The sequence below is a fragment of the Cyclopterus lumpus genome, chromosome 8, assembly GCF_009769545.1.
Source record: "Cyclopterus lumpus isolate fCycLum1 chromosome 8, fCycLum1.pri, whole genome shotgun sequence".
Lineage (NCBI taxonomy): Eukaryota > Metazoa > Chordata > Actinopteri > Perciformes > Cyclopteridae > Cyclopterus > Cyclopterus lumpus.
The window spans coordinates 17,748,002-17,814,420 of record NC_046973.1 but is presented as its reverse complement, the minus strand read 5'-3'; the positions used below and the strand labels follow the sequence as shown (position 1 = coordinate 17,814,420).

Here is a 66,419-nt window from a genome sequence, read left to right as displayed (position 1 = left end):
GGGGACAACAGATTCCTTTGTGTCGTTTTATGCTTAACTTCTGCTTAAGTTGCCGGTTATAAAGATTGTTTCATGTACTCGAAAGATTCACATTCAGCTTTCGAGGCATAAAAAAAATAATGTTGTCCCACTGGGGCAAGGAAGCACCAGAGGAATGCAGTTATTGGTTTAAGATGTCTGGCCTGGAAGACTCCCACCGAGCATGCTTATAAAGAGTGATGGGAATTATCACTTTGGTGTTTTTCTGCCTTTACACCGTGTGCAGTGGGGGAAAAGAAAAACCTAATGGCTTGTCATTGTCAAACGGGGATTCAGAAACCTGTGTAAGCAATTGGCTGGATTTTTCAGTCATTTACTTGCTTCTTTCTCTCAGCAGGAATCACGATAAACAATCAGTTTGAACAGACTGCCATTCAGGACCTTGTTAAGTCGTGTTTCCTCATTCTAGATCGTGATGAAAGCACCAGCCTTGGCAACGAGCACTTGTTAATCACACTGTTGTTTAAAACATCATTTGGCACAAGCATTTCATTTATTTACGTGAAGCAAATTATACAGTACAGTACTTCATTCAGCGTTGTAATACAAGGGCCACTTAATTGAGAGGGTTTGACTGAGTGAAATAAAACAGTAGCTATGACAACGCTGCATCGAGAAAACTTACAGGGTCAGTGTTATTAATAAAGCTTACGTGAGGCTGCTAGCTGACCTCATGCTAACGCTGCTAGCTGACCTCATGCTAACGCTGTCTACTTGTTTCTGGTTGCGAGGACACGCAACTGGGTTGGACAATGTCCAATCGGGACAGCTCTAAACCGTCCACCGACCTGGCAGCGAACCCTTTTTTGCCAAAACAATCTCATTTCCTGGTTCCTGCCCAATGAGAGCGAAGCAGCGTGATCACAATACAAGCGCTCGCCGTGACACGACTACAACCGAGCCACTTGTGGTACATTTCTGTCCTTGCCTCGGAGCCAAAAGCCTTTTTTTTACCGAAACACTGACGCCTATACCTGTTAAAAAGCTTTCTGTAAATATAGAGGACAGTCAAAGAGGAACAGAGATTGAGCCTACGTTTCCCAGCAGGAAGGGCACGAGGTAGCAGGCTGGACCGAGCAGCAACCTGCGCCCAAGAGAATTAAACAAATGAAAAGCTGCTGGAGCAGGAGTGTAAATCTGCCAGTGAGCAGCAAAGACACACACTGGACTGTTAAAATCACCTTGCTGTGCTGTGACAGGTCCAGTGCTTGTCTGAATGACTAACACTGCATGACCACACACACACTCTTGGAAGGTCAAGCTGCAACACACCGACCCAACTTTAAATCTCCTACGGGGAATCTAATATTACGAATGTTGCATGAGAGTTCACGCAGCATTCATTTATTTCGTAATGGTACAACATGTGCACTCGTATAGATCCATGTGATCATTTATATATTTTTTCCTAATATGTCAATAATATGCACGCTTGTCGTGTTTTTTTGTGGCACCGTTTAATAAGAAATCCAGAATAACCTAATTTCCGTGTTGCTTGTCAGTCACTAACAATCAGGTTGAGTACAATGTGGGTGAGTAAGGGTGAGATTAGCCAGTACGCCTGCATCCACCTTCATGCCCCCCCCACACACACACACACACACACAAAGGGACTGCTTCACAATCAGCCACAGATAATGAGGTTGCATTATGTTTGATTCAGTGCTGCTTGAAGCGATTGAATAGTGTGCGCTTGTGTCATGACTGATTAGGGTAGAGCTTGAATCAGTGCACGATAATGATAGCACATTGTGTGAGTCAGAATCTAACCACTGTGGAGAGATCTGTTTCATAAAAGAGATGCAGTTTAAGAAAGGGGCTGGAGCACTGAGAGCTATTGAGCCCGTCCGCTCTCCTTGGCGTTTGATGTGCTTTCATGTCGCCCGCTGCCTCATCATCAGAGGCCTGCCTGTGTGTGTCCGTAGAGACAATTAATTAGTACCTGCAGCGACATCGTGCAGACTCTCCCCTGTCACCTGAGAGGTGATGACTGTTTGTTTTTAAAAAGGTAAGACCTTGTGTCGAGGTTGACGAGCTGAAAGTGTGGATAAGTGTGGATAAGTGTGGATAAGTGTAAAGCGCGTGGTGTTTGTGGTTGAGAGCGAAAGCTAAATCAACACTGTCCACTTTCCTCATAAGTGCAGTGGATGTCCGTGTGGTAGTTGGGAGAGAAAAAGGGGTCGGTTAGCATGTGTACGTGTGCTTTAATGGACAGCGAAGGTTTGATGTGCCTGTGTGAGTGGCTTGATTTTTGATGATGCCGTACCTGTTTCTGGGTCACTTTTCTAAATGTGCTCTGTCCGTGACTCACACGGGGGTGATATGTGTGATGATTGGTGGCGGAGAGCTTCTTTTTTTTTTTCGTGCGATGCGTCCCGGGGTGAAACGGGTGACTGATTTTTTTTACTACTGCTGTGCCTTCGTGAGGTTGGAAGACGGGCAGCGGTCTGCGTGGTAATTGGCTAACAGATGGACGGCCCGGGTGAAGAAGCATGTGAGGTCAGCGGCCTGACTCTCAGAATAACACTGTGTCCCCATTATGATTGGGCCCCCGTGGTAGAGAGGGTGTGTAAGCACGGTCCTACCCTTTCAGCTCGAATGTCCATTTCCTTATTATTATTATCTTCTATTATATTTAACCTTTAGCCAGGAAAGACCAATTGACACAGGGCTCTCGTTTTTTCCGACGGTACTCTGGTTACATAGCATTTATGCAATAATGTCATAATCAGAAAATATTCAAATAAAAAAAGCCATTACCAAAAGAGACAACATTATTCATACATTTAAAGCCTAGAAATCATGCAATAGAGAGGAAAGTCTGGTAACCTTGGTGTTTAGTCCATCTTTTCAATGACCACTTACTCATTCCGAGCCACAGACTGACCATTACTTATGCTCCAGGGTTGTGTGGGCTCTAATGACCTCTGTTGCTGTTTTCTGTCTTGTTGAAAACCCAGCGGCTTGCTGTACCAAAATGACCATTACGGAGCCCATGGACTGAGCTGGCTGACTCCAGGGCAGCTCATAATCGTCATTAGAAGAGTCTTTAAGGTCTTTTGGGTCTGAGTACTGAATACAGTTGTTACAGTGTTCTCATTTATACAGACATGGTTAACCTGGCAGCTAACCAGCAGCCAGCTGTACACTTCGGGACTGATTACTTTTTATTCATGCAGGACGAAAAAAAAGTCCTCTGAGCCTGTAGTGTCCCCTTTTGACTCTAATTCTCTCTTCCAGACGATTTCACAATGACTGAATGATGCTCACATCATTTTGTCAAACTATTCCGTGTGCTCACGAGATGTATAGGACGTGTTTTTAGTGTCAGCAGTGTATCAGCTTGACTGGTGGGGGGGCAGGGGGTGGGCGGGGGGATATAGGGATATCATCCCTATATCGCATTCTCTCCCCCCCACTTCCTCTCTTTCTTTCTGTGTGAGTGTGCTGGAGGGTGCAGGACTCCCAGAGGTTTATGTCAGTGACTCTAAGCAAGAGTGACATTTCTCTGACAACACCCAGAACAGGCACACACATGCACGCGCGCACGCAGCCGCTCGTTCACACACACACACACACACACACACACACACACACACACACACACACACACACACACACACGCACACACACATTGTCTCTGCCTCTGTTTCTCTCTAGTTCACAAACATGTCAGCAACGGGATCCACAACAGACAAAGAGCCGAACAACCCACGGAATCGATACCAACAGACATGCCTGTTAAGCCTGTCGTAGGTAATCGTATATGAGTGACAGGTGCCAAGTAGAGCACAGACATTGATCATCAGGCATTGATCATCTGGTCAATGCTGGACACACTGGTACCATTACTAAAGGCAACGACACACGTTACCCTAGTAACTGCCATCGTGGGACTCACCCAAGGATATTATTTTTTTCGCGTCCATCTGCTCTTTTTTTGCATTGCAGTAGGCACCTCCTGACCAGTTTTCTGTACGACCTTGCTTTCCCCCTGCTCGATGAATCTTTTATGAGCCTGGCAATGTGGGTTTCTGTGGAGAAGATTGGAATATAAATATGGGTGTTGCGCCTAGAGCTCCTCTTCCCGTTCTGATACAAAAGCTTTCATAAGACTGAGCAGATTGGGCAAGCTGCTACTTGAACGGGGCTCTTCACATCTCTTCGCTTCCATCAGAAGACACACATCCTCCATCCGAGAGCGTCACGCCATGCCGTAGACTCAGCCTCCACCTGCTCCGTCACATTGCCGGACAGCATACTCCCGGGAAAATCCGGTTTCCTTTTGAGTCAGCATAGTTTTACTCCTCGAAAAGCACCAGTTAATTACAGATTGCTTGCATTCATGTCATGGAGAGCTGTAGAAGGAATTGGCATTCGATGAGAGGTGATAGAAAAAGTGAGAGAGTAAACGTGAACTCCTCAGACTGTACGCCTCTTTCTTCTCTTCTATTTCACATGTTCCTTCCTACTTTTTATTCCAGAGCATTGCCTCCCATGTTCAACGCTAACTCAATTGCAGGGCTTTTATTTTGGGCAATGAAGGATGAGAGCTGTACGCGCCGCAGCAGAATCGGGTGGCAAAAGGAACCATTTAATCGATGTGTTTTTTTCCGCGTGGCACTGTCACAGCCACTCAGTGGGGCCATTGATGAGGGAGGCTCTCTCTCACTGCGCCAAGGCTTAAAGGCTCCAGTCAGGGAGGCGTGGGAGCCCAGCAGCCACCAGACACTGCTGCATATCAAGCAGGCTGGCAGAGATGCTCTCCGCAGCCCCACGGTAAAGCAAGGTGGAGCGGCCTTTTGATAGAGACACTACATGTTGGAGGGAACACCAGCTTACATTACAGTACGCCGCCTGCTTCTAAACCCCTGCGATTTCTCCAACTCTTCAAAACACACACACACACAGTCACAGCAGTGTGTGATACAGGATGCAAACACCACATCTGGAAATAGGATTCATAATTAGAGAGCTCAGTGCACATCTTATTCAAGAAAATGTGATATGGAATGATATATGTGGGCCCCGGTGACATTTAGCAAAAGAAAATTGATCTAGCTGTGATGGATTACACCAAAATTGAAGAAAGATGATGTAACACGCTGACTTTTGCATTCATCTTTCATAGATCAGAAGGCACGGATTTAGATAAGAATATCCGTCAAAAAGGAAATGTTCTTGTGAGTGAGTCCTGCATATCCAGCAGTATCATGAATCTACTGTCAATTATGCCCTTTTCACACATTTAAAAAAAAATATACAAACAAAACATGCTTTTGAAACAATAGCCTTGAACTTGCCTGCCACATATTCACCCTCTTTTCTTCCAACAATCCGCAGCCTCAGACACAAAAAAACAGCCAAACAAAGAACAAAATGTATTTTTTTTCTATACTAAAAAAAGCTCCAGTCCCTTAGTAATACTCATACTTGGCACAAAGTATGCATATGTGCATCTAAATGATGTTACTGTGCAGTACAGATAACAAAATACATTATGTGCATTACAAATAAACACCAGCATATACTGCACATGTATAACATGTTTTAAGTAACATGTTTTCACACACACACACACACACACACACACACACACACACTGCAGATGATGTGAACTGAAGATGCTGTGGTGATCAGGATTGGTGGGCAGTGTCAGAGTACAAAGTGAGAGGCTGTGGACGGGGTTTGAATTAATGCCCACTGGAGTAGCTGAGCAGGGCAGCATGGTTGTAAAGTGAATGAGACAGAGAGAGAGAGAGAGAGAGAGAGAGAGAGAGAGAGAGTGAGAGAGAGAGAGAGAAAAAGAGGAGTTGCTGGAAATGAAAATTGGAGATTGCGGGCAGGGATAGAGGGAGCAATAGACAGAGAGTGCCCTCCGGCTGTGTCTGCCGAAGGGGTATTATCTCTCCAATCCTAACCAAAAGAAGAAGAATAATGAGAGGCCTATCGCTCCGTCAGCATGATTTTATTCACCCTCACTGACACTCCTTGAACATTGTCTTTAATTAGCTCCACATCACTTAATCAATATGGCCGTGACCGCGACGAAAAACAATGGCATGCGATTCCTGTCGCTCGAGCAAGAGAGAGAACACGGGAAGCGGCAGGAAGAAGTGTTGACAGACAAAGATGAGAGACCAAAATGATGTGGAGTGGCATTTGTTTCTGTGGGAGGAGGGAATAGAAACGTCACGCTCGGATGAAAAAGAAGAAGAATGTCTAGCTCTTGTTTATCTACTATTGCGTTTGTGTGCATGTGGACGTGTACCGTGTCTGCATCAAAAAGTGAGAAAAATAAGCAGGTTGAAGTCTCGGCTCAGCTGCATATCAGGCAGCCGGGATATAGTCCTATCATGTGAATCTATGAATCTAATGCAGTAATTCTCCTTATGTTTTTTGAGCAGCAGAGCTGAGTGCTTGAGCCACACTAATGGTGATGTGATGAATAGGTATTCAGGATGAGTCTCTCTCTTTAAGCCTTAGTGCCTCAGGCTCCTGGTCCTCTCAGGCCCGGCTCTCATCTCTCACTCCCCTCAGTTGAAGTAACAGCATGCAGGGAGCTGCTGCTCGGATCTTCGGGAGTGCTTCTTCTCACTTTGTCAGGCGCATTTCTTTCGACTCGGTATATGTTATGTGTTGATCTTATCCAAACAGCCATGAAAGACACTATTACATGTGACCAGTGGGATTTATTTACACCTGTTGCTTCAGGGAAGTGCCGTTCGATTGGAGAACAGCAACAAGGACAACAACAAATAAAGATTATTGTCAGATTATTGTAGTCTATGTGTGTGTATAAGCCTTTTCAAATAATGCTTAGTTCAATATATAGTGATTTAATCTGAAATGTCCCCAGAATGTGTTACCTTCTCAAGCTCCTTATTAAAGGGTATTTCTGTCATTCTAATCTCCCATGCTTACAGGTTGGATTATATTTTTTAAATGAACAACGATGTGTGCCAGGAGGAATTAGCAGTGGAGTCGCAGACTGCCATGTGTTTAGAGACAGCCAAATAAAAAATATTGATGTTAACGATTAGCAAAGGAAGCGCCTCCTTAAGGGGGGAAATCATCTCCCATTCCCTCCTTGTGCTGCTTGGAATATTCATGCAAGGGATGGCCTTTTCTGATATTTTATCTCTCAAAGCTGCCGCACTCACAAACACCATCATTAAGCGCCGTAGAGCTGCATCGCGCTCAGAGAGAAGACATCCCGTGTCAACCGGAACCCTGCAGACGAATGGCACACAGGCGCACTGCGTATAGACATTTACGCAGCGACTGTTTGTCTTTTTAACCCGCACATAAAACAAGCACACGTTAATTATCCCACCGTGTAAATTCACATTTTGGGAGGAGAGCTGAATCAAGACGGTAACGCAAAGACATGTCACTCTATTGGCCATTCAGTTCATTTCCTCGCACCCTGTTCAACGCTGCATCTGTTGCTGAGAGATCCAGCCTGATGATGCAAGGCAACCCCCCCCCCCCCCCCCCCCCCCCCCTTCTCTGTGGCCACTCTTTACCATTAGGTCCTACTTTTCCCTCATTCCTCCCCCTCCAGCATCCCCCCCACTCACAAGGCACAAGGAACACAGGCTAACACAAGACTGTGTGTATTTATTCTAATAATTATTTCAACTCTGCCCACCAAGCAAGGCAAAAACTCCCAAAAAGCACACACGCTAATTTGTTTATCGACAAATTCCCCCCCGAACCATTTTTCCCCGTAACTCCATGTGGCTGTTAATGTAATATTCAGTTAGGGGCTTTTTGGGGATTTCTCTCCACTGCACACTGAGCCTGTGTTGTACTAATAACGTGTCCCTAATTAAATGTTACAGCTTCTCTTGAGGATACAAATGGAGGCTTCAGGTGTGAGCTCTGACAAAGATGCTGGACACACGACTGGCGGGCTGGTTCTGTGCCTTTTAGTGATAATATAGAGTTACAGCTGATGGGTCATGGTCATTGTTTGCTCCTGACCATGTCGAGAACAGAGCATCGAGACTTCCTTTTCACAATTGGCTGCTGCAAACCCTCAGTCAACCAGACTGTAATTGGCAGGATATCACCACTTCGCTCTGGTGCCGTGAGATTTCGCTGTTGCGGACGTGGCAGAAAACAGACAAGATGTAAATTCATCACCCCGGGGGGAGTTTTCAAATGCATCACCAATCCTTTCCTCTCTTTATCGGTTTCTCTCACTGCTACTCTCACTCTATCTCTCGGCCTCTCCTCAACATTGCGGTCTCTTCTATTACCCTTCTGTCATTCTCTGGCTTATTTTCCTCTTGTGTAACCAACACCACCACCACCACCACCGTGGTTAGCTAATCACAGTGATACCTTCACTGTGTAACTGGGTGACATGTGTAAACAATGACTCAAGACGGAGACCAAATGAGAAATCGCAAACACACCTTCTCCACTGGTTGTCTCTTTAGTCGTCAAAGACGGCTCTGGGTGCGCGGCATCTAAGATCAGAGCTCAGCTCTTCTGCTGCTATACATCAATACATCAATACATCACTAAAGAAACAACACGTTGCCAGTAAAGAGATAAGACTAAGGAATAGCACTCAGCTCCAGCAGCACAGAAACAGATTTAAAAATGCTCTCAGCAGCAACAACGATGTTCTATATAGCGGTTGAATACAGATTTGGAAATATTAGCATGCCAAAATAGAAGTGTTTCATTAGCTACTATTTGAAGGGGGAAAAATGAGGTCTTTTTTTTTAGCACTCAGCGGAAGTCAAGATACCATCTGGATGGAGAAAAAAAAAAAACGGAACTATTCTGGGTAATAGTGGCAAGGCCGGCACCACAAGTTCAGTGAAGGGCGTTTTGAAGAGGCAAATAGCCATGGGCGGCATCCTCAATTAGCGAGCTTTTTCTTTGAGCCTCAGATACCTTGACTCCCAATTTGCTCACAGTAATTACTCCATTTACAGGAATATCATCCACTGTACGCGACGGAGAGAGAATGTTTGATTAGCCGGGTGGAGAACCAATCAGGATGTGGAAGCGGCTATCTGCTGCCGGATCCTGAAAGGCTTCTTTTTTTTGTGTGGGACATTGGTAAGCAGGGTCGTGCAGTCGGGGGGGAAATGATCATAGTAATTGTGCGCGTGAATGTGGATATCTGTATGCGTGTGCTCATGTGTGTGGGGGGCAATTCAACTGGGCACATTTAAACAGAGGAAGTGCTGCACTGGGTCTTTTTTCAGCTGGTGCTGTTGGCACCAGTAGGTGCAGAACAGAGGCTCGGGACACGCTGTGCTGCAGGATGCACGGCGGATGATTACCGCATGTCGTCCATTGCTTTGATCAGGTCCTTTTTTTCTTTTGCAAGCCTCATGCTAAATGTGGCGCCCTGCCTGATTGAACCATCTGATATTCAACTATATACTGTTCGTTTCATACCAAATAGCCTACAAATAATAATGCAAAAAGCCCCCGTGGACTATTGAGATTGTAATCAAGGGAGCAATCGGGAGCAATCACTCCGTCTATGAATACAATTTGAAAGCATGTTCGAGCAATATACCGTATATCCATGAAGCCTCTGAGAAGAACGCTGAACTGAAGATTTCTCCTCTGCTGTGTTCGCTTGGCCCAAGAAAAAGAAAAAAGGAGCAATGGAGCCTCATCAGCTGTTTATGTGACCCCCTTTTGGTCGGTCATTAGAAGGCATTCTAATTGTAGTTCAGGAAATCTACATTTTTCCATCTAGCGTCGTGGTACAATTCGAAAGGAACGTTGTTGCTGGGTATGAATATTTGCTTCAAAATCTATATATCTGCACTTGGATAGACAATGGACGGAATGTTGCAGGTGTGTTACAGTCAATTCAGCCAGGCAGACACACACTTACTGTATTGATTTTCATTTTCACGTGTTCCCACTGGAAGGACCGATTCTCACCTGTTAGCAGACATTACTGTGAAGCGCTGTGTGCTGAGCCTCTCCCTCGTTCCCCACTTTGGTTTTCACGCTTAGTTTAATGACCGAGATGCTGCGTACTATACGTGCATGTTCCACCTCAACAACACTGTGGCAACCACCATGTGAGAAGGGTATTGTAGACATGTCACCGCTCTGTGGAGAGAAAGCGTGGCTCGAGAGGCACCTGACACACACAAACAGATCTATGGACGCATATGTAAACACACACACACACACACACACACACGAGATTACAGTGCCTAATACTTGTCAAACTGTGCTGATGCAAGCTGAACATGACGTTATCGACTCCCATGTAAGGCCATATTTATCCGTCTGGAAGCATATCCTGTCAATCATCTCTGTGGTGAGACAGAGGTGATGAATTTGTTGTGAACGCTCGCTGCTTGTGTTATTAAACGCCATCAACTCGATAGGGTGTGTTCTCTGCACGTTATGCATGCTGCGGCTCGACGCATGCATGCTCTATAGTCCTCCTGCGGTCTCAGTCGCTGCTATAAAACTATAAAAATGTAAAAGCCCAGATGAGTTTCCTTAATCAAAGGCCCACAGGAGCTGTTAATAGATTAAACACACCATGTTGAAAGCACACCACTGTGTCTGCCTGCCTAAACCCTGGGGTACAGCCTATTTACGCCATTTAAATAGTTACCATGGTAATGAGGTCACGCTTTGTTTAAGCTGATTTTGATCTTGATATATTCAGAAAGCAGTGGGCTTCCATGTCCATCATCTAATTAATGAATTATGACTCAGAAAAATAGCCAGTATTCTCAGAGCCAGATGACTCTAGCATCCTTCAGAGCTGAGGCAGGGGGCGGGGGGGGTGGGGGGGGGCTCTGCTTGCGTGTAGCCTCGCTGCCTCAGTCGTTACAGCTCTGCATCATTATGAGGTCTGTGTAATTAGCTGAGGTGTAATTTGGTCCTTTATTTCAGCTGTTAAGCTGTAGTTTGCTGTGTTTGTGCTCAGAATGGCGCTTCCTGCTCCCCGGTCGCGTGTTCTCACCCAGAGCCTGTCTGTACGACCTCGGGGCTTCGTGGCGCTCTACTGCCATCCACGGGCGTGCATAAATGCTGCCATTTCATTTTCACCATTTGAACTGATTAAAAATGCCCTTTATAGAGTTTAAATATATGTTTATCATCATGCACAAGGCCATGTTGGCATGTCTATATGGTGGCAATAAAAAGCTGCAACATACTTTAGTGCACGTAGTGTTTTTTCCTACATTGGTGCGGTTACAATATCCGATTTTCACGACACCATGTACAAAATTACCATTTACAAAATAATTCACCGTAGAGATATTAGCGCACTATCTATACATCTGTAGAAAAAAAATGATAATAATGCCTTTAACTTTGTTTATTATCCGTCCTGTCTCTTTTTTTGGCAAATGAATTACAAAATCCGGGTATAGGGAGGTGGAGAGATGATGATATCAACATTTAATTTCCTAAATATCACAGTTCAGCGTCAATACCAATATAACGCGACACTCCTAATCTCCAGTGAGTGAAGCGTATATGAACTCCGGACACAAACAGTAGAAGATAAGATACATGCAGGATAAAGGAGGAACACATTATATGAGGCCACTTTTTTTCATAGAGAGACAACTGAGAGAGGGAGAGAGTGAGAGGAGATAAAGGCTAAATAAAATGCACAGAGAAGGAGAACAAAAGAGAGCGGCGGAGAATTGGAGATAATGACACAGCAGAGCAGCGAAAATGAGGCTGGACAATTATGAGAGTGAAAACTATGAGAAATGGCCGTGGAAATTAATGAAAAGGGATTACATTAGTACAGGTTACTGACTTCCTCCCTTGCTAATGTTTAATGAAAGGTTTTTCTGCCAACAGACTCTGTGATGAGACAGTTGATTGGCAGAGCGTGGACTTCTTTGAGGTCTGGCAGATTGTCCTCATGACACTCATTATTCCCATCCTTTTTTTTTTTTTGGTCCATCGCTTTACGAAAGATGGCATCTGACCTGCACTCTATGAGAGCAATTTTAAGTTTGAAAGAGTTCAGGCGCACTCCGCTCCGCACACGTAAAGCAAATACATAACTTATTAACAATGGTCTCGGATGAAAAGACGGCTTTAAATAGAAGAAAAGAGTGCAACGGGGAGAGAGCCTCAGAGAGAAGCTATGATGTGGGGAGGGGGGGTGATGAAGGCCTCTATGGCTTCAATTGTTATACATTCAGCAGGTGCAGCAGGCACACACCTTTCTTATTATCACAAATAAATAAAGACATGTCAAAGACACAAAAAGCATTGCCATCAAACTAGAAAGGGAACAACAGAGTTGTCCACACCGATGTTGCCAAAGTCACAATGAAAGCTAAAGAAAAGAGAATAAAGAGGGCTTGGGAAAACGCATACAGTTGCCTTTACACACACTTTGTGAGGGGGACCAATTCAAGTTTTCAGGGATGACGTTTTCTTTCTAAATTAGGACATTCTGGCTTGTCCCGAGTTATCAAACAGTCCTTAAAGCTCGGTAAGGGTCGGGGGAAGGAATGTAGTTGTGTCAAATATTGTCAAATATGATCCTTATTAGTTTGAAGTGTGTTTGGTGTCTATTGCATACGGCATCATTAAGAACACATTCAACAGTCAAACTGTACAAATTGTGACCACTAGAAGAACAATTAAGATATCAACATGTGCATGGATTTCTGCTGGTAGTGAGTTATCAAGCTTACGCCCTGCACAGTGGCCACAGCAGTACATGGGGTGGGTGATCATCTGGAGCACCCTCTTGAGTGATTTATTTTTTTTCATTTTCAGTCAGCGCTCTATGCTGGAGTACCAGGTTTTCTTTGAGGAGGCGGAGAATGGGAGCTTGGTTAAATAAAGATAAAAGGGTAAAGGACGTCCGTATTTGAGCCTTTGCTGCCACCTTGTGACTGTGACGATTACTGCATTCTCTTTACACGGCGGTGCAGCAAAGGAAATACATATTGTACATAACAAGACGAAGGTTTCTTCACCTAGGTACAACTTAAATGAAAAAATAAAACGTAATATCATGTCTGTGAACAAAATAGGGATACTTTAATGGATGCTAATTATAATGATCGATTATATACTTGTTTAGCTGAAGACAGATACTTAGATCGACAGTGAATCACCTGTGAAATGTACTCAGGTGATATATTTGACATATTCACTTGGCTCCAGGCTATCCCCCCCCCCCCCCCCCTTCCCCCCCGGACCTTGACATTACCCTTCTAAGAAGCAGCAGTGTGTGCGTGTGTGTACCACTTTACCTTTTTGGTGGAACAATGTGACTCAAAGCCGCGCTGCCACATGGCCCCCTCACATCATCTTGACACGTTCCCATAAAGTGACAACTACCTGTCACCGGTTTCAACATAGCACAAACGAAAATGACTGGCACTGGCTTCGCTCTCGGGTGCGATTCCACCGGTTACCCCACGGGGTCAGTCTCGCTGCAGAAATAGAGGGCGCAGACAGGCGAGACCTTGATGCGGGAGCAGCAGGTGAGCTGAGGAGGGATGACATTTTTTTGGGGGGGGGGGATGGCGCTCAGAAAGCTGTCTCTTCTCGTATCACTTCACTGTGCACCCCACACAGAGCAGCCCGTATCACTCACCCAACGCGACTCTGTGGGGAAGGGAGCCCATCCGTGGCCGACAAACTGAATAAGTCAGCAGACCAGGAAGCAGGCAAAGGAAAGGAGATGACCTGGCCCTTTTGTCGGAGCGGCGCATTCTGCCGTCATTATTCACGGTTGTTTAGGGCGTAAACTAACACTGCCCTCAGAGAAATTCGAGACACCCTTCAGGTCCCATATACCCCCTCATTTCATCTGGGCCATTGCGGTAGAGGAGAGTGGCCAAATAAAACAATTATGGCTCTGAGACTCCAATCTAAAACCTCAGAACACTTCTTAAATCTGTCCTGAAATAACCTCAAAGCAGGCCTGAGGCACAGCCCCTGAGGTGAAATGACACCATAATAGTCTGCAAAGCGATTGGTGTGATATCTGACACTGGCGTACCTGTTATGACTGCGGTGAAAGCTAAATCCATCTGGATTATAGCAATACGACAATGGAAAAACAACATGTAATCCCCCTTTCTTCAAGGAAATAATTATATAGCAGCTAGGTAAGAACACATCTAAGCTTTATTCATCAGTTTTACATTCAAGGTGTTTTAATAGCTTCAATCTGCTCCGTCATTTATGTCAATTAAATCACCAGTTTAAGAGCATAACCATCAGTAAATGTCTGCTTGACATTTGCTGTAAGTAAAGATGGTGATATGGTTTACGGCTTGGACACAGTGGAGTCGGTAAGATACTGTAAAAGTGCAAGCGACAGGCTAATTTAGGATATGCCATGAAGCACAATGACGGATGAGCTGTCAGAAGAAGCCGTGGGCATGCCGCACCTGGATCTCTCCCACATTAATATCGTGGTCGGCGATGTCTCCCCTTCCCTGACCAACCTTAAATCCATGCATCCATCCATCATCCTCCATCCAGTACAGACAATGTGATGAGGAGAGTCTACTGTGCCTGGGACCACATTTCATAGAGCGGCAGATCAGCTCTCTGAAGTCAGCCTCGGAAACGTGTGCATGCATTCGTATGGTACACAAACACACACACACACACACACACACACGCACACACACACACACACACACACACTCACATACAAACCAAGATGTGAGTCATAAAAGAACAGACAAATGTCAGAGAAAGGATGGATACATGCATGCAAAACAGGGCTGGCAAGAACAGAGCAGAGGCTGATCGGGAGGGGTTGAGTCAGAGAGGCAGCCAATGCGCAGCTCTGCATCTTTAGGAAGAGAGGGGAAGAGAGAGAGAGAGAGAGAGAGAGAGAGAGAGAGAGAGAGAGAGAGAGAGAGAGATAAGGGTAGAGTGAGGAAGTGAGGGAGAGGGAGGGGGGGTGAGGCTGAGGCAGTCACTCTGAGAGGGAAGATTCCAGCGTGATGCTGTTGGATGTGAGCTGCTCTCCTCTAACCGGTCTCTGGCTATCCCTTTGACTGAGCCAGTGGTGTGTGAGAGTGGTAACTGTGCTTTACCAGCTCTGGTGGCGCTCTGCAGCTGCTCGTGCTGAGGCAGAAGTTGACTGTCTGGAGCCGAGAGGTGTTTGACTGGAGCCGAGGTCCAGGGGCAGGGCAGGGTAGGGCCGGCTGCAGGGCCGTTTGCTGCCACGGGGAGCAAACATGAGCGTTCCCATGCTGAAGATCGGGGCAGTGCTCAGCACCATGGCCATGGTGACCAACTGGATGTCTCAGACTCTGCCCTCTCTGGTGGGACTCAACGGGACCACGATCTCCAGAGGAGGCACCTCGGAGAGGATTGTCAGCGTGCGTATGACTTTCTTCACTTTTTGTGTGTGTGTGTGTGTATGTATCCGTGAGAAAGAAAGACATTAAAAGGTGTGAAACAGCAGATGACAGAGGGAGATACCGGCATGTAAGTGTGTGTGTGTGTGTGTGTGTGTGTCTATATGCTTAACTAACAGCACGGTGGTTTCCGAGAGGGGTGTGCAGACATCTGAGAGTCTGTCTCACGGGCTGTGATGTACCAATAAGAGCAAGATGAAGCGGGTCGAGGTGCATGCGTTTGAACTAAACGTGAAGGATGAGCGTGTCGGCGTGCGCGTCACATTAAGAATAATGCTGCTGAATTGTGGGCTCGTGAGAGGCGGAGGAACGCGGTGTGAACGGCCGCGCTAAATCATATGTTTTTGCCAGGGAGCGACGGGAGGTAGAAGGCTGTTCTGAGTGATGTTCAGGCTGATCCCGTCTGTCAGTCACCTCCAGGGGCGAGAAGGATGGCGCTCAGATTCAGATCGGACGGGGAAGACGGGGAGGTTCGAGACAATGTTGCGCTTTCCCGTACGTCTTATTCTTCTACGTTTGTCTTAAAATCCTCTCAATCCTCCACTTCTCAAATAACACTCTGGCTTTTGGTGGTGTTTTGTGACTTAAAAAAAAGAGGAAAAGAAAGCAGTTTTGTTGTTGATGATGTTTGGCACACACACACCAGTTTTATGTGTCTGTCTCAATATCTACTGGTTCATTAGTGGTTAATGATCGCCTTTGACTCCATTCTGAGTGTTTTTATGGCACCTTACCCATTAAGAAAAGGCCTAGGTCTGTTGAAATGATTGGATGAAATTGAAAGTCCCAAGAGATCTACGACCATCTGGATGTGTGTGTGTGTGTGCGTTCTTGCCTGTGTATGTGTTTTAATATATGCCCTGACTATGTTCAGGCATTCTTGTCTCAGGGGTGAAGGTCCATCTGTTTGAAGAAGAGTTTTTTTTTTTAACAGTTCCTTAAAACATCAATCCCTCGCTTAATATCTCCTCTATGTTGCAGTGAGGTTTTGGGTTCAAATATCTTTTTTTGAGAAGAGTGTTGCCTTTGTACAAAAAAATGTCAAGCACTTTCCTACAACATGTACGTCTTGCAGCAGGTTGTTTTTTGGAGTACAACATCATAAAATCATAATCTAATCTCTGCAACAATGTCATATTGCAAGACATGTTTGAATCCTTCACAGCACTAAACTCTATAATCCTATTGAACACCCACCTTTCCTCCAGGGGCTACGGCCCGGATAAGCCATCCATTTATTTCCTATAGCTGCTTCTCCTGCTCAGGGTCATAATCGTTTCTTTTCAGTAAACTCATTATAATCAAGTCTCATGACTGGAGGCCTTATCATTTGCATTTCAAAAGACTGGCTACAATAATGTATTATACATAGTTATATTTCTTCCAGGCAACTTTTCATTGACAACCAATCGAGGACAAATCCTCCCAACGAAGTTCATTTCATCAAAATTTCATCAAAATTGATGAGCCAGTTTGATGGTGCCAGGGATTATTACAGTATAACAGCCTGTTGTGAAGGGAAACGTCTCCGCTTTGAGGCAGGAATAATCTCCTCTCATAAACAATAGTAGCGAATAAAACTTTAATGTAAAACCCCAGCCTCAAAGTCCCATCACTATTAATGAGACATTTGCCTGTGATGATGATGAAGCGGTCATGACTCACACAATGTTTAGAGCTCTAATCAAAGATAATCACTGTGACAACGTGGCGCTAGCGTGCCAGTGGCCATTAAGTTGCGTGGCTGCAACTCCCCCCCATCCCCCCCCCCCCATCCCACCCAATGCACGCTGCGTCCCCGTATTCTCTCAGCTCAGAGAACCAGTGGGGCAGCAGGGGATGATCAAGCGAAGAAAAGCCGTAGACCTTTTAAAAAAAAATATATATATCATAATCACAACACATTATTTATCTATTTACCAAATTGCATTCATCACGCAGTTAGCTATCGTTGATATTCAAGTGGAAGAAGAAGGTTAACATCTACAATCTTGGACGCAGCCACCGTGTCGGCCAGGTAGCACTGGAGAAGCATTATCCAGCTCCTCTCTCTCTTTTCCTATGAAAGAAGTCTCCAAAAGTCACTAAATCTAGTGTAAAAGTCCAGAAGAATCTCGAGCTGCCTGGTGCTTGGAAGAAGAAGTTTCCGAAGCCAGAGATCCATCCATCCATTTTCAATAGCGCTTATCCTCATTAGGGTCGCGGGGGCGCTGGAGCCTATCCCAGCTGACATAGGGCGAAGGCAGGGGACACCCTGGACAGGCCGCCAGTCCATCGAGGGCACATGTAGGGACATACAACCATTCACTCTCACATTCACACCTATGGGACATTTAGAGATCAATTAACCTGCAGCATGTCTTTGGACTGTGGGAGGAAGCCGGAGAGCCCGGAGAGAACCCACGCTGCCACAGGGAGAACATGCAAACTCCACACAGAAGGACCGCTCCGACCGGGAATTGAACCCGCGGCCCTCTTGCTGTGAGGCGACAGTGCTAAAGTATTTAATCATAACAAACAAGGGTCATCAAGTACATACATGGTCCGGACCTACTGTCTACTGGCTGAGCGCTTCTCCTCGAGCTCTCCTGACGTAGCCAACAGTTCCTGTCTGGCGTCACCCCGCAAGAGACCAAAATCACGTCTCGCAATTTTGTTTTATTCGCTGAGCTGAGCTCCCATTGGTTAGTGGAGATATTCATGCAAAAAATACCTTTCAGAGACACAGCATGCTACGCTGACCAGCGAATAAGACCTGAGGTTCACACCTGAGAAGTCGCCAGCTGTTTTATACTTCCGCTTTCCGGGCACTTCAGGATAAAAGCTTCCTCCGCAGAATTTAAAACAGACTCTCATTTACCTATGCACGTGTATATAAAATCCACCACAACTCAACACTGGCAAGAAAGTCAACCCCACTTAGAGCCCGTCCCTCCAGAGCCACGACCCCAACGTCAACAATGTAAACGTGGCTGTTGTAGTTACTCTCAGCTGTCCGGCTAGAGCCTCGTGGAAGACTCCGGTTAACAGTGTGTCTGTGCGGGCAGGCAGGTAGGCGGTCAGCCTGTGACAGCCACAGACATCGATTGTTTGTCAGAGCATTTGATTTATTGATTTCTGTCCGGATGTAGAGAGAATTTCCACAAAGATAAAGATAAAAAGCTTTAATTGGCAACAAATAATGACTTGTTTTATCTGCATTTCAGCCGGAGTGACTTCTGAGCCAAACCACCCGTAATGCAAAGCACAATTTAGTGCATCATAGTTTCCCAGCGGCAATATATATTATAAAATAAGATTAGTCTAAGAATTGAGCCCTGGTGTACTCTACACGTAGAGTAGAGTGTCTATTTTTTACGATGCAATAATAAGACATAAACCACTTCAGAAGTCCTGCTCACTGTCTAATGCAATGGGCACAGTGCTTAAATAAAGGGTTACCCGCACATTATAGTTTATTGTTCAATAAATGGTGTTCGTACATGTTCACATGTGTGAACTGCGAGTTATGGATACATGAATCCTCAAACTTTTACATCCCGTGGTTGTATACCCATAATACCGCACTGAAAGCCAGCGCAATATTTGTGCGGCGACTCTCCCTTTTGATATCTAAAAATAAGAAAGCTGGGAGGCAGAAGAGTGAAGAGAATATTCTCACCATCAAAGGGGAGCGTGGAACAACAAAATGGCAGAGTACAAAGAGCCAGGGCTGCAGATCTGATTGGGGTCACCCAGCCTCTGTCTGTCAGCATGTGGGACTGTACACTTTATCACATCCACTGTGCGATACAATAACGCAGATTGTAAAGATTGATTCTCGGCTATGGATTCAAGATTAAACACTGCTGCGGAATTCTATTTGCGCCTTTTACTTTTATGTTCATCAACCAAACTTGATTTGCCGTTCAGACCCCGGCAGGTGTCCTCTACCTGTAGTCAGCGGGACACCTCATCGAAAAAACAATTTTGTAATATCGTTTTAAATTGCTTTGATACATGAGCTAATCGCGTGGCAGCCTGTGTACAAAACGATATTGATCCCAGACTCTATAATTGGTCTTATATTCAGGCTTCAGAAATGGTTCATTTGCCATTACGAGTGTAATTTCAATCCGACTGAACTTGTGCCGGCATTATTGCTTTGCCCTTCAAAAGCAATTTGATGATTTCACAATTCACACACTTCTGCGATCCATATTTTCCTCCACTGAACCAACGACAGTGTTTTCTCACACGCCGGCTAGTAGAGCCATCGTGTAACCGTCTAACCACAGAGTGGATGCCACATGCTTTACACCGGTGGGCACCCGGCACGGCACGAGCAGCCTGCTCCAAAAAAGTAATAAGTGCTGAGCATTTGCGAGTTTAATTTTCTCTCACTTCTCCAAAAGTCCTCCTACTGAGCCCCCTTAACACCCCACGCACAAACACACACACAGACACACACACACACACTGTGCACACTACATCTGCCCCCCCCCCCCCCCCCTCCACTGTCAATTCAAGTGTTATCCGGATTGGAACGAGATGCAGATGGGAAGCGTGCAGGACACCACGCAGGAGGGACGGCAGGGCCGCGAGTGATGGAGTGGGAGAGCGTGCGAAGGCAGCAGGGAGAGAGAGGGGGGGGGGGGGGGGGGGGGGGGGGGGGGGGCATGACTTTATGAGTCATATTATTGACTGGCAAGCATGCTGCGCTGATTTTGGTAATCGGTTTTCCTCGGGCGCAGGAGAGACCGGGGTCTTGAGTTGTATTGCGAAGACCAGCAGCTGGCCTGTGCGTTGAGGATCCACTGATTGTTCTTTTGAAGAATGAGGGGCCCGGGGGGGGGGCCTTACCCAGCAACATTTTTTAAATGAGATCTGATTGTATAGTATATAGATAGAATGGAGCTCTGTATAGCAGCGCCAGATGTTACTTTGCTGGGGACCAGCGGTTAGAGAAGTTAATGTCTGGCACTAAACACACTTCAGAGTGGAAAATAAAGTGAAGCTGAAGGAAAGTTGTGGGATGGAAACAAGAGTAAAGAGATAGATTACATCGGTCGCACATCTCTTAATTTGTTGTCCGCACTCGCCCGTCTCAGTTTACAGTGTCGTGGTCTTCCATATCTCAGTGTCTTCTGCCTGCTTGGCCCTGCTGCCTGCTGCTTATTAAAGTTGTAATAGACTTCCCGTCAAGCTCATAAAGTAAACAGCTGCAGATTTATGATGTCATTTAGCGCTTGCTTTACAGCAGCCAGATACAGGTGTCGCTGTAATGAAACGCCAGAGGAAGTCCATCCCGCAACTCTCGACCGTGATACCGCCAGCTCGAATATCTAATTGGATAATCCCTCTGAACTTTGTTCGTCACGAACAACACATGGGTTCTGACTGCCTTTGCACTGTGAGGGAGCGCTCAGGTAACAGCACAAGACGGGTAGTTAGTTTTATAATGGTTGCCCCTAAACTACACAGTCTGGTCTCTTCTGTCTGCAGGAAGCAGAGGAGGAGCCATTTGGTTACTACTTTTTAGCTTAGTAATGGCCACACCCTCTTCCCCGTCAGCCTTTCTCAAACCACAACTCTTCCGCTCAAGTGTCTCAGTAACTCCCACTTGTATTGGTTTTCTATTGAGAGGATGGGAGGTTGCGGTTCGAGGACATGTCAGCGGCGGGAGGGGGGGCGGGACTTCATCGTCACAGGCTGTAAGTCGTAATGTCACGGGAACAAGAGGGGGGTGGCGCAAAAGAGGCAGGCGAGAAATCTGAAAGGTGCAATTTTCACCTTTAGCGAGCAGCAAGCCCAACGGATGTTTCATTTCTCTTGCCCTCTGCGGTCTGCTATTGTTTTCATTGCTGCCGTCTTCTTCCTTAATTGGCTTTTGTGTGGCAGCCGTGACTGTGACAGCTGCCAAATCTGGCACTTACATATTCTATTTCATCCCTCACATTTAATGGGAGAAATTCTGGGAGAGTGAAGAGAACACCTCCTCTCTCTCTCCTGAAACCACCGCCTGAGTCTGGGAAGGAGAGGATTATCCTCCCAGACCTGAAGAGCCCCCAGCTATCCGCAACTGATAGCACAGGTTATGTTACCAGCACTACAACATTCACACACTTAGGCCCGGCCTGCCTGCAGTATGCAACACATATTCATTCATTTCACTCCGCATACCCTGGATATTATTCTGCATATTCCACCCTCTTTGCCCTAAATATTGTTCTGTACAACATTAGATATTGAGGAAGTTGTTTTTCCCCACACTAATGAGATATCTGATGCTGCACGGCGTGAGCGCTATATGTAAAATGAACCGATGTCAATAAGCCACTCTTTGCTGGAGAGACGAGACTTAATCATATTTATAGAAATTAACAGTGCTCCAAAACATATTCAAGTGTACCACTTCAGATCAGTTGCATATGAGTGCTGATGTATAGATCTCCCAGAATGCACAAAGCATATAGGGACAGAGCACATTTTCATTTAAGAATTACCTCCTGCTCTGGAAACTGCTACTGTGTTGAGAATGGGGAAGTTAGTGCAGAATGGATAGTTGGGTGGTAATGAAATTGGAACTGCTTCAAATAAGCTCTTAATTTCAGCCCGGCATTTATGAAAAATTAATGAAGAGAGGAGAAGACGTGATGCTGTGAAAGCTCCCTGGCTTGGGCAAAAGCACACGAGGATGCACGGCATGAGTTTAAACATGTTGTAAAATGAAGAAATTATTATGATAATGGAGCAGACAGGCATCAAATATCACTTTGATGAATTTTTGAGCGTCTTGCTTATTACTGCCAACTCTGTAACATATCATACAACATCTGTGTGACACCAACTGTGGCTCCCTTTCAAGCTGATAGCTATATGAAATATAGATGCCCACTTCTGCATTCGTTCGCAAGAATCCTTTTTAACCAAAAGTGAATATCTGGTGTGTCGGCAGACTACCCCCCCCCCCCCCCCCCCCCCCCCCCCCCCTCATGAATATGAGGTAATTCTATCGAAATGCAGGAGGCTGCACATACCCTCAGAGTAACAAAGTGGATTTTGCTGTTTGAGGCAAGCGAACCTCCACCTGTTTACACCGCGGGATATGAACTGTAATGAGAAGTCGGTGAGAAGATGCACCGTACACCTCCGCAGTATGAGAAGCAGCCATTGCATAAGCTCTCCTAAAGTCCTGAGGTAATCATGCATACAGCCCAACAATCCCTCTCGGGGGCAGAGCAGTACTGTAGCTGCAGTTTTAAATGCATGTCCAAATGCATGCATTATTCAAACCTGAAGGATTTCAATTATGGAAAATGTGGTATAAAAGAAAAAAATGCACATGTGGGGCTGTTCTTGCGTGCACATCGGCAAATATTGACGGACAGCTATGCTCACAGAAAGTCTTGACAGAGAGTCAGAAGAAGACCGAGTCTCTCCCTCCGGCAATGGCAGAATGAAACAGACGGGCAGATGCGGTTGAAAGAAGTCGGAGCAGACCTCCGCTGTGGAGACTGCTTCTTTTGTCTTGCTTTAAGGCTAACTCTGGCCTCTGGAGACCTCTGTCCCCCCCCCTCCCCCCCCTCCCCCCCCCCCCACCTAACAGCCTCATGAAGCTGGATCCCCTCATAGGAGGAAGACTGATGATAAGAAAGGTGCTGACTGACAGAAACGAAATTGCACAAGTCACTGCAGAAACTGTCTGCACGCTGACTCGCAAGTGCATCGATATTAGGAATAACAGAATAATAATAATTCAGAGAGTGCGCCAACAAGTGCCAACAAGTCGGTCCGTCACACTGAAATATCACTAATATATGAATGAAATAGATAATGTGAATGGTATATTACTCCTTACTTAGTTTAATTAAATGTAGATGTAGTCAACTTTAATATACACCCAGAACATAATGAAACGCAGATCAAATATGAAATCGTCATGGTTGACATTACATTCATGTAAAGTTGCTCACGTAGCTGTGTAGCCTTGTCGGGCCACAATTCATTTGGAGTAAGTCCGATTTAAAATGCGCACACTTCATTCCGAGAGTGTGAGGAGGAAGAGGGGGAAAGCAGGAGGAGCAGGAGAGGGGGGGTGGGGGGGGGGGGTTGTGGTGCCAAGGCAGGAGTGACACGATGTGACAGTGAGCACATTGGCTTGCAGGGTGGTTGCTACTTTACACTCCAATCACACAGTCCCTCTGTCCCCCAAGACATTTTAATCTGATCCCCCCCCCCCCCCCCCCGACCCAAGGAGACGAGAGCACAGCACAACACCGCTCGGAGGAAAGGAAGCCGGAGAGCGGCGCCGAGACGCAAGATTTTTATCCAGCCCTTTTTCTTTTTTTTTTTCCTCCCTTCCACTTATGCGGATGGGTCTTTAATTGGATCACTAAGATGGCTGCTTCTTCTCTCATTACATTTTTTTTTTTTTTTTTGCTTGTGTTGTAGATGCGCCGCGAATGAAGGGACCGTCCTCCTGGCCGGGCCTTCGCTTAAACTGGCGCGTGCGCGCGCACGGGGGCACTACTTTTGATTGGATTATGTCAGAGAGAGACATCCATCCTCTGAGCCTCGCCCCCTCCTCCACTGGGTTACGGGCTGCATTATCGATCCCGAATAGCTCCATTTCCTCTCTGCGTCCAAACTTATTAGATGCTCAGCTTTCACACGGCTTGGCCTGATCCCTCGCCTCGTCCTCGCCTCTTTTGAAAACCTCCGTTTTCCTCCCAATTCGTCTTTGTCCTTCTTCATCATTCTTCATCCTCCGTCGAGCTTATATCTCTGTCACGCCATTTGTGTTTATTTTCCCCACCAACGTTCTTGTCTTATCTTAATCTGCAACTGTTTCTGCTTATTTTCTCCCTCTGACTTTTCTATCCTCCATCTCTCTCTTCTCCTGTCTTCTGCTGCTGTGAGCGCCACCTCGGTTGATCTCTGGCTTCTTTCTCTTGCTCTCCACTTCATACTAAAATTAGGCTGCAGGTGATTTTGAGTAGTTGGAGGGATCAATAGCCATTAATTGCCTTTGGGGAAGAGTAACTTTTGACAGGGTTGCAAGAGAGGAAGAGAACGCCATGGAGAAATTATGACTTTGCCTCTAACGTATGGTGACAGAATGGGCACAACCAATCACAATCTTAGTTTTTTTTTCTCCTCCAAACACTTTCTCCAACACTTTCAAGTATTAGATACAGATATTAGATTAAAAAAAAAATGAGTGGAACACTTTTCACATTGCTGTTGATGCGGTCATGCCCTTTTGAAAAAAAAGTCTACTTGGTGGCAATGTACACATGACATCTATTGCATCTGTCCATCCCTTTCTTGCTCTCCTGAAGGTTTCTTCCCTTTTTTCCCTGTGAAAAGTTATTTTTGGGGAGTTTTTCCTGATCCGATGTGAGGTCCTGGGACGGGGATGTCGTCGTATGTGTACAGATTGTAAAGCCCTCTGAGGCAAATTTGTAATTTGTGATATTGGGCTCTACGAAATAAACTGAATTGAATTGAATGTAGATAAACAACAGCACACAGAAGCAAGCATCTTTTTTACTCTTTGTCTAAAATATATATATACATATATATACATATACGTCTCCATGTTTCCGCAGGCTCTGTACCCGAGCCCAGAGGAGGGCTGGCAGATCTACAGCTCGGCCCAGGATGCAGATGGGAAGTGTATCTGCACCGTGGTCGCACCGGCCCAGAACATGTGTAACCGCGACCCGCGCAGCAGGCAACTTCGCCAGCTCATGGAGAAGGTGACAGCTGTCAATAACACACTCCGCATTGAGACACGACTGTTACCCACGCAGACACAGACACCGGCCACGCTGCGCTGCGGCTCGTGTCTGCCGCCGTCTGTCACATACAGGCTGCTGAAGTGAATCGTCTCACTTCCGTTACCCCACAGTTATGAATATGATGGCAATCAGAAGACGATGTTGTTTGAACTGTTCTTTTTCTTCTTTTTTTTTAAGCCACACAAGGTTGTTTTAGAGAAAGAAATGTTCTAAACTCGCAAGGTGGAATTTGAGCCTTAGCTGCATGTTTCTTTGATAGCTATGAAACATTTTTTTAATCCAATCCTACAATCCAACAATTTAAGAGAGGTAACTGTTTTTCAAATCAGTGAATATAGTAAAAAAAGCCGTCGTAGACACAAATAGGTCCGACAGAACAGGACTTCTGCTCACAGGGGATCCACAGCTGCCTGTTGACTGTCCAGATATGCCACTGCATCGATTGGTGCTTTGCAATTGGCTGGCTTTACAGCAGCAAATGGGTGAATGAGAGGGTGGATCCACAGAGCGAGTGAAAAGCCTCGAGACAGGAGGGGCTGACATCGATGTGGTCTTGTGAGTATACAGACGGTGGTAAATTGAGATGCTGAATAGGCTCTTGGTTCCCTGATGGAGCAACGAGACACCTGAATTCACATACCGCATTCATTCTCATTGAAGTTTGCCTTTTTTCCCCGACAGTCTCTGTGTCTGCTGCGGCTTCAAGCACACACTCATATTGATAAAAATCCACACTCGCACATACTATCAAAAGAAGCATATTCCAACAGAGAAGGCATATCCAGGTGGAGAAAAAGACAAACTTGATAAAGCTTTTTTCGGAGAAAGTGGTTGTGTTCACCTGGTTACGTGGATGTATGGATGAATATAGGAAGTATATGATGCCTATCGAGACGACTGTTCCTGCATGTTTTAGGAATTAAAATATAGTGCATGCAGTATGTAACGTGTTTAATGTCCGCGTATGCTTTTTACATTACATGTCATTTAGCTGACGCTTTTATCCAACGCGACTTACAATAAGTGCATTAAACCATGAGTCCAAACTCAGAACAACAAGAATCAAGCAAGTACAATTTCTTCAATAACGTTCAACTACAGAATACTATCTGTAAGTGCCATTTAAGTGCTACTAAAGTGCTAAACAACAAAGTGCTATCGGTAAGGGACATTTAAGTGCTACTACGGCTCTACCCTCCCTATTTTAGTATCATCAGTACTGCGCATACTGTCGCTTATAGCGGGCAGTAACGTATTTAACGGAACGTAATTAGCTGCTTATTGGTATGTTCTGCTCAATTTTGGCTTAGGGTTCCACCAATGGACATTATTTTCGAGCTGTCAACATCGCAAGGTGATGTTGTTTACTGTGAATGTTCTAGAGACATTACCCCATTTGCTAAAAAAAAAAAAAAAAAAGGAGCTTATTTCTCTGTGAAAATCAGTAACACCTTGAATATAGAGCAATCTATTTGAAAACACTTGGATACTACCATGTTGGTTGTTTGTGAAGTCTGCGTCAGACAGGTGTCAGACGTCAACAATGTTGAGGAAACTGTGTGTGTTCCTCTCATGGTATTGTATATCGGTACGATACCATAAAAGATACGTCGTCTCTGAGCAGTATAACCTTTGCAAATATATTCTTATCATTGTATTAGATTTAATTACACAATTTATGCTATTGTGCATACACACAAGTTACATACAGTCCACAGCCCGGCCTAATGAGGACACCTGGGGTTAGCTCTATATGTCAGAAGAGAAAGCCACAAGTTAAAAGACTCTGCGTCTGAGTGTCAGCGCACATAATAGCACCGTGCCCGCTAAGACGTCCTCATTTTGAACCCAGAGCATGTGTGGGAATTATTTGCGTGGACCAGATGCTCAAAGGCGCTGCCTGACACAGAGAGCCAAGGTTGCACCCGCAATGTCAAAACCACCAAAGAATGCAAAGCAGCCTAGTGGAAAAAGCCGCTATTCAGCTTTCTGCAAAGGCAGACGAAATAGCATCCAGGGCAGAGTCGGCCCTGAAGGACGGTGGTGTGAGAACGCTTTAGAACACCTCTCTGTCCGACTGACTGAGCTGAGATTAAATGAGATGGGAGGGCACAGTCAGGCATAAATACACACAAACACATTTTAGTCATTATACTGGACACCTGCGACCGATTGGATTCTGGACAGGATGAGTGTGGGGGCCAGAAGAAAGTTTTAAATGCTTGGTTTGTGTACATTTGTGTGTGTGTGTGTGTACAGCTATCGCGGCTCACGGGATGGAGAAGTCCCAACTGCCTCCACAGACCTGGACGGCGGCACCTCATTTGTTTAAACTCCAAGAGCCGGCGGCTACCGTCACACGTTCCCCCAACTGTTCCATCTGTAGCTGTTTAATTTCTGCAGAAAATATTTTCGGACCAAATATTCCCTCGCCAGTTCATTTAAACACGTGGGAGATGAGTTGGGTGTAGGATGGACACAAGGTAATTGAGTGGGCTTAGACGGTGGCCTTTGAGAGTTGGGACTGTATTTGTTTTTTTTTTTAAGTTTCTGAAATAAGTATCTTTTCAGTGGTGCGTGTCTGCGTGGGCCGGTGTTTGGTCATGTGGGTAGATGGACATATGTGCATGTGAGCTGCCTATATGCGCCGCAACATTTGTCAACGTTCGGATGATTTCTGGCCAGTTCAGTGCAACGTGCAGGAGATGAGGGGGCGTATGAAACAGTAGGCTGGTTATGCAGCAGCAGAGTGGGCTGGCGAAGTGTGAGCAAGCAAAGTACTCGGGAAAAAAAAGAGAACTGAAATTCAATAAACACCTACTTGACAGCATGTTTGCACCTCCATGACATTTAGATTTTTTTTTTTTTACTGACTTTACACTGTCATAATGATACTGGCCCCGCTACCCTTCTGTTGCGATAGCGATGGGAGATTCTAACTGGGTACCCTTTTGACTTTAATTGCAATATTTATGAATTTCAGTTCAAAGCTGTGTGAAAACCTTCAGTTGTCATCCACTGCAACAAGAGCCTATTGCTAACATGATGCTAAATCAGTCCCTGGGGAGATGCAAGACATCCCAGCATGCACTGGGTCAAAGTTATATAAAGGTTGCTGACTGAGACATCCACACCTGTGAGCATTTCACAGTTTTCAATTCAGCTGACCTCCATGAAGGGATGGAAACAGTACACGAATACAATACTCTCAGGTTGAAAGTACTCTTACTTAACTTGAGTAAAAAGTGAAAAATAGATCAGTAAAAATGTACTCTAAGTAAATGTTAACGCGTGAACCTTTGCAGGGGAGTGAGGTTGCATGTGGGTTACACAATAAGCCTAAATGTCCAAACCAACAACAAATTCCATTTGACCAGACAGCTTGTGAATACAACTGAGAAGCAATTATAAATATACAACAGTGGTCCTCTAGCCTTACAGAGCAAAGTGCAGCCAATTAAAAAAAAAAAAAAAAAAGGTCAGTTGACTCCATACTAACAAGCATTAGTATGTCACGTAAAGGAAACAGTCTGCCACGTCTTATATAATCTTCAGCAGAATAAAGCATCCCCAACGCAGACAACACAGAGATGCAAACAGTAACAACTCCACAGCGACTGCAGCCACAAACACAAGCAAAGAGAGAGAGTTTCTGCACACACGCTATTCGAAGCAACGCAGCGGTACGTTGACTTAAAAACAATACGTGAGTTTCTTGTTGTGCTCACATGTCTGAGCGGCATTCTGTGCGCCTTGTGGATCACAACGTCTTCTTTTTTTTTTGCCTGGAGAGTAGGCCTAGTGAAACAGGTGACAAGATAAAAACCAAAGAACTTCTTGTTTTGATAGACAAATAAGTTTTTATTGTATAGTAATGCAAAAAGAAAACACGAGTCAAAGCCGAAATGACCTGAAAGGATCGAACTCCAGGGTGTCCGGTGGGGCATCAAATCAGTGATGTAGGCCTCTAATGTCAGGTGAATGTTTCTTTTTTAACTATGCCAAGTTACAACAATGCTAACCATAACCATACCCCAAAATGACCTTCGGTCCTTTCTTGCGTGTACACGTTTGTAGTGTTCACAAACGTCGGGGGAAACCCCAATACTGGGAGACTGGGAGGCTCCAGACAGACTCAACTGATAGGGTGACTGAGGGTGAAACTGGGCCTGCATGTCTGAGGACTGTGTTAACAAAATCTAATTATTCTTTTAAGTTGAACTCTTTGGTGTGTGTGTGTGTGTGTGTGTGTGTGTGTGACAGGTTCAGAACATTAGCCAGTCAATGGAGGTGCTGGACCTGCGGACGTACAGGGACCTCCAGTATGTAAGGAACACGGAGAGCCAAATGAAAGTGGTGGATGGAAAGCTGAAGGTGGCCTCTGAAAATCCCCGCAGCCTCAATCCAAAGGGCTTTCAGGTAATTGGTTGTCTGTCACTTCCTGTACGCCATTGTGTGTGTGTGTGTGTGTGTGTGTGTGTGTGTGTGTGTGTGTGTGTGTGTATTATTCTTAAGTGGACACAGGTACTCTCACACGTGGCACTGCTTTCCGTGTGCACACACACACATCTTTCAGTTCTCAATAACACACAATAACATGTTGTATGACTGCCAACATACGTATACAAATTCAATTCCCAAACTATCTTTGAGTCTTTGAGTTTTGCTCAGAGCAAATTCACATGGCCCTGAATTATTAAACTCCTGGACCAGGAAGAGAAGTGTTTTCTTTTCACATCCTTTCCCTTTTCTCCCCACTAGGTCTCTCTTACTCTATTTACATTCTAGTGTATGCTCCTAGATAACGGGCACATATATTCACATTTTCCTCCACCTTATCTCTCTATAAGATGACGCTCAGCTGCCATTATCAGGAGGCCTTTTGGTCTTCCTGTCAACCTGCTGTCTTGACCTTGTTTTTCTCCACATTTCTCACACCCTTACAGATATTAGATGGACCATAAAATAGTTTGATTAAAAGATGCCTCGATAAATGCTGAGTGTGCTTTACTGCTGGTACCCCGTCTCAGCACAGCGACAAGCATGAATGGCTGCGTTTTGCTTTCAGCGTGTTTTATGAAATCCAGTCCGATGGAGGTTAATGAAGATGTTTACGAATAAGCCAATTCCAAAGAAAAGCCTGCAGATGGCTACACTATGCAGAATAGCAAGCATTGCATCCCAGGACTTTTGCTGAATGCACATCCCCGCAATCCGATAAAGAATTAAAAGAAATGATATATATTTTTAAATTACAAAAAAAAAGAGGCAGGATTTGACCAGAGCAGGTTGGCTGATGAATGCGTGCAGCTCAAAGTTGCCAATGGCAATGCGTGGCAGATTAACGAGACTCAATTTTCACGGCTTAAAAAGGGGGGAAATGAGATTTATGAGGTGGCGCCACGGGGCTGAGAGCTGCTCCATCACCAGATTTACGATAAACCTTAACAAGAAGGAAACAGCCCCTCCTGTGGCGGACACACTTTATTGATACGCCTATTTCTCTCTTGGGCCGTCCAACTTCCAGAGCAGGCAGCCTGGCTCTCCTGCTGCTTCCTGGCACTGCTACCTAAAGACACATTGTTCTTTTCACTTCTCAACACGAGTCACCGAGCAAGATTACACCCGGGCAGCACCATGCTCCTTACTGCGGGTGGAAATCATTCCGGATCAGCTGAGACAGTAAACAGACGCGCATTTAAAAAAATTTTTTAATGGCTTTCTACTAAGTGAAAAATGAATCTGCTTACATAGTTCATAGAAAGAAGCTCCACACAATTCAAAACAAGTGGGTGGAAGCTTGATCAATACAGAAACAACAAAAAAGCTAATAACGGTGCAAATGTTTTATTATAAAGGTCATGAGTGATTATGCATGCAGTAGTTTAGGATATAGGATGTATATGAAAAAAAATTTGTGTACCAAAGTTAGTTATAGACCCAGCTACAGTGTGTGCTCTGCACAAGCAACAACAAGGTTGAAGGGCTAGCTACTCTGCACACAATCCCGTGTGCCTCATCCACCCTCCTATATTCCCCCAGGGTATAATCTCCCCCCCCCCCCCCCCCCCCCCCACACCCCATGTGTCTTTTTCTGTGATTACCGTCTCAGGAGTTGAAAGACAAAGTGACCCAGCTGCTCCCCTTGCTGCCAGTGCTGGAACAGTACAAGACGGACGCCAAGATGATCCTGCGTCTTCGGGAGGAGGTGAGGAACCTGTCCTTGGTGCTGATGGCCATCCAAGAGGAGATGGGAGCCTATGATTACGAGGAGCTGCGCCAGAGAGTCCTGCTGCTGGAGACCAGGCTCCACTCCTGCATGCAGAAGCTAGGTATAATATATATGCAAATGTATGTGTGTGGGTTGTGGTTTCATTTTGAATATATTCTCAAATATAATTGTAAGATTTAAGCAATCAGAGGTTGAAAAACATCGATATGGAAAAGAATAAATGATTAAATTAACTGCGTCAATGGTCAACACGCTGTTGTGCATTGGCAACTATTCCACTCTCCTTAGTGTTTGAATTATCAGCATAAATGAAGAAAAATTGGCCTCGAAAGCCTGACTGAATAATCGGTCGTGTTCTCACGTGATGTGTTACTGGTGATTTTACAAAATCCCAAGTATATAAACTGATGACTTTTGAATAAAACAAATGACTTCACGCAGACAAAATTGAATTACACCCAAATATCAATATTTATCAATTTATTTCCCGATAACTGTTACGAGTTGCTATGTAAACATATGCAGAAAAAAAGGAAACTAAAACAGTATTGGAAACAGAAATCTTGTGAAAAGTGGTGAATGAAATCGTGCAAGAATGTTTAAAGATAAATTAACAAATCAATAAATCCGTCAATATATTTTTGTACATTTTATTTGCCCCTGACATGTAGTGGAAGTTGCAAGTCATGATGATTTCTGAAATGTTATATAAGGGCCGTGTAGAATGCTGCGTCTTTAATTCACATGTGTTCGATGCAAACAGTGAAAAGATGATATAATGTTTTTACAGATGTGCACAATTTGCAACTCCTAAATTGACAAAACCATATAGGGCCCCAGAAGCAGCCTAGTGGAACACCATGTTTCAAATGAGCTGTATAACTGGAGCTCCCTGTCTGTGTGTGGCATTGCCACAGTGGGGTATATATATATATATATATATATATGTACTCCATACAGTAAATACTCATATACATTTATACGGCGTCTTCCTCTTCTTTGACCATCCAGGCTGTGGGAAGTTGACTGGCGTCAGTAATCCCATCACAGTGCGTGCATCTGGGTCGAGGTTCGGCTCCTGGATGACCGATACCATGATCCCCAGCTCAGACAACAGAGTAAGTTTCTATGCTCACCCTATATATATATATATATATATATATATATATATATATATATATATATATATATATATGAGTATCAAGGGTTGGGAAGAGGAACCAGCGGGAAGCTGTTTATTTCTGTGTTCAAGAATACCATTTCACAACAGCTTCAAACAACTCCTGAGCACATGAAGTCGGGGTGGTTGTCAGGAGACCCACAGAGGGGGGGGGGGGGGAATAATGAGATTTGCACACGGTGGGTAAAATAATAAGTCATTAGAAGATGGAAACTGACATTAAATCATTTCCCAGGGAACTGGAGACGGGGCCTGATTGAACATCAGCCCGATCCATTGTACAAACATAAAATGGCTTAACAAAGACATTCAATGGCCAGCCAAGAAGTCAACTTGACCTGGACCAGAACGTGGGAATATGTGGGAAAGCAAGAGATATAAGTACAAGTAAACATCGGTCCAGATGTTTTAGGGTCGACGTGCGAGAATCTGGTTGGTGGAAAGTGGCGTCGAGGGAGGTATATAATTCTTACTTAGGGGATTCTGATTATTTGGAGTTGTTGTAAGTTTGTATTTTTGGACAAAGAAATAAACGTCTCCCCACTGGTCGCCCGAATCCGAAGGCCGTCTTCCTCTTCATTTGCCACAACAAAAGTAGAACCAAAGTCATTGTCGAGCAACTCTGTCAGCTGCTCAATGGAAGAAAAAGTGGGAAAAAAGCGGAGAAAGAAAATATATCGTGATACTTCGGTGACTGATTGACTGTTTTTGCCTGAGTAGGACTCTGGAGGAGGAGAGGCAGAGAGAGAAATGGGGATGCAAAGCTGAGTCACTGATGGATAGCATCCTGTTCCCTTCTCCCTCTTCTCCCTCTGTCACTGCGACTCCAGCTGATTAATCACTTCATCATCAGTGGAGAAATAAATGAGTTTGTTTGGGATAAAGTTTTTCTAAATCATCGAGGTAATTACCAGGAGTGTGCTAAGATGCTCTGGACCCAGAAGATATAGTATTGGCTTCAGCTGATAAGCGATGACATGTGCTTTCATTTGGGCAGATGCATATTAAGAAGCAGGTGGGAGAAGACACAAGTGAGGGAGAAAATGAAGAGAAATGGCCTGGCGAATGGAGGAAGTGGTGGTGGTGATGAAGAAGAGGAAGAGGGGATTATTAACTATCTGCGGGGGGGAATGGAAACTGGCGAAGTTTAAGAGGACAGATGACGATGGCCTTTTTCATCCCCACCCTGAATCATAACAGGCTAAATAGATATTGCCAGCAGAGAAGGTCAATTTCTTCGATTGAATGCCCTGATCTTTATCTTTAATCACTTTACTTACTGAGATAACATGAGACTCTTTAGATAAATCACCTGTTGTATTAACAGCCAGACACATCAGCAATATCCCATCAACACCCGCAGCAATCACGATAATCATATTTGGGGCAAAACGTCATTGGGGAGCAAAATAGAAAATAAAAACAACTTGGCATTGTGCTAGAGCTTCAGCCTGGCTCAGCTATAGGGGACTCATTTTGCAGGCATGGGAGAAACAATGCGTAATGCTCCATAATCCCCACTCCTTCTCCATAATTCAGCTGCAGTACCTCACCTCCCCCGTCTCCTCCCATACACTACTCACTCCAATGGAAATGTTAAGGAAGGAAAGTGCCTATTCTTCACCTGGAAAGCAGGCGAGAGACGGAAAAAAGAGAGAGAGAGGGGGTGGGGGGGGGGGGGGGGGGAGAAAAAAAACGACCTGTTGTGCATCAGAAGAAAAATACCTACATCTTAGCAAAGCTAAAGCTAATGATGAAGATAAAATAAATATCCAAGTCAACTGCAGTTTAATTGAATCAATTAAAAGCTGAACCGTGCCTCGCCGGAAGCATTGAGGGAATGAGATGGTAGATGCAGCCAGAGAGGGGCCACGTCCGCGGCGAGATCCGCTGAGAGTGCTTGAGGAAAAAAAAATAGAGCTGCTAAATGGATTGATTTTCTTGTAAATGTGGACTGGAAAGGACAGGGAGCACCAGCATTGGTTGACTGCAAAGTGCAGGCAACATCTTCACTCCCACTCATCAATAGTTCTGCACACATGCACGCGAAAGGCATACACTCACGGTAAAACCAGTAGAGATTCACACATAATGCTTGCTTTGCATCGCCGTCAGCTATAATGAAACACTGCTCACGGCGTCGTTGCAGAGAGGTGTGTCGGGTGTATATATTCTCCCGTAAACCTTTTAGAGTTTTTCATTAGCTCTTTCTCTCCCTTTTTCCCCAATGGGATTCATTCTTCTTCTTCTCTCTCCAGGTGTGGTCCATGGATGGTTACTTCAAGGGCCGGCGTGTCCTGGAATACCGGACAATGAATGACTTCATGAAGGGGCAGAACTTTGTGCAACACTTGCTGCCTCACCCCTGGGCCGGCACTGGTCATGTGGTCTACAACGGCTCACTGTACTACAACAAGTACCAGAGCAACATCATCATCAAGTACCACTTCCGTTCTCGAAGTGTGCTGGTGCAGCGCAGCCTGAGTGGGGCCGGCTATAACAACACCTTTCCCTACTCCTGGGGTGGCTCCTCTGACATCGACCTGATGGCGGATGAGAACGGCCTGTGGGCCGTTTACACCACCATCCCCAATGCTGGGAACATTGTCATCAGCCGCCTGGAGCCCCAGAGTCTGGAAGTGCTGCAGACTTGGGACACGGGCTTTCCCAAGCGCAGTGCTGGAGAGTCGTTCATGATCTGCGGTACACTTTATGTCACCAACTCCCACCTGGCTGGTGCCAAGATCTACTTTGCCTACTACACCAACACGTCAAGCTATGAGTACACGGACATCCCTTTCCACAATCAATACTCCCACATCTCCATGATGGACTACAACCCCAGGGAGAGGGTCCTGTACACCTGGAACAATGGACACCAGGTGCTCTACAATGTCACACTGTTCCAGGTTATTAAGACTTCTGGGGACTGAGAGCCCTCAGACTGACCCACTCAAATAATGCTGGGATCATTGTTCGGGCAGGGGCAAGTGAGCTGGGTGGAGGTGGGTAGGGTTGTGGGTGGTGTGGTTTTGGGGCTTCAGTGTGCGGAGCATAGGCTTGGATTTTTTTTTTTTTTAAAGAATTTCAATCTTCATAGAGTGCTATTATTCACATTCTCAAACAAAAAAAAAAAAACCCACTCCGGCAGCCAGGTCGGTAAAGATACAAAGACTGAGCGCTTCTCTTATTTTTCTTTCTGTGATGAGTAAGCATGGTTCTTTTTATTTGTGATGAGAAATAAATATCAATCTTTACCATTTATGAGTTTGTATTTCATTTTCACTTTCATTTCAAGTAGACTGTATCTCAGAGGGGTGAACAACAAAGAAACTTGTATACGAAAGCATAGCATTTTCTTTTTTTAGTTATGACTTATATTTATTATTCATTGGAGGGGACGTGCAAATATTTATTCCTCGTTGAGACCTGAGATCTTTATTGATAATTTGTGTAAAAATGGAAGCTGTTTTTCAATATGAAATCTAAAATACTTTTCCTAAAATATATTAAATGGCATAATTTCAAAATAATGAAATGGAATAACTGTCTATCTCACTGATAAAGAGTGGCTGTTACTACCACAGCCGAATCATAAAAGAATGAGGTGACAGCATGTGAATACTGACGAGTCAATCTCCAGGGCTGCACTAAACCATAACGTTGAAAATATTTCATCCAATATATTACGTATGAAAAAAAAAAAAAGCCAGGGCATCAAGCTCTGTGTAATAAAACAGCACGCTTCCTGACACTCAAACATTGTTAAATAACCACGGCTTACATTTTTATGTTTCAAGGTGAACTGAAAATTAATGCAAAAACATCTGGTAAAAGGAGCAGGTGTTGCCACGAAGGGTCGAGAAGCACAAACGGATAAGGAGAGGAAAAAAATGACATAAGGTATTCTAAGAGCATTTACTTTTGAGTATAGACATGAGGCTTCACAATTACTGTCGCACGTCAGGCTCCAATCTGTTTTAATCGTGTTAGTCGCACCGCTCCGACATGCTTTCTGCAGAGAAATGTTCAAACGCGAGGACACGGCTCGCATGAAAGTCTCAAACTACAAACTTTTCATTGCATATTTGTGATTATTTGCTCCAGAAAATAATGCTGAAGACACATTGGCATCCTCTGCTGTATGGAGGGCACAACAGCCCACTGTGCTGTCATTGTATTCTTGTGTAAGACTTGTCCGCTGGGGACGCAGAAGACATACAATAAAATAGGAGGGTCCACTTTTCTGCGTAACCATAGTGATCCTTTTCATAATGGATGACCTTTCTAGCAACAAAGTGCCGTGTATATGAGTTCGTACAGTACATGAGAGTGGGTGACATTTGAAGCACAATACAATGCTCAACAGTACAGCACATCAACAGTGTCAGCTGGAAAGAGTGTTAGTATGAAATGTGAAGGGATACATAAAAGTGTTGATACTAAATGTGGATACAGTAAAGATTAATTTTTAGAATGGTTACCAAAGAAACCTATAAATGGGGAGTAATTAGTGAACTGCAGTTACACATAAACATATACCATTGAGGGGAGAGTGTCAGAAATTACAAAAAAAAAGGATCATCGGTCTGCTCAGTCAGCTGTTAAGAAAATTACATTAGAAAATAGCCTCTCCTGATTCTGCAGGTAATTATGAAACATGGCAGCAGCTTACTTATTGTCAAAAGAAGGTATGTATTGTGAGGCGTGACTGCTTACATTGACATACTCTTTCAAGGCAACACACTTTTCCCCACATAGACTCTGCACACATAATAATTTCATGTGAGAAATATGAACATTGATTGTCAATATTCTACTTACTTAGGACCTGCGACAAAATGTGCTCTAAAATACACATAAAGATAACTGTATAGATTTTTTTTTAAAAATCCATTTTGAACTTGTCGCAGTAAAAAGAAAAAGAGTACATTTACTTACAATAAATAAATAAATACATGACTTTTTCCCCACTCTTTCACTCAGAAACAATTTTTTTCTGACAAATTCACATGTTGTGAGAGAGAAATCGGGAAAAAATAAATCTGTTATTACCAAGCAGCGCACGAAAAACAACTTGACAACTTTTTTTCATCAAAAAAATCAATTACTGCGAGTGCTTGCTGCCTGCAGCATAAGCGTTGCCTCCGGTGCTTGTGAGGCAAACATTAGCTCCGTGAGCACCAGTGAGTGTGCTGTTGTGCCAACTAATGCTCAGAGCCAAGGGCCAGCGAGGGGAGTGATAATCACGATAAAGATCGGGGGCATGACGAACAACATTACATCATTATGGGTGGCTCCATTTGAGTATCGTAGCATTGCATCTGTGTCAGGGTAGATCATCTCCAGCTAAGGCCTACTTGTCAGTGCACAATCCTCTTCTCTTTTTTTTTTGTGCTCGTGATCATCCTGAGGGGAGAGAAAAAGTGGATTGAAAATGGCAAAGGTTGGAATTGAGGGGGCCTTAAAACCTCTAAGCTGGTTCACACAGTGTGTAAATCTCTCAAAGCTCAGATTCACATCGTGGAAATGTGGCTGCAGAATTGTGCAGTTCACCAGACTGCAGGCTTTTGCAGTACATCAGAGCTCTTACCGGGTGTTTTCATTAAAATGCCTCTTAGGCATGTAAGGTTGTATAAATGCATGCGCATTCTGAATTCTTAAAAAATATCACACATCATTTGGATATTTGAAGATATACACTAAATAGGGCCTTTTTGCCATTTAATTTAACATATATCTTCAAATATCCAGAGTCAGTATGTCAGCTAAGTGGACAAATAAAAAATGTGGCGTAAAACTCAATAAGATGCAACAACAAAATGGTTGCCAATATGAGATGGCGATGATTGGTTATTGGTTTTGTGCCACTGAGCACCTGATTTATGTCCGCTAGAGACAATACAGAACCGGAGAAAGTGAAAACAGGAAATATTAAACGTCCGGCTTAAAGTTCTGCATGATGATGCGATCACTGAGCTCGAAAAAAAAAAAAAAAAAAACGCTGCAGCGACTTAAATCTCCACACTGAACAAAGTGAATCTAGATTTGCAAAAATTGGCAGCCCTGACTGGTAACTGATGAGGAGTATGAAAAAATGTGTATATGAATGTGTCAAAAAAAAGATGCTTCTGTAAAAAAAGACAGGGAGTTCATTTTTGTAGACATGTATCACATGAGAGCTCTCAGTGGTGCAAAAAGACAAATGTAATATTCAGATTGTAAGAAGATGGAAGATGTTAAATGTCTTTGATGCAAAGGGGAGTACGGTTAATGTCAAACACGCATTGTGAAGCAGATTACAACGATTTGCAATGAGAAATTCAGAGCACGCATATCAAGGTTGTTGTTGCCAAGACATCAGCAAACATTTTTTTTGGACTTAATTCCCAAAAATTTTAGAGAATAGTTGATATTAAATATTTATTCTTGCTGAACAGCATGGCGTAGCACACAAGACACGGCTCTGCATTGCATTGCATGATATAAATTAGTAAAGTAAAGTTTAAAGCCCAGCTGTTTGTCATGCTCGGTCAAACATTTGAGAAACTGCAACTAGTTTACCTTGAAAGACCCTCAGCCTCACTTAAATATTTCATTGGTATAGGGGTCAGCGCCAGCTGTGACTTTCCCTGGAACATTTCCTTAATGCAGAGTCGTACTGGGTCCCCTTGGGAAAACAAAAGAACCAACTTTCGGGCCTGAATAATAAGCAACCGATACAGATTTTCTATCAGGAGGATGTATTAACCTACAGGAAATCTCTCAGCGTGAGCAGCCTGAATTCATGCAGAGGAGGAAAGGAGCAGCGGACCACACGGCGGCTTGGTTTACTCCAAGTGACTATAAGCATGCGTCCTCACGTGCACATGAACTGATTGAGGGACGGGCCATGGCGGCGGTAGGACTGGTTTGATAGAGTGCACCGGGGTTGAGCTTCACATGCGGGGGGAACAGAGAGACAGAGGCAGCGACTCAGGAATCAAGAAGCGAACGCAGTTCCCATTTCAATCAGGCGGCCGTCCCCGAGAAGGAGTTTTTTTTTTTGATGGAAATACGACGAATCTGAGTGTGGACCTGGTCCGGAGATGCTCCTCTTTGATTCAGTGCATGCAGAGTAAATTTGCCTTCAATCCACACATTCTCGGGACATCTTGGTCCCCGCTCTCGTTTTCGTACGTTTGCTAATTCACGTTGTTTTTTTTGTTGTTGTTTTTTTTCCTCCGCTGCAAACGTTCACTCCGTCAGCTTCCTCATTAATAACCCTCAGCCACACACTGTGGAGCACCACCTCCTCACTTCCAGATTCACAACAAACAAAACTTTTTCCTCTCCTCCCTGCCCCCCTTGAGGTGCCCTCTGAACAGTGCTTTGAACGTTTGTTTCCTCATGATTAAACATCACTTGCACATACCCCCCCCACCCCCACCCCCCCCCCCCCCACCCCCCTCCACCAACACCACATTTATTCATGTTTGAACTCAAAAAGGATGCGAAGGCGTTAGAGGTGCTGTGGAGATGGAATAGTGGGTTAGCGAGAGAGGAGGTAATTTTACTCCACTTAACTCCTCAGAGAAGCATGCTCATTAATTGGCTCTTTAATTGTGTTTTGAGCTTTTATCGATTCAGCCCTCGCATCCCTAATCTCATTAGGTATTCTTTTGTGAAGGACAGGAAAGTAGATTTCGGGGCTGCAACCCATGGGCGATTCAGTTTTATAACCCTGATGTCCTGACGCCCCCCCCCCCCCCCCCCCCCCCCCTGCTGAGGCAGTGGAGATTTACCACGACCATGTACATTCTCCTGGATGCCTCTCCTCTTTCTGTAATTATGGTGGTACATTGCTGTAGAGAAGTGTGTTGGATGAGAAGAGGGTTCAGGATACTAAGATGCAAACATCACAATACAGCTGCAGGCAGTCGATATTACTGAAAATGACTTTTGAGAAAAGAAAATATATTTTTTTTCAGCCCCCACAATGCCGCTTGGATGTGCAGAAATCCATGCAATAAGTGGAAACAATAATTGGGGTTGTCAATCAAAACGTTATCATCCCTCACAGCAGATGTTATGGTTGCTTCTGTGCGGCTAAAAACGAGAGCCGGACCACTTTTCATGTTACAAACACGTAATGTGTTGTGAAAGAGTCGTTTTGTGTACTGTTGTTTGTTCAGCCAATTAGCAGTAAATATAAAGACAAGGATAACTTTGTGTTAAAAAAAAAAAGAAAAATTCAGATGTTTTCAGTGAGAAGTAATGAAAAATAAGTTTGACACATTTTCTACAAGATATACATTTGTGATGGGGAGTTACTGGAGAAGTTTGGCAAGAGTGGGATGCAGTGAATGGACCCTTCCACAAAATGCTGACAGCCAATCACAAAACGACGTTGGGCCTGTCGAGCTTTGCTCTGAGTCTGTGCCAAATGTCACGAGGACCCGGGCGGAAAATGTAACAGGTTTAAAAAAATAAATTTTAAGGCGGAAAAACTAGACTAATGGAAATGAGTATATGATCGATGTGTTGCATTGGCTTAAGTGTGAAGTGAATTATTGCAGCGCACGGTCAGACCAATGATACTCCGGGCCCGGTAGTAACGACAACATTTAAAAAAAACTCTAGTCAATCAACACGGTCAGTTGGTGTTGGTGAAAATGCAACGGCCTATAATCTAAGAAAGTGTTTCTTTTGATGAGGCAGCAGTTGCAATCTTTCCAACTCGCACTCCTTTCAGCCCCATTCTGCTCTACTGACCTTTTTTATAAACGCACTCATTTGCAAAAAAGAGCAATTCTGCTTTAAATTGGCCTCAGTCACACTTCCTCCTCCTACCACTTAGTGATCTGTCCTTTGTCCTTCTTCTTCAAGCCTGGACCATTTTCTCAAGAGTTAATTACACCATTTGCATATCGCAGATAAAAGGAAGTTCTCTTTTCTGTATGCTCCCCGCGTCAGCCACACCCAAGCACCAATAAGAGCTGAAAACATCCGCTCACACCTCAAATTCAGATGGGCTAACAGTACAGGCTTGCCTGACCTGAGGAAAGTGCCTGGCATGGCAAAAATGAGCTTTATCGTCTGCGATGGACAATCGGCACCTAATGAGATTTATCGTGAAAGTGAGACAACATCGGTCATCGACATTCCCCCTGAAGTATATATTTGATGGTACCGCCCTGCTACGATGAGGACCGTCAAGCTCATCCACCTCGAGGCAGAAGACTAGAATCGGCTCTGCATTTCGGATCGTTGTGTTTATTGACAGCGGCACTTCCCAAGTTCAAACTATTCAAACGGAATCTCCACAACGAGCGTAAAGTCAACCTAACGGAGGCCCCTAAGGGTCCGTGTTATTTTTTAATTTTTTTAAACTATTTGTCGTGTTACGTCGCAATAGAGTGTGTTCCCTGATCTATAGCAAAGGTTAGTGCGTCGGTCCAGGTGTCGGCCAGTTTAGGGAAACGCTCTGCATACACAACCGAAAGGAGAGGTCATGTGACTCTTTATATTATGCCTGTATTGGCTGCATTCCAGGTTCAATTTATGGCTAACATATCTGTAATGTGACTACTTCTCACTGCTCCTATTAACACGGCATCTCTCAGCCACATGGGGGTTGAACCTGTGGCGCTTATATCAGATACAACAGTGTTGTTGATGTTTAGGAGTACTTCCATTCAACAGCCAATTCACTACACACACACACACACAACCCTGGGTCACACCCATTATAAACCAATGTGTCAAAGCCATAATCATTACAGGCGAAAATTGTAATACACAAAGACGTCAACAGTAAAGGCCAAAGTTGTGTCATCCAATGGCAATAAGCAAAGCTCCTGCACAGCCTGCCTCAATCGGAGTGAGCGAGAGCGGTTATCTCGCCCCACCAGTCATATATCTACTGTGGCTGCAATGACCTGGACCGGCCTTATACATAATACTGTATCATAATACACCTTCTCTGTGGATCAGAGGGAATGCAACATGTATTTAGTGAGGATAATGCAAAACTTAACAGGGATGCAAAACATATTTCGGGAAAATGAATTCCTACTCCGACCTTTTCGAAGGGTCCGTCAAATCTGTTCAATTTGAAAGTGTGAATTATAATTCATCTTCAATGGTGTGCATGATGTCTCCTGCTCCAAGATCCACAGCAGCTTCTTCTCAGACAGTTTTCTTTTCCCTACCTTTACGAAATGTGCACGGCATCGTGTTTACACACACAAAAGGTGTGAGCAAACACAACGTCATGAAGTGCAATGGAAGTATGACAATTCGTTGGATTATTTAAACACAGCGTCACGGTGTGCACATGATGTCATTGTTTTTCTTTTGTTGTTCTTCCAAAAATACCACGTGTCAAAATAAAGAAAGACAAATCTAACAGCTGTTACAAATGACGACCCATCACAAACAAATGCCTTCACATGATGTTTTCCTGTTCAGGAAATGGAGAATGCTCCCAGACTGGGACTCCAACTACAAAGTAACCCACACTTGGATAAGGAGCCGTTAGTAGATTGGCTTTGTGTTTCTAATCCTGGAACAGAATACATTTTCAGATTGATGTCAAATTATCAACGGTGGCTCCAGTTTGTTTGTATGTATCAAAGGTTTTTTTCCGGCAAATATTTAAACTGCAGTAGAACAGTGACGGACGTGTTTATTAAAAATAGTTTCCAGACAGGGTGTCGGTAACTGAACACTCGCAGCATTTGGTGACGCAGGTTTGCGGATCATGAGCAGCAACGGAACACAAGCAACTTCAAATGCGGCGCTCTGATAAATGAAAAGTTGAGGCGAGTACAGAGAAGTGAGGGATCGGGAGACGGAGAGTGACACCCGGGCTAGGTGAGAAGACTGTCGAGATCACAGGCCTCCTCTACTGTATGTCAGTTAGACAAGATGCTGTTCTGCAGAAGATCAAAAGAGATGAGGGGGGGGGGGGCTCTCAAAAGAAAGAGGGAGGGAGAGAGAGAGAGCTCTTTCCTTTTTCCTGTCCTCTCTATTCTGCAACGAAATGGGGATGTTTTCAAATGAGAAAAAAGTGCTCTGTCATAAAAACACCAGGGAGCTGTGGCCATGGGAACAGGATGGTGTGTGTCCCCCCCCCCCCGTACACACATCATCGCTGTCGCAACTGGTAAGAAAACTCTGTTTCATTTTCAGCACTTAAAAAAAAAACTATAGCTGTCTTTAAAAGTTGAAGATAAAGTCGCAGTCTATAAATAACACTGTTATTGAACGTGTGGGTATACGGGATGTCCAGGGTCAATATACTTCATCATATCTCCCTCAGCAACAATATCAATTCTTCCGTTTAAATTCATTCAGCAGCGCCGACTGCATGTCTTCTGTGCTTCGGCGGTTGATTTATATTCATCTGCTTTTTTGTAACATTATTGACGCCTCGATCTCAATAGAAACGTGGGCAGGGGTTTGACGACGTCTTTTTTCTCTCACACTGTATCTACAGTGCAGAAGTAAAAATATTACTGTTAATACAATTCAGGATATATTAATTTTTAACTTCAACTCATATTATCTTTTATGGTATCTTCTGAAGCAAGCTTTGAATAGTGCATGTCTCACTTATTGTTTTGTCTCCCTCTCCGCCTACAGAGTGCTGAATTCTGCTCCAGGTTGACACACGTGTGAGTTCACATTCCTCCCATAAAGCTGTTGTATAATTCATGCCTAAAGGATATAGATCCAGTTTTGAATGTTGCATACATCTTCATCATGCCACACAACATAATTTCACCATATGCATCACAGATGCATTGGTTGGGTATTTAATAATAATTTAGGTATTCATCTGTGTGGGAAAGCACAAGCGCCTCAAAGTGAAATCCCTGGAGAAAGAACCCTATGATAGCTGGGTTTGTACTGGTGTGATTATTGTTCTTCAGCTTGCATTATGAGGAAGATTCCAACCAGCAGTCTTAATAAATATGAAGAACCATTAGAAGGTACCCGCCGGGGAAATGCAGTCTTTTCTAGCCCTGACTGCAACGCGACAGGCCCCCACCCCCTGAACCTACAGAGCCATACAAAGTAAAGGTAATTAAAAACAGTCGCCTCAGCCCAACCCGGCCATAAACGTCGCAGGCTGCATGCACCACGATGCATTTATATGCAAATTGGAGCTCAGGCTGCGATCACGGCGCTTTACTGATCCAGTTATGAAATTAATTTCCCCCCAAAAAACAAGTGGCGGGAGCTGCTGAGGTAGCCAATGGGTTTTTTCCCCCTCTCTATCTGCGCATATTAATGAGCTATTATCAATTGTACATTTCATCACAGCAGGGAGATGGAAGGGACAGCGCACACTGGCACCTCCACCTCTGTTGCAGGCCACCCCGCTCTGCAGTCACAGCCGCTGCAAGGTCGTCCATCACCAGAGCTGAGGGACGCAGGGGGACCAGGATCTCCAACCCCCCCCCCCCCCCCCCCCCCCCCCCCCCCCTCCATTCTCTCACTAGCCCATTCTCATCCATGCAGCGACACGCCGAGATGACATGATGAAGTTGTTGCAGAGGCAGCAACAGGTGATGTCACACAGCAGCGAAAATGCTGCAGTCTCTGAGTAGCTGTCAAACCAATGTGCTGGCGAGAGAAGCAGACTGCAATTCAGTGTGAATTGTGTGCGTTAAAACACACACACACACACACACACACACACACACACACACAGTATAGGTTATCATCAACACAGTATGTGAATGGACATTGGCAGACAAGAAGCGAGGAGGTCCCACTGGTAAGGCAAGGCCAGTTTATTTGTATTGCACATTTCAACAACAGTGCAATTCAAATTGCTTCACATAAAACCATAACAGACACATAATGCAAAATAAATCAAGATTGAAAAACAATTGAGAACATTCATTAAAACATAAAAAATTGTCAAAAAGCAAGAAATAGAATAAAGGTTGCAGTGCAGTTAAAGAAATACAAATGCAGTAGTGGGATGCAGAAATTGATTGATATCCTTGAATATTGTTCAATTTTAGGCAACAGCAAACTTCAGTCTGGATTTAAAGGAGCTGAGGGTCTCTGAGGGTCTCAGCAGATCTGCAGCCTTCAGGGACCTTGTTCCAGATATGTGGAGCAGAAAAAGCAGTTCTGACTCTGGGAACAGAAAGTAGACCAGACCACCTGAGGGGGTCGGGATGGTTCACAAGGTAGCAGCAGATCACAAATGTACCTAAATCATTCAGTGCTTTATAAACCAGCAGCAGGATTTTAAACTAAATTCTTATTTTTACAGAGACCTGTGAACACACCGTTACAGTAAGTCTACTGAAGATAAATGCATCGACACGTTTCTCCAAATCCTGTTGAGAATCCTTGATATATTATTCAGGTGATAGTATGCTGATTTTGTAATTGTCTTGATATGGCTGTTCAGGTTAAGGTCTGAATCCATAACTACATCCAGATTTCTGGCTTGGTTTGTGGTTTTTAACATCAGCGATTGAAGCAGAGCGCTGACTTTCAATCGTTCGTCCTTGGGACCAAAAACAATTACTTCTGTTTTATCATTATTTAATTAAAGAAAGTTCTGGCACATCCAGTTGTTGATTTATTTAATGCACTTAGCCAGCCCTTGTATGGGATTATAGTCCCCTGGTGATATAGTTGTATGTGTACAGATTGTAAAGCCCTCTGAGGCAAATTTGTAATTTTTGATATTGGGCTATACAAAATAAACTGAATTAAATTGAATAGATTTGTGTGTTGTCTGCATAATTATGATAACATACTTTGTTGTTTTTCAGAATCTGAGCCAGTGGAAGCATGTAGATGTTGAACAGAAGAGGCCCCAGTATTGAACCTTGGGGAACACCACATGTCATCCGAGTCAGCTCTCATGTGTAATTAGCTACAGACACAAAGTATTGTCGGTCCTTCAAGTAGGATTCAAGTGCTGCGCCAGAGAGTCCTACTAGTCTGTCTAGTAGTATGTCATGATCAACCGTGTCAAATGAAGCACTGAGATCTAGTAATACTAAGACTGAAGTGCTGCCACTGTCTGTGTTTAAGTGGATGTCGTTTAAAACCTTAACAAGAGCCGTTTCAGTACTGTGGTGCTGACGAAAGTCGGACTGGAAAACATCGACCAAGAAGTTGTTCAGCTGTTGAAAACACACTTTTTCCATTATTTTACTTAGTAATGGGAGATTTGATATTTAGGTCTAAACTAGCCTTTTTTAAGAGTGGTTTAATAACTTCAGTTGTTGGGGCTTGTGGGAAAACACCTGAAAGAAGGGATGTGTTTACAATTTCTAAAAGATCAGTGGTCATGCAGTGTGAAATATATTTTGAAAGAGTGTGTTGGTAGAATATCCAAGCAGCAGGATGTTTTCAGATGTTGTATAATGTCTTCGAGGCTTCTTTGGTTGATTGAATGAAATTATGACATGATATTTGAATGGATGTTATTGAAAGATGGGGATAACACATACCCTATGGTTTTTTTCAGAAAAAAAGGAGGAAAATTGATTGCGTGGCCAGGTGGATTGGAGCGTAGCAGTTACTGACACTGGAGGGTTTGTTAGCCTGTCAACAGTAGCAAATAAAGTGCGTGTATTGTTATTGTTTTTGGTTATGATGTCAGAGAGGGCAGTGACACAGGCTACTTCTATACGTTGTTGTCTCTACTGACATCTACACGCACACACACACACAAAATGGTCTAAGATCAAACCAACTATCCACAAAATAAAAACAATCTCACTTAAGTAAAAGTATAAACCACAGTGCATGTAGAAATACTAGTTACAAGTAAAAGTCCTACATAAGTATCAGCATCACAAAAGTAAAACAATATTCAAGTAAAAGGCAAGTACCTCAAAATTGTACTAAATTACAAGGGTCATATTAACAAAGGGGAAAGGAGAGCAGGTGAAACAAAGCTTTCCTCCTGTGTGCAGTGTGGTAACGATTCAATTGTTTGTTTTACTTGCCGTCTTTTATTTGTATCTTAAGTGACCTTCGGCAAAACTAGAGTAGGGGGACATTAGAACACCAGCAAGCATCGTTATAGCAATTACTAGCAAATCACGGGGCCACGGGGAGCAATTATGTGCTCCGTGTTTACAATCCGGCATAGAAGAGCTATGAGGGAAAAGATGAAGAAGCGCAAAAAAAAAATATATAGCTATAGGCCAGTGGGAGAAAGTGAAGCGAGACAGCAGGATGAGGAGACAAAGAAAGAGCAGGGTGGAATATCAGCAGGGGGGGGGGGGGGGGGGGGGGGCAGCAGAGGAGGGAGGTCAGCAGTCATGTTTGTGAGAGGATAAGAGGAGAGCAGGAAAGAGGAGGAATTTCAAAGGCAGAGAAGTGGACTCCTATGTGTAATTGAGTGAACACGAGTGTGGAAAAAGAGAGGAACAAAATAGCCAAAAGCTCTTCTCGGGGTCTCCAGAGCGTGCGTTTTCCTGCCACGGTGATAACTTGGATTTCCAATACAGAATCTCGGTCCTCTGAGGAGTACATTTCCAATGGCTATACGTGTTCCCACTGTGGCTGCCCACACTGGCAGATGTGAGCGCTGACGAGTCGGCCAGGACACGGCCAGGCCGAGTCTGGGGCTCGGCTGATAAGAGGCGAGGTGGAGGAGGTCACTGAGCTCACGTGTATTGAGACATAACCGCAAGTCAATTCCGTTTCCTTATGGACACAGGAGTCCAATACGCAATCAGAACATTTGGTATGGCGGCCGAGGCTCCCCTTGCCCTTTTCCCAATCTCAACGGATGAGAAAGGGAGAAAGGTGAGGGAATGAGAGAAAAAGCATGAAAAAGAGAGAGAGAGAGAGAGGGCAATAGTTGTTGGTGGGGGTGGGAACTTTGGAGGTTACTGCAATGGCCCAGAACATCTTAATTTCCTGACTGTTGTGTTTGTAACCAGTGATTAAGCTCCAGCTGATCTCGAGAGGGACCGAGGGGAGGAACATCAGAGAAGCGCATTCACAAACAGATTCCGAAAAAAGCTTTAGCACTCAGACAAGCAGGCTAACGATGTCGGGATGTCGGGTTCTGTAAAAGAGAGAAACAAAAATCAGCCTCGGCCCAGCACTTTAATTATTCATATCAGCGTGTCCTTGACTTCCAGAGGAGAGTATGAGCATATCACCCAGCGGATCAAACACCACGCCGACTGGAACAGCGGAAACCGGCGACAAGGACTCCGAACCACCCCGCCGAGAAAGAAAAGGAGTGGAGGAAGAGGAGGAGCTGAGAGATGGACCCACAGACCTTGAACACAATAAAAGATTTAAAGTTTGCATCCTCTGCCTACTTTAGACCAAACATCGCCTCGTTTTGTAAATCCTCATTTTAAACCACCTTCACTTGAATTCTTAATGCAGCCAGGTGGTCACACAAAGTTCAAACCTCTTGTGCTCATTCGATCCATCGAATGTCGCCTCGGATGGGATTTCGCTCAGGGCCGTTATGACTCAATTAAACCAAAGCTTTAGTAAAGCAGTAACGCAAAGCGAGAGCAACGTAATTAAACTGATGACAACTTGATGACTGTGGGTGTCCTCTGAACAAACAATACGGATTCAGAACTTGCCAAATGTACCTAATGAGAAAAATAAAAAGCGTGAAACGTGGATTTGCTCTCACCAAATGCCGAAAGGGGTACGGAATGTAGTCCAGCTTTTACATTTCCCCTCTTGAAAGGATGTGTGACAGAGTTGGTATTTGTTGGACAGACAAAGAAAATGAGTCTGTGTGCATATATATATATATATATATGTTGTAATGTGTCTTTGTGTATATAAAGTGTGTGAGTTTTTTGTTTTCTTTGGCTATATTCATGGTGCAAGGATAAATAGTCTCTGTGTTTGTTTGTGTAACGGGTGCGAAAAGAAGCGTGAGGCACCGTTGGATCCAAATGCTTGCAGACAAAATATTAAACAATCCACCCGGTACATATTCCAATGACAGTCATCAACTGTATCGCTGGTAATGGAAGAAATTCAGTGACAATAAAAAAAATAAAGACTCTGAACGGATGTTCCCCAGGTAATTTATCATTTCATAAATAATGCAGCTATACGGGCTTATTCTATCAGCTTAATCAATAGTTCACACAGACAAGGAGTTCACACATGGTGGGCGGTCGGAATTAAAACCTGCAATAGAGAAACCAGATGCCGAGAGACTGTTAGCAACAAATTCATCAGCACTAAAAAAATATGTAAAAAAATATGTAAAAAAACGCAGAGCCAGCGACGAGAGGGGATGAAGAGGTTGTGATGAGCAGCTGAGCGAAAGAAGAAGAGCGGCTGATGATTGGAGCTTTTTTTTTTTTTTTTTTTTTGAAGTAGAGGACGGCAAGATATGGGCTTATAATCAAAGGCCATGGAACCGAGTGCAATCACATCATCGTCGTATGTCTGCTGATTTACATCGATTCAAAAGCATTTATCAAAGACGTTTATCTGAACAATCTGGTTTCACGTTTTGTCTCAAACACACATTTTTTCCGGGTTAAATGCTCAACGACAATGGCTGTGGAAAAGAGAAGCTTCCCATCGAGATGCTTCATAGGTAATGTGGCAAATATTGGCAGACGCACAAGGGTCAAAGTTGGGTCGTTCATAACACTCACTAAAAAAAACACTACTCTGAAGTCTGGAGGACACCGAATGATTATTATTTCGTAGTGCAGTGCTAGAGAGAGAGAGAGAGAGAGTGAGAGAGAAAGAGGGGGGGGGGGATGCAAGACACAAACAGCATCACTCTGAAGAGAATCTCTGGAGCTTTATTACCAGACTTCCAGCAATAACTCAACCATGTGGAAGCAAACATGGGGTTTTCCCTCATCTGCTTCCCTTTCACCCCTTCCACATCCGCCCCTCCCTGTCATCTTCCTCTCTCCCATAGATGTGACTCCCGACACCTTTACTTCACCCTTGCTTGGCCGGCCCTCTGACTGACTGCCTTTATTTGCTCTGTGATGTCGTTGGGGAAAGCAAGCGACCCTTCCGTGGGTCACTGCTTTGAGGCTGACAGAAGGAGAAAAGAGGCCAAAATGGGAAGCGGTGAAGGAAATGTGGCTCTTTCATGCCCAACTTCAGGGAATGAGAAAGAGGGGGGGGGGGGGGGGGAGAGGAGGAGGGGAGACACAGAAGACCTGCCACACTGAAGAGAAAAGAAAGACAGACAGTTGAGGAAGGCTCACGCACAACCACAGCGGGTATCCGGCTCTTTTACAGCCTTCCGTTGCACTAAAAGCGCAGTACCTGACAGCAGCCAACAGGGCCCTCAGCAGGAGGCGGCGCAGATGAGCACACACAGCACATGTTTTCTTGCGTGTGCACATCCGTGCGTGAAATAGGGTTTACAGCTGCTGACGTGACTCGAGGAGTCTGCACACATATGCATCATTTACAAAAAAATATATATGCTGCTGTCATTAAGACGCAATTTGCATTAAGTTTAGTTTGACGTCATTTCAAAACTGACACGCTGGTTCGTCGTACGACTGCCTGTTTGTGTGTGTGTGTGTGTGTGTGTGTGTGTGTGTGTGTGTGTGTGTGTGTGTGCGTGTGTGTGCGTGTTCAGAAAACCACAAGAGGCATGAGAAATACCAGCATACATCTGAGTGATGTGGAAAGTGAAATGTGAATGGGGAGCATCCATGATGAGTGAGAGATTGAGGTCATCCTCCATCCTGATCCTTTGTTATAGATAGAGGAGGTCTTTCCAAAGGCTGCCACTTCATAATGTGAAGCAAGCTATTTAATCACCACTCTTCCTATGACACATATTTAAAGAGGGCTGACATTATTGGGGCAGGCATCACTGAAAAACAAAGAGCTTCTTGAACAATCATATAAAGCACAGTGAGGTGTTTTCGATCTCGGAAAAAAAATCACCATTCATCATTAATAGAGGAGAGTTGCGAACAGATTGCACGCTGTTACAATTTAAATCCTCTTTCCATAACTCAGACAACTGGGCATTATTATGGACTGGGCCAGAATGTGGGTGTGGCTGTGAATTATTTCTTCTTAACTTTAAGAGTCACAGCTGAGAGCACGTTTAGTGCCAGAAGGGCAATAAAACAGGAGACTTTTCCATTCCATTTTTTTTGAAGGAATCCTTTCATTTATGTTCCCCGTACAGTGCTGAAAGCTGCACTCCTCTTATAACAGACACAACACGAGGGCACTACTGCAAACTCAGATCTCCAATTATAGACAAACCAACTATATCAGTATCGCTTTCGATTAACACGGCCTCTTCAAACAGGTTTTGTCCCACATCAAGTTTAGTGTTCCTTATGTAAATATGCAGGAACGCACACATCCAGATTAAACAGAGCGACAGAGAAATAGATAGCAGATGCTGAGGTGTAATTAACCTCCCAGCTGTCCTGTTTCCCTCATGCACATCAGGTCAGTCTTAACACTGTGCACCGATGCGTGCCAATAAAACACATCATTTTTAGAGACATAGGATAATCTCACTTTTCTACTTCCTGCTTGTTTTGTTTTTCTTTCATATCTCTAAAGGGATCAACAGAATGAATAGAAGAAGAAAAAAGAAACAGATTGAGAAAAAGAAGAAAAAAAACTAATGCAAAAAAAAAAATACAAGGTATAGATGAAAAAAAAAAAAAAACGCTGAATTTGAATTAAACGTGGACATGAATAATAGATGAAATGGAATGTTGAAATTCTGCCGTTGTGTTATTGAAATGAATACGAAAGGCTGTGACAGTGGAGAACAAGCTATGCCTCCTCTTGGTTTGTTGTTCCCCACTTTGGCAATGAAACCAGACCAGACAGAAATACAGTTGGCCTCTCTCTGCAAGTGCAAAGTGGGGGACCCCCCGTTGCGATGAAGCAGACCACTTATTCCGGTTTTCAAGGTGTATTGTTAAAAAACAAAACAGACACCTATATCTATAATTGGGGCTTCCGTTTCCCTTTTCTCTCTGAGTCCTAAAGCAGCGGCCCGCCAGACTCTCACTAAAGCAATTTGAGCTGATGTCAACGGGCAACGTGGGGGAGATAATGAAGCAGAAGCTCACCCGAAACACAAACTCGCGGCGACTATTATGCGACGTTAAAACCTCCGTACACATCCATCTGAACTTTTATAATGTTTGTCTTCAAAAGTGCAGACAAGCTGATTTTCGCAGATGCTCAGTGTCCGCTGTCAAGCCACCGAGGCTCATTTGAATTTCAATTTGGCGTGGAGGAAGGCAATAAGGAGAAAGTGGAGAGGGAGAAATGTAAGGTAGCGAAGGGGCGAGGCAATCACTCATAGACGGGAGTCATTTGTCTCAGTCTCTGAGGGGCACTCATTCAATTATTCTTCTGTTTTCTTTAAAGCAGAGCAAGTATCGATTAATTTCTCTTTACACCACATCAAGAGAGCAGATATATAATATATGCTGCGGATTGGTACAGTGTGTGTATATATATATAGGTATATACATGTATATATATATATACACACACAGCATCTCATATGCACTCTGTCACAGCTGCTCAACGTCAATCATTTATTCTCCTCGTTTAGGTTGTGGTGACATCCAACTGATTTCATTTTTTTTAAAAAGGAAGCAACCAAGAAGCGATACACTGCCCGAATACAATTCATCTTGTCTCACGAGATCCAAGATTGAATCACGCGGCCCCGGTCACACTGGAATGAAAGCGTGTGACAAGTGGTCACGCTAATAAAAGAGGCACCGACCAAGCCTTTTGGGGATTTTACACAGGAGCCGTCAAAATCCTTGAAACCCTGAATAATCAGCTGCCACTCTGTTTGTGAGCATAACACAAACAGATACCTGGTAAACACTGGATGAAAAGGCTACACGGCGGATTTGGGCTCCCCGGAGCTGACAAAGCTCCGCTTCTACAAGGTTTGTCGTAGCGGATGAGGAGGAAAGGGAATGACGTATTTATCTCGATGGATGTGTCTCGTACACAACGTGGACGCTATAGCGACAGAAAGAACAAGGGGCAGTTCCTAATGGTGTGCGAGGTGAGTGGCATAGATTGTGTGTGTGTGTGTGTGTGTGTGTTTGTACGTTAGCATGAGAAGTGTGCATGAGAAGAGAAGAGAGCGAGAGAAAGAGAGAGGGATGAGAAGAGGAGGAGGAGAAAGTGAGAGCCAGCAGTAAAGAATAGCTGTAAATTGTTAACGGTGAGCGCCAGCGAAATTGCTGACTCATGTACGCCACCCAATTACACCCCAGGAATGCCTGGCAACCCTATTGTGATTGAGCTGCTGTTTGAGCTTTTTACAACAATGTGTTACATTGAGGAATTTGTTTACGTTTTTTATTCCTAAAACAACTATTGCAGGTACGAAGGAAACCAAAACGTAAAGTCAAATGTTTCCAATTTCAAATAAAGGTTGTTTTTTTTTCATTGTGATTTTTTTTTTAATTGAGTTTGTGCCTTTGCCTTATTTCCTGAAAAAGGTTTCTACCGCATTGCATCGGTTTACAATATAGTAATTCACACAACAACCTACTACTACTACTACTACTACTACAAACATTGACATTACTTTAGAGACCAGTGCTGAAATGGGACATAATTCATTCTTTTTCTTCTTTTTCATCTTTGTTTTGCAGGAATAAAATTGTTTGGACCTGGAGGGAATGCGTGCATTTTCAGTCTTCCTTCCATAATGGCGGTGTACCTTCAGGGGGGAAAGAGACTCTGCATGAATGCAAATAAATTGCTCCCATGATTAAAATAGCCCTTTTAAAAAAAAAATTTAAAAAAATCTCAATCAGCAACGGCTCCAAGCAACACCACAAATGGCTTTTGGAAGAGAACGAGTAGTAAAAATAGTGGGATTTTAAGTGTTATCAAAATAATAGATTCTATTGAGGCATAGAAATGCTATTTCAAAGTTTTGGGGTTGGCTGGATAAAAAAAAAAAGGATATTTTATGGAGCCATTTTGGTCCAGGCGAGACAGTGTATGCACAATAACCCCAAGCGCACACTCTGAGTTGGAGTAAATTGCCATCGCAACAATACCGCTTTATAAGTCTGGCTCTTAAAATTGCGCGACGGTCTCCACATATTGTCCGTGCGGCTAGATAACCGAGCGGCGTGCAGTCACCTAAGATGGAGAGCAATGTAATCTGTTGAATGAGACAAATCTTTTAAAATACAACGCGTTTCTTCCCCCTCGGCATTGTGCTCCGTCGGCAAGAATGAGGATTTGCGGTGACTTCTCAGACACTCAGGGCCACTGGTGAATAAAAAGAGTTATTATTCACATCACAGTATAGCGAACAGACACACACACACACACACACACACACACACACACACACATCCCTTTGCCGCACTCTCATCCATTGCTATTCAGCGTCTCCTTCTGCCTGGTCCTTTATGGCTCCCTGAGCGGCTCTTGGGCTTTGTGGGTACAAGAGGAACAAGTCTGCTTAACAGGCCCTGCATATTCAGAAGACCTGTAATAAAGCGGGGGCAAGAGCAGCGAGACAGTGGGAGGCCAACGCTGACACAAACACCTCCAGGAGACTGGGTGACTCCTGAACTCCAGACACAGTGAGAGCTGTGGGGGGGGGGGGGCAACACGAAAAGAATATTCAAACTAGCTCTTCCAGTCGAAGGCCTGCGATCAGAGAGAGTCTGTTACAGTAACTGAGTCACTGTATGAAAGATAAAAGGACCACCAGTGTTTATACATGTTGTTGATGACTATTTGATACAAATATACTGTACGAATTACTGCAGGCCATTCTTAAAGATGCATTTTTTTCTGCAGGTCTGTCAAGATGAAGTGCAAACACACACAACTTTATTTATTTTGTCAAAGTTAACGTCATGGTTGCGCGACAATGCATCACTGCCTATTATAACTCTTCACTTGATTATGCTGTAGATTATGTATAGACACTACCATAACATTTCCGGTTCAGAATATTGTTTATAATTACAACTTCAAAGAACCTTTAAAGAAAAAGGCTTCGAGGATTCGATATTTGAAATATTAAAATGTGCTTTTTCTTGAATACATATCCCGTCAGTGCATATCCTATTTGATAGATGACTAATAACTAACAGTATGAAAAGAACACGCACATTCACACAATTGCTAATAACTTCCTGAAGTGAAAAAGAAAATTGCTGTATTTAATCTCACCTAAGAAAAGTTACGTGTGCGAATGTCCATTTGGAGAATAGATGAGAATAATAGAATATTAAGGAGGAGAGCAGAAAAATATAAATTCTGATCACCGACCGATAGGATCTGGCTCTTGCATTATGAACGATGTCGAGGGCGACTGGCTCTCTAAAACATCTGCAAAAGCAGTGATGAGACCAAAGGCATGAAGAGATGAATTTGCATGTGAGTTTATGGATTAATTTATGGGATAATCAGGAGTTACTTTCAGCAGAAGGTTGTTTAATTAATGTCAAGAGGTGAGCTATAATAATTCATGTAATTTCAGTTGGACCATTTAGACAGCAGTCCCAGCCGCCCTCCCCCCCTTCTTACTAAACTCAACATTAGCTTGTGTATTTCTAAGTGAGCATAGACAAGAGCAGCATCACCACGGAAACCACAGTCAGTATTACCATGGGAGCAGAAAGCTACATCATTATGCAAAACTATACTCTACTAAATACACAAGAAATTGCAGAAAGCTAAAGCTTTGATGAGACCCAAGTTCAAGGCATGTTTTTTTTCTTCTTTTGTTTTTCTTTTGTTATTATTATTATTATTATTATTATTATTATCACATACAAATGATGTATGCAGTGAGGCAGACAAATAACAACTGCAGCAAGGCTGAAACTGGGGAATGTGTGTTGGTGTACGTGAGATAAACACGGAGCATGGGGGAGAAAAATGGCCCGGCGTGTTTGTCATAACATGATGGACCTCATTGGAAATACAAACTGACAGGCGTGTTTAATTTCCTTGCAATAACTGAAAATTGAACGTCGTGGATAAACACTGACATGGCTTTTCATCATTAGTAAGTGCTTATGATGAACCATCGGATGCAGCAAAAAAAAAACATTAGCCTATAGCGCACTTGCAACTATACTGTACATCATGGAATTTAAAGATATAATCATACCAACTTAATACAAATGTGGATGTGGAAAAGGCTGACAATACAAATAACATGTAAAATGAAGAAGAAAAAAAAAAAAAATGCTTTTTTCATTTTGGCTGCATTTTCAAATAAATAAATGAGGATGAAAATGAAGCCACCGAATTATAATTGTAATACTGTGTCGCATTATGTGGGAAACTAAATTACATTCACAGTTTAACAGCTTTAAACCTCCGTAAGGCATATCCTGGTGATGAATGGTACTGTTGCATGTTTACAGCTTGTAATGTGATAAAGCAAAGACGTGCCTGTAAAATTATATATAGCCAGTTAAACTTGCCATCCGTTTTGCATACAACCCTGGATTTTCTTTCAATTAATACCGGAATGTGTCAAACCGCTCTATAATATCACCACTTCAGAGTTGATCTTAACAAAAGGTAAACGCTTCTGCTAACACTGTTATGCCGCTCACCACCCCCCAGGAGTCATCTATTTTCTGAAACCACAAATGCAGATAGATGAAAGTGCTTCAGTTGTTGACGCAGAACACTGAGGAAGATGAATATTTATACAGAGGCACACATGGGAGCACTTCACTATGCAGCTGAAAGCCCCCCCCCCCCCCCCCCCCCTCCCCCCCCAAAAAACAACCAACCAACTCATTCTCCTCCGTTCTTCTTCTGTCAGCCCCGACAGCCCCTCAATCAGTTCTCTGCTGAAGACGCAAACACACACCTCTCCACGCTCACGAGGAAATCCGCTCGCGTTCACTCTGCCTTTTCGAAAACATCCGTTTGAAAAAGGGGGGACCAACAAAAAAAAAAAGAAGCCCAATCCACCCCCCCAAGAGTGTGTGTTAGTAACAGAGAGTCCATGTGATGACTGGGAATTCTCAGCGTGCCCGTTTATCCTCAGACAAAAGCGCTGGGCAGAATGAAAGGGAAATTGGAGTGCTTACTGAAGCTGCTGAGAGGGCCCCTAGCCGAGGCACAAATTGCTTCTCCTCCTCTCCACCTAACATGGCTGAAGCCACACATCCATTACCAGCCACCCGAGTGGAAACATCTCTGCCACCGCAGTACCTTTTTCTGGTGTACTGCCACATGTAGTGCCGCGGCGGGTACTCTCACGTCATCGAAGTGCTATAGCAGTACAATACTAAGACGGCAGGTGGAGGATAGGAATCTGCGGGCCCAACCAAAGGGACTAAGTGGCTGTTGACAGGTGCCGGTGGCCTTCTCGAGTGGACGGAGAGAGAGGAGAGAGAGACGGAGGTTCTGCAAAGCGGAGTGCGACGCAGCTCACCGACTTCGCGCGCCGCCGTCTTAACAGTCGCGATTAGGTTTCGAGGTGTTTGCAGCAGCGGGCTTGCCGAGCATTTTGTGTCATATGATTGCTCTCGGGGGTTCATTAGAGAGAGCGAGAAAGAAAGAAAAAAAAAAGCCCGTCCACTCTCTCTCCCCCCCCCCCGCCCCCCCACCCCTCCGGTGCTTTAAACAAGCGTTGTGCTCTTACCCGAAACCCCCTTCCCAGAAACAACTTTGTTACGGGCGGTCATCCATCAGAGTCCAAGCAACAGAGTGTGTGACAGAGAGGGAAAAGGGGGGGGGGGGGGGGGGGGGGGCTCACAAATACAGCCATTTTCTCCAGCTCACTACATCCCCGAACCCTCGTCTCTTCTCTGGTTGAACCAGCGATCCCGAGACACATTCTCTCGTCAGCTATTAAAAAAGAAGAGTCTGGCGAGTGCGCCCTGTTTTACATTTCATCGCAAGCGCGAGCTCAATCTGCATCGGGCCATTTCGTCACTGCCACAACTTCTGATGAAGCTAGGGCAAAAAAAAAAAAAAAAAGAAGAAGAGAGAGAGAGAGAGAGAGGTTGAAGATATAAAAGATATGTAATGTATGAGGCAGCTGGAACTGTGTAGGGAAGGTAAATGATTGATGGCTCACTGCTCACACATTTATGCTAAGTTGGTTTCAGTGTTTTTTTTTTCTTTTTCTTCAAACAGAGTAGTGATGGTTCTTCGGGCCTCTGGGCAACCGCACACTGCGTATGAATCATGCGTCCCTTCATTCCCATGCATGTGCATGATTGTGGAATAGCAGCATGTCTGGGGGTCTAACTGGAGCTGGGAGTGCACGGTACATACTTACAGAGAAGCCAATTAGCAATTGCAACAGTCGCTTGTTGAACCGGCGCGGCGAAGAGGTCTCTGTTAAATTAAAATACAAATGCAAACTTGACAAAAGGGGGGCCAGAGTGCTTGTAAATCACTTCACAGACACGTTGAGCAATCAGACTGAAGACAAAGGCACAAAGAAACATGAAGAAGAAGTTGTATAAAAAAAAGGACACCTGCAATGCTAGGCTAAGGATAGTTAAAAAAAAAAGAAAAAAAAGAGCGTGATTCAGAACTAACTCTCACGTTGTGGAGTTTGATCCGATTGGTTCGCTGGAGACTTTTTCTTTTTAATTGCTGTTGCCATGTAAACAGTGCTCTCAAAATCCTGCACATGCACACACAACACACTCGTCATGGCACAATAAGATGTTGGCATTGTAAGTATCTCCCAAATCACGGATCACGATGTTTCGGAAATTAAAAAAAACATTTTTTCGACACACGCGCGTTTTTAATTTGATCGCGCTTGACTTTATCTTGCTTTTTCTGCTGTTTTCTAAACCGCGTTGTTAAAGAAAACTGTCTTCATGTTTTGAGTTCAAATAAGTGAGTCATTTTTTTGGTTTCACACGGGACACAAACGCCCGGCCTCCTTCCTGTCAGACTTACACCCGAGTTCGATTTGTGATTTGTCAAAACGCAAACATAATAAAACATTTTAAAAAACACATTCCCCCATAACGTAAATTGACAATGCAGTTCCGTTGTTCGGGAACATCGTTTTTGAGGAGACCGTGCTGCTCGTACTGGTGAGCGATCCAGCTCTCACTCAGCTTTCTGCTTTTGGTTCAAACACAGCCACAGGGGGGAGGGAGGGGGGGGGGGGGGATTTAAGCCTATAATCCAAACAGCTTTAATCTAATTGTCCTGTATTTTCTGAACGCCAGTTCCTGATAGTGTGAGGGCAAGATTGAGATATTCTGAGACGTGATGGGAGTATTGATTTGTTTTGTTTACGATTTACAAAATAATTGACTTGTAAATAGACGTTTTGTTTTTTTAGCGTTGGTCATTTGTGCTTTTTGTATATAGCGACAACTATATTGTGTATAGCGACGACATATTGTTATTTTTTTAAATGACTGGTTGGAGGCGCGTGGCTGCCACCGATATATTTTAATTGTATTTCCTGTGTACATAAAAGTTATGTCTGTTATTTGCCTTTACCTGTACATCCTTGACACTAACTGGTATTTCTACTTCTGCGCGAGTACATTGTGTGAGATGAACAACGTTATTTATACTGATTCTGAAAAACATTGAGCCAAAAGGTGAAGATTTAAACCAAGTGAATCAGCAGATTGAAATCCAAGAGATGAGCCGAGGTGAAGCGCAAACAGGGTTGCTGACAGCGGTGGCCTATATTGTATTCACCACACGGTTGTGTGCGGTTGTGCTGTAAGGCAGACTTGTTTTTCTCTGAAGCTTCAAGTGTCTTCGTCCTGCAAAACAAGCAAAATCCCAAGTGGGATCGTTGGGACTTTAGTGACATTTTAAAGATGCATCTATTTCAAGCATCCCATCAGGCAGTCCGGTACCCATTAAAACTGCGTGAGGTTTAAAACAAAGCTGGTCTGAACCGATAGACCTAAAGCCTCAAGCCAGTCCCACCTCGTGTCCATCACTGCACCACACATAAAGATTATGTGCTAAGGATGGACCCTGCACTAATTTGTCTCACCTATTCTCATATGAAGAGACTCATTGTAGAGTGTGGGTCTGCTCCAGGGTTGACATTTAATCCATGCCAATTTATCACCACTGCAGCTCACCCCAGTGGATACTACTGGGGGGGGGGGGGGGGGGGGGGGGGGGGGGGGCATATTCCCTCAGAGTGGACCTCCGGCACAGACACAGAGCAACTGACAGGTGGTATTTTTTCTTCTTCTTGCATTTCCTTAGATAGAAAATGGCCATAAAGGAAGCCATTGTTTGCACCTTTTATGGCTACATGGAAGCTGGCCAACGTTGCTGCTGTGCAGAGATATCGTCATGAATATTCTCCGATAGTGTATTGGAGGAGGAGAAAGCGTTACAAAGTTTCTAGAGAGATGCATTACCATATTCGCTGCATTGAGAGAATGGTTGATATTTTGCTTGAAGTGCAATGAGGCCACCGTGGAAGTATTCATTACTTGTTTATATAAAGTTTGCATCAAGAAGCCGAGCCTGATAGGAGCCGTTTTGTGTTCACAGGGCTAAAAACCTGTCAGACAGGATATGTTCCCCAAATCATCGCCATCCCCTCGCGAGTATCTCCTTGTGATAACAAAAACACAGATTATATTATTTTTCTGTCAGTTTCTCCACGCTCCGCGTGCATCATTGTGATTGATTTTTCTGTTAATTCACTGCAGGGGGATGATCAAATATATGTCCCAGAAAAGGTGGTGCACCAACAGATTACAGGGGATGCATGCAGAAAAAAAAGCTTGTTTAGGGCGATGTTGACATTCAAGGTGTCACCCTCTGAAAAGGCACATTGACTTTATTTTCAATGATGTGTAAGGAACCCGGAGAGAATGCAAAACATTGTGGAAGCGTTTTAGCAATATTAATCTTTAGTGTGGCACCACGGCATGCTGACATGTCACTTAAATGACCCAATGTGAAAGAGAGCATCGTTCACGTTATTGTAATATGTGTATGTATCAAACCGTACACCCCAGCCCGTTCACTTCGCTCGGCTTCTGCCAATCTCCTTGTAGCTCCTTCACTTCGAGCTAAATCACGACTGTTTGCTGTGCTGGCTCCTCATTGGTGGAACGAGCTTCCCATTGACATCAGGACAGCAGAAAGTCTCTACATCTTCCGGCGCAAACTAAAAACACATCTTTTTCGACTATACCTTGAATAGGTAGCACTTAAATGCCGTAGTAGCACTTAAATGTCGCTTACCGATAGCACTTTAGTAGCACTTAAATGGCACTTACGGATAGTACTTTGTAGTTTAACTTTATTGAAGAAATTGTACTTGCTTGATTCTTGTTGTTCTGAGTTTGGACTCACGGTTTAATGCACTTATTGTAAGTCGCTTTGGATAAAAGCGTCAGCTAAATGACATGTAATGTAATGTAATGTAATGTATGTGACATACTTACTATATTTCAAGAAATATTTGCACATGCAAACTTTCTGTTCCAAGAGCTAAAACAGTGTTCAGTTTTTGCAGACTTTTCTGTTTGCTGTTGCCTAAAATTGAACCAGATTCAAGTATATCAATCAATTTCTGCATCTCACTACTGCATTTAATTTCTCTAACTAACTCTTAACTTGTTTTCTATTTCTTGCTTTTTGACTATTCTTAACGTTTCAATGAATGTTTCTTAATTGTTTTTAAAATCTAGTTTGCTTTTGCATTATGTTTTGATGCTTTTAATGGTTTCATGTGAAGAACTTTGTTCTAACCTTGTTGTTGAAATGTGCTATAGAAATAAACCGTTGTCTCAATCTGCATACCGTGCCCGCAAATATCCACCAATCAAGGTTCTAAGTGATAAAGGCAGGGCTTATGTTCAGCTAATTCTTGCGGAACGGTGGAATATTACTTGAGCACAAGAAAATAGATATTTCTGGAATGTGTTGCAACTGAATGTGGAGCAATCCATATACCTAATAAATTCACAGTGATTCTCATACAGCTCATGTTTGAGAAGAGGAACCGCTTATTTTCACTGCATTCACTGAAAGAAATGCACAGATTTCCCCATACAGTGTGTCTTTTCCCATAGTCCCACCTCTATCTCTGCATCCTCATCCTTGCTCACCCGGATCTGTCTTCTTACTCTCCGAGGCCCATGACCCATCAGTTCTGCTAAGACCTCTTCGAGGCCATCCATCAGCAGAGCCGGGCTGCAACCTGGGGATGGATGCTCATCAATCACCGGGGCTACTGTGCATACACAAGCAGGCTGCACAAGGTTCGGAAAGGCCAAGCAATGTCACTCGCGCAGGCCAAGTGGGCACTTGCAGCCTAATTTAAACAAGTCACCAAAGTGACAATAGAACTTCTGTACTTGTACTTCAGTTGAGAAATAAATCTATGAATCCTGGAGATAGTAAAGAGAAGAAAAAAAGGAAAAAAATAATCACATCCTCCATCATCTATGTGCACATCCACACGGTCGGGAAGGATATTATATAGTGTGATTCCAAGTATAGGAAATCATTGCCAATGATGTTGACAATTAATCTTGTTCATTTGTATCAGTAATGAGCGGGCGCGCGGCAGCAAGACAGCAATCATGACTAACAGACAAGAGGGTTGTGATAGAAAGTGCATGTTGGCTCGAGGCAGCGATGCCCAGCTGAGTGTTTGCCTGTGACCAGCAAATCTCTTACGGTTCACCAGAACGTCATTCACTCACTCCTGTAGTTTGTGAACTATCATCACAAACTTGATGATATTTTTTTAAGGGGCGAAAAACAAGATGAAAAATGGTTTGAATGGAGGGACTGTAAGTAGTGGGGGGCCCCCCCCGCGGTGACGCAAAACAATGCAAGGAACAATGAGAGGGACCCCCGTGAGAGGTGAGAATCACTCACATGCAGAGAGGAAAGAAGTGATGATGCAACAGAGTAGAAAGAGCAAAAAAAAAACGGGGAGAAAGAGGGGAAGGAACGCTAAGCAAGTGAGTGCAAGACGGGAGGCAGGCGCCTGCAGCAAACAGCGGTGCGTGTCACCGACACAAAGAGGATGCAGCAGGGGGGGACGGGGGGGGGGGGGGGGGGGGGGGGGGGGTTTAAAGCCGCGCCTGTGGAAGCTGAACACAGTGGATGATGCAGTCAGCCAGCGCCAGGTGTCCTTTTGACATGGGCACGACTCCCCTAAATGACTGGTTGGAGGCGTGCGGCTGCCACCGACACCCTTCCTATTAAAACCTCCAATTAATCAGAGCTATTTAAAGATGCCCATTCATCCCACGATGGCGGAAAAGCACGCCGACGCGAGAAAAGACCAACTGCACATCTTTGCCCAGATTTACTTTTTCTCTAAACTGCCCTTTGGCATTGCTGCTCTCTGTTCACACGCCATGGTAAGCAGCTGTCTCAATTAACTTACAGAATAAGACCTTTTATAACATACATGCTCTTTGATTTGTTTTCCTTTTTAATGCAAATATTGTGGACCGTTGTTTCGTGAAACAAATACATATGCTGTGCTCATAGAATACCTTACTTTTACCCTTCGGCTCAAATAAAGCAAGATAAGTACGTGAAGTGTTTCCCCTTAAATATACTAGTCAGCAAATGTGTGATTACATGTGAGCATTCTGAAACTAAATGTACTCAGTTAAGAATACAACTCTAACTACAGAGAACTGTATTGTTGTCGTCACTTATCTCACAGACGGGGTATATTTTTGTGTCAATATTGTTTTCACGAAGCGATTGTCCCATTTGTATTAAACAAGGATTGAACCACAGTTAATAGCAGCTGAACGAGTGTCCATGTGTGTCAAATCCCCCAAAAATGTAGAGATTATAGACAACGTGCATGTTCAAACGGGGATTTGTAATCAGAAATCGCTGGCATGTGTCAGAGGACAGCGGCCTAGGTATGAAGGGATGGAGAGGTGGAATACCGTAATATAGATGTGATGGTCCCACACTATGCAATGTCTTGTTGGGAATTTCCCCAAGAACACAAAAGCATTTCATCATCGTCCAAACGTCGTTGAATCCAGAAAGAGTGGAACATATTTTGGCAGCTCTTTGCGTTTTCCTCGCTGTGAAAAGAGCTCGTTAGCTTCTCTTGGCCCCAATTGAGCTTCCCAGACCAAACTTCCTCTCACGCTGCATACAAATCCACCTCCTTCAGCGGGATTAGGACACCCGCACGCTAAACCAGAGCCATGACCCTGACCATCTCAAACCTATATCAAAAATATAGCCACTTAATTAGTTGAACTGTTGCGCCGCACTGCGGCGCCCGGAGGCATTTTACCCAAAGGGATCAATTCCAGGTCAGAAAACGTTGTTTCCAAGTGGACGTGTTTCTTTTCCTTTATCTCAAGCTAATATATTCCAATGGGTGCTTACAACGTGTGTACAATATCCCAATGGAGAGACAGTAAAGTTGTGTAGGTAAGTCCCACTGTACAGGGTGGGGTGGGGGGGGGGGGGGGGGGGGGGGGACGGTACAGGGTCGGTTGTGAGTATTAAAATGCATCCGTCTTGTGATATTTTACAGATCAATACTCTTTTTAACACAATTCAGGGTTTTTTTCTCCGTGATGACAGAAATGAGGAAAAATCCAGACCAAATGGAAAATGTGTTTAATTGTGCGTTTAAATTTGTCTCCCCCCTTTTCTTTTTCTACCGTTGGCCCATTTAGTTTAGAAATGAGGACAAATGTCTTCATTCAAATGTCTTGGCAGCCAAATGGCCTGCCTCAGTCACTGAGGAGTTATTAGACCTCCATTACACTAATATGTTAAATGTCCTGCAACCCAATTAAGAATAATAGACCTGGTGTGTACGACTAAAAGGTTTCTTGAATAGGAAAAGATGGAATACATGAGCATGTATTAAGAGAACAGTCCTCCTAAGTCTGAAGGAGGCCTTGCATTATCCACCTCTCAATCAAATGATCATATTTGGAATTTGGTTAAACTGCTGTCTTGACACCTGTCTTCAGTGGGAAAGGTTACAATCGGCATTTATTCCCCGGACCAATTACTCTGCAGCAGTATTTATCGGCAGTGATGGAAAACACGACACCTGGGTGGGACTCACCCCTTTTTCTGACAGGGTGCCATGTGACGCATATTGAAGTAAATTATTAATAAGATCAAGAGGGATTTGGTGAGACTGAATAAGTCAATTCCGCCTCTTCCAGATTAGGCACTTAGTGCAAAATAAATGTCCCAACCTCCCCTCCGTTCTACAGCTTAATTAATAGACCCGGTTAAAGATGTCCGTGATGACATCCACTTGTTTAGACTCCTCGGGGGGGCCACCTGGTGACCAAAGGCTCGGTAGTACCATGTCACAGGAGCAGTGGGGACATATACTAGACTTTGTACACATCTCCCGTACACGGTCTACTACACGGATACATTCACCACTCTGCTTGCTCCGAGGCATATCGACATGGACACATGTCTCCCTCCTACTCGTAATAGATGGACTCAGGAGATACTGCAGTGTGTTACGCTTCAGAGGATTAGGTTTCGCCCTGAGAGGTTCCCTAAAGACCTTCCACACGACTCTTTTTTTTTTTAGTACATATTGACTCCCCGGTGAGTGGGATTATGTGGAATGGAGTGGGTTGGGAAAATAAATATCCGGATGAACACTATATTGACAATTGGGTTCTAATCGCTGTGCAAAAAACCTTTTTTTTAATAAAAAAAACACATTCAAACACAAAGAGTGTCATTGTTAAAAAGCATTTGAACTCAAGCTAGAGCAGAACACACAAACACACTTTTTTTTAAAACATTTTTTAAATAGACTACTGTAACCTAACTGTCAGCATGAGACCCCCTGGTACACC

General features: G+C 44.0%; 1 protein-coding gene across 3 annotated transcripts; it reads left to right on the top strand.

Annotated features, from left to right (window-relative positions):
- Positions 1–15,245: 15,245 nt before the first annotated feature.
- On the top strand, positions 15,246–35,564 carry olfm2a (olfactomedin 2a). 3 transcript variants are annotated; one of them, XM_034539562.1, is made up of 7 exons: positions 15,246–15,383; positions 17,500–17,508; positions 25,043–25,171; positions 29,477–29,632; positions 31,326–31,545; positions 32,457–32,563; positions 34,884–35,564. In XM_034539562.1, the coding sequence occupies exons 1-7, from the start codon at positions 15,246–15,248 to the stop codon at positions 35,556–35,558; spliced, it is 1,434 nt and encodes a 477-aa protein (XP_034395453.1). In that variant the 3' UTR covers positions 35,559–35,564. The 3 variants fall into 3 exon arrangements, with proteins under 3 accessions (XP_034395453.1, XP_034395452.1, XP_034395451.1); XM_034539561.1 differs by lacking the exon at positions 17,500–17,508 and having other exon boundaries at positions 25,022–25,171; XM_034539560.1 differs by lacking the exon at positions 17,500–17,508 and having other exon boundaries at positions 15,246–15,389; positions 25,022–25,171.
- Positions 35,565–66,419: the final 30,855 nt, after the last annotated feature.

Excerpts from the sequence above, each read along its gene's own strand:
- olfm2a (XM_034539560.1), top strand. The coding sequence starts at position 15,246 with ATGAGCGTTCCCATGCTGAAGATCGGGGCAGTGCTCAGCACCATGGCC. Across the intron at positions 29,633-31,325 it reads TCAATCCAAAGGGCTTTCAG|GAGTTGAAAGACAAAGTGAC; the intron begins GTAATTGGTTGT and ends TTACCGTCTCAG. Across the intron at positions 31,546-32,456 it reads CTCCTGCATGCAGAAGCTAG|GCTGTGGGAAGTTGACTGGC; the intron begins GTATAATATATA and ends TTGACCATCCAG.